Source organism: Zootoca vivipara, chromosome 3 (genome assembly GCF_963506605.1).
Source record: "Zootoca vivipara chromosome 3, rZooViv1.1, whole genome shotgun sequence".
NCBI classification, from domain to species: Eukaryota; Metazoa; Chordata; class Lepidosauria; order Squamata; family Lacertidae; genus Zootoca; species Zootoca vivipara.
This window is the reverse complement of record NC_083278.1, coordinates 104,069,404-104,140,927: the sequence shown is the minus strand read 5'-3', so window position 1 is coordinate 104,140,927 and position 71,524 is coordinate 104,069,404. Positions and strand designations below refer to the sequence as shown.

Genomic DNA, 71,524 nt, shown 5'->3' with positions numbered 1-71,524 from the left:
GAATCTTCTTTCTTGTAGCTTGAATCCATTGCTCCGTGTCCGCTTCTCTGGAGCAGCAGAAAACAACCTTTCACCCTCTTCTATATGATATCCTTTTATATATTTGAACATGTTTGCATTATAATATATTTTGGATCGTAATGGGATTAAAATGGTTATAAGCCTCCCTGACCGGTGTACAAGTCCTAGAAAGCAGGGGGATAGATTTTTTATGTAAATAAATCAAAACTTCCTGGGTAAGCAGGTTTCGATTATCCCCATTTTGCAGCTGGAGAACTGAGGCTGAAACAGTAACTATTAATTGAAGTTCACAGCGGAGGAGCACGTGGGGCATCTGTCTCCAGGGTCCATGCCCACCACTATCTGTGATACCCTCATTGGTACAGTAAAACTACATACAGTACATATAAAATTGCATGGTGCCATATCATGGTGCATGTCCCCATTCCCTGTCTGATGTGAAGCCCACCATGCAATTTCAGCTTGAAATGCAGCAAGAATAAACAACCTCTCTGCCTTCTAAGTGTGGGAGCCAGTGCGGTGTAGTGGTTAGGGTGCTGCTTGTGAAACGTGGACCACTTATAAACACCATCTCCAACTCCTCGAAAGATTCCATCAACGGTGTCTCCGGAAAAATTTACACATCACCTGGGAAGACAGGCAAACTAATGCCAGTGTACTGGAAGGAGCCAAGATCACCCAGTGTCGAAGGAATGATTCTTCAACATCAACTTCGTTGGACTGGTCATGTAGTGCGGATGCCTGATGATCGTCTTCCAAAGCAACTACTCTTTTCCGAACTTAAAAATGGAAAGTGTAAATCCAGTGGTCAACAAAAAAGGTTTAAAGACTCTCTCAAGGCAAATCTTTAAAAATGTAGTATAAACACCGACAACTGGGAAACACTGGCCTGCGAGCGCTCCGGTTGGAGAACAGCCTTGCCCAAAGGTGTCATGGGTTTTGAAGACACTCGAACTCAGGATGAAAGGGAGAAACAAGCTAAGAGGAAGGCACGCTTGGCAAACCCTCACTGTGATCAACTCCCGCCCGGGAACCTATGCCCCACTGTGGAAGGACGTGTGGATCCAGAACTGGCCTCCACAGTCACTTACAGACTCACTGTTAAGACCGTGTTTGTGGAAGACAATCTTACTCTGCTACGAGTGATCGCCAAAGGAGAAGAAGAGACTAGGACAGGAGTCAGCAATCATTTTCAGCCATAGGCCGGTCCACCGTTCCTCAGAACCTGTGGTGGGCCGGACTGTATTGGGGGGGGGGGGAATGAACGAATTCCTATGCCCCACAAATCACCCAGAGATGCATTTTAAATAAAAGCACACATTCTACTCATGTAAAAACACGCTGATTCCCGGACTGTCTGTGGGCCAGATTGAGAAGGCGATTGGGCCGCATCTGGCCCACGGGCCTTAGGTTGCCTACCCCTGGACTAGGACCTGGGCAGACCAGGGTTCAAATCCCCCCTTGGCCATGAATCTGGGTCAGTCACTGCCTTTCCACCTAACCTACCTCACAGGGCTGTTGTGGAAATTAAAGCGGAGGAACCATGTACATCACCTCAAGCTCCTTGGAGGAAAAGATGAGCTATTATTGCAATAATTTTGAAACCGCTAATGTGAACATACCCTGAAATCCTGGCTTGGCTGCTGCCGATGAGCTAGATCAGGCACCCCCAAACTTCGGCCCTCCAGATGTTTTGAACTACAATTCCCATCATCCCTGACCACTGGTCCTGTTAGCTAGGGATCATGGGAGTTGTAGGCCAAAACATCTGGAGGGCCGCAGTTTGGTGATGACTGAGCTATATGAACCATTGGTCTGGCTCAAGAGAAGGCAGCTCTGTGTTCCAGTGTTCCAGCTCGAGGAACTGGGTCTGGGAGACACCACACCCCTTCTCTTACCATGCCCATGTTCTCCTAATTTCCATGGAAACAAGCTAACTAGCAGGCTTCCCTCCATAAAGAAATTGCCGGCGCTGGGAAGCAGCAGCAGCAGCAGAAGATAACCTTGAATGCTGTTTGTACCTCTGACCATGAACGTAAATAAAACCCAGCCAGCTGCCGAAGAGAAGCAGCAGGTCTCAGAGGATAGCACCACAGAGAATAATAAGTCACATAAATGCATTGAATTTTTTATTTTATTTAAAAACAACCCACAAACAAATGCTAGTAAATGATGTTTGAGGTCACAGAAGACACTCAATGTTTTGTTTTTCGTTTTTTTAAAAAGCCTCTGGGATACTACTCATTCCTGCCTTAACAGGGCTCTCTGCTACAAAATTGGTTCCATAAACTGAAATTGATTAATAAAAAAAGAAATTGATGAATAATTCAGGCTCCCAGTACAAAGCACAATTACTTCGAAGTCAGCCCCATTAAATTCAGTGGGACTTTCGGCAAATATCCCTAAGATTTCGCTGTAAAAATGTAACAACCCCTCCCGGGCAAATAGATAATATTATCCATAACCCAAGCAACCTCTTTTCTGATTTAACCATAAAAGGGAGAGTACAAACTCATCAACATTCATGGTGTCAATCAAACTCTGGGATTATTGCCATCATTCCTACAAACAGGTCTTCCATGGAATTGATGTGGAATTGATGGACACTCCTCTTAGTGTGAATATAACCCTATGTTTTATTCTCATTTCCTTGTACAGTGGTACCTCGGAAGTCAAATGGAATCTGTTCCGGAAGTCAGTTTGACTTCCAAAACATTCGGAAACCATAGCGCAGCTTCTGATTGGCTGCAGGAAGTTCCTGCAGCCAATCGGAAGCCGCAGAATCCCCGCCAGATGTTTGTGTTCCAAAGAACATTCACAAACTGGAACACTCACTTCCGGGTTTGCGGCGTTTCGGAGCCAAAACATCCGAGCACCAAGGCGTTCTGAATCCAAGGTACATGCCTTTAAAGGGGGCTTAGGGGAAAAATCATGGTGGACAGAGCTATTGATGGCTGTTAATCACAATGACTATAACCCAGGGCTGGCGTCCCTATTTTACAAGATGTCAGAATTCAGAGTGGGAGGGGGCTCTCAGGGTCAAACTTGGATATCCCTACTAACCTTGGAGACCATTATGCCAACACTTTGTCCATACTGAGGCTACATCCACACCAAACATTTAAAGCACTAGGATAAAATTTTAAACAGACATGACTTCCCCCAAAGAATTCTGGGAGTTGGCGTTTGTTCAGGGCGTTGATAAGATACCCCCTTCACAGAACTACAATTCCCAGAGTGGTTTTACAATCCCTTTTCACAGGGAACTCTGGGGAATGTAGCTTTGCGAGAGAAATAGAAGTCTCCCAAAAGCTGGATTTTCCCAACTCTAAACTGAGATGCAGTACTGAGAAATGGTTTTTATACAAGCAGATAGTGCCAGAACCAAACACTGCAAGCTTATGCAAACTTAGGCTAGGATTCCCTAAAGCAAGGCTCAAAATTATGTTCTTAACCAAGAGGAAAAGCAGAAGAAAATATATAAATTTTACATCCAAGATGGAGTTAGGTTAGCCAATACCCTACAATCAAGCAGGTTTCTCTGTATTTGCCAACTCTTTGGCAATCAGTAGAATCAATGAACTCAATTCTCTCATATGAATTTGCACCCGCAGAGGAGCTGAATGAGCGGGATAATTGCCGTGAATTTCTATCACTCTCTAATGAAAGATTTCAAACATAGTGTTAAAGAGAGCATAATTTTCAATTATTTGCAAAGGCTGAAGCAATTGACTGTGTAACACTATTAAAATGATTCCACCGTGTTCCCAATTTGAATAACTTCACAGTTCACATAGCGACACCTGGGCAGAGGTGGTCCAACTCACAGCGCATAGGAGACAATTAGAGAGTTTACATGAGCCATCATGTTGCTTTTTAAATTAAAGATGATTAAGTTACGGACTAACCCAAAGCTTTTCTTTAAGCATGCGTGCACACATAAGGACCATACAAAAAGAAAGATGAGCTGAAAAGTTCTTTTAATAACTTCTTTCACTCCTGGGGGTCGTCAGTAGAGCATTTCCTATGATCACGTTGTTCTTCACCACTTATCTTTTTTGATGCTGCAGCGATTGTTCTTGGAACCGCTGCAATTTCTTCCCTGTGGCATTTCTCCTGTTTCTGCCCAGATAGGAAGCATAGTTTTCTTTGGCACTTCTGAATTTCCCAGTGCATTACTGGGAGGGGTGGAGTCAGGCTTACCACCCTAAACTCTTTAGGGCAGAGATGGAGAACCTTTGGCTCTCTTGATGCTGCTAGACTGACTACCAACACCCATCAGTCACCTCCACCCCCAGCATGTGTAGGATGTATCTTTACTGAAGCAGTCAAATACAACATTTCCTGTTTCCTAGAGTGGAAACACAGGGGAATGTTGCTCCAGACAGGGAGGACTTCCTGTCATACCTGCTCTGGAGCATCCTCCCCCTGTGTGTGAACAGGTAGATGGGTGTGACCCTAGCAGACCCTATAAAAGGGCTAGTCACGCAACCATCTTCCTCTTTTTCGCCTTTTCCATTTTCACCTTTTGGACACCTCTGCTGGCTCTTAGCCAGCAGCGCATGGCTCATCCTTACAGAGGGTGGAAGCTACAAGGTAGAAAGTCTGAGGCCTAGCTCAGACTTCTTTTCTCTATAAATGTAACTGTAACTACAAGATAAAGCCTGCTTTCAGGACAATACTGTAAACTGAATGTAAGTAAACTTTACCATTACTTTTAAAAGAAGACTGCCATGTCATTAAAAACAATAATGACAAGGCAGTCTTCGTTTAAAAGAGGAAACTAAAGGGAACTTTACCAGGAACAATCCAATCTGGACAAGCCAGACTGGAATGCTCAACTCAAATGATTCTCACGAATCCATCAACTAGCTTCCAGCAATGTGCAAGGGAATGTGCTGTGCTACTAGCTCACCAGCGTGAGTGAGGAAGGATAATATTTAATCAATATATCCTCTCCTACTATCCACAACATTCCCACAGCATGGGAATTGTAGACTGACAACATTTGGAGGGTCAATAAGTTCCCCGTCCCTGCCTTAAGCAAAAATGCAGTAAGAAGTTTGCAAACGGGGTGGTGATGTTGGGCAGGGGGTGGGCATTTTGGCTCAGCTCTAATGCAAATAATAATATTAATAATAATAATAATAATAATAATAATAATAATAATAATAATAATAATAATGGTGCAAAGGGAACCAACAATCATCTCGTTTTCATTGTAGCACAAATCACAGGACAGGTTTTGCACCCAGTCCATCAAATGTTTCACTTGCTCAAGTTTCTTCTGCAACTTGGCCCAGGCTGAGATGTTCAGATATCACAGGCTCTGTTGGCAATGTTCTGATATCCCTGTGAAGCTGTTGTCATACATGGAATTTGAAGAGCTTTTCATTTTAGGAAAGTGGGTCAGGTCCCCTGCACGTAATGAAAGTTAGAACGCATTGTGGAAATCTGTTTGGTCCTTTAAACCAAAGGCCTATATTTATAGATGCACTGATGGCTAAGCCCAGTGTCCTAATTTTGAAAGGGCAGCCCATCAAAATCACACACACACACCATACCCTAAAGTAAGGATGCCTTCCAAAGCCAAATAATATACTGAATTTATGAAGTGTTCTCCAAAGTGCAGGGGAGTGGGGGAGGGTACCTTTTGGAAGACTGGTTTCCACGCCAGATGTTGCCCTTTCCAGATGTTCGACCAGCTAGTAGAGCCAATAAGATATGGGGTGGATGGAGCCCATCCACGGGTTCCTCACTGGAAATGTTTGACAGATCCTTGAATGAAATAAATCTGGTCTCCCCAAAATTCTGGAATGGATTTTGGAATGTGGTGAAAGTTCTCCAACCTACCCAAAGCACTGAAAGGGCACCAGAAGCCCCTGAGAACGACAGGTTAGTTTTTCAGTGGCCTGCAAATGTGACCAGGCTGTCCCCTAGGCTCCGTATCTCGCCTTATTTCTGAACCACACTAAGTCTCCCTCCGGGGAGGTGGGGAACTTGTCTTCGCTCAAGGTTTTTAAGCAGAGTTTGGGTGGCTATCTTTCATGGATGCTTTAGTTGAGATTCCTTCATGACAGGGTGTTGGACATGGTGACCCTCAAGGTCCCTTCCAACATAGGGTTGCCATATTGAAAACGCAGACAGACGAGTTGTTGAGCTTTTTCTAGCAAAATCACAAAAAAGAAGTTTTTGAGCTATTTTTTATGAAAAACCGGCACTGCCAACATGGGCTGCCGTGCATCCGGATTTTCCCGGACATTTTTAACAATTTCTGCCCGGACACTGCTTGCAACTGCAGTGTTCTGGATATGTCCAGGAAATCCCAGACAAATGGCAACCCTCTTCCAACTCTACAATTCTATGATTTCATGATTCTAATCCACCAGAAAGTGGCAGGTTGCAAGCCAATCAAGAAATCAGTCAACTAGCATTTAGCTAGAGAAGGTAAGCCTCAGTAAGTATGGCTAATGGTAAGGAATAGTTAAATTATGGAGTCATTTTCCACAGGAGGCACTGACGGCCACCAAATCGATGGAGGATAAAGCTCTCAACAGCTGCTAGCCTGATGGCGATGTTCTACCTCTACTGTCAGATGCAGTATTGCTTCTGAATACCTGTTGCTGGCAATTGCAGGTGGGGCAGAGTGCTGTTGCACTTACCGTACGTATGTCCCACTTGTGGTCTTCCCACAGAGACATCTAGTCGGCTACTGTGGGAAGAGGATGCCGGACTAGATGAGCCATTGACCTGATCCATGATTTACGCTTGAGTAAAGGTTTTCCCAGTAGTGATGTATGGAAGTGAGAGCTGGACCATAAAGAAGGCTGATCGCCGAAAAATTGATGCTTTTGAATTATGGTGCTGGAGGAGACTCTTGAGAGTCCCATGGACTGCAAGAAGATCAAACCTATCCATTCTTAAAATCAGCCCCGAGTGCTCACTGGAAGGACAGATCCTGAAGCTGAGGCTCCAATACTTTGGCCACCTCATGAGAAGAGAAGACTCCCTGGAAAAGACCCTGATGTTGGGAAAGATGGAGGGCACAAGGAGAAGGGGACGACAGAGGATGAGATGGTTGGACAGTGTTCTCGAAGCTACAAACATGAGTTTGACCAAACTGCAGGAGGCAGTGGAAGACAGGAGTGCCTGGCGTGCTCTGGTCCATGGGGTCACGAAGAGTCGGGCACGACTAAATGACTAAGCAACAACAAAATTCAGCACCATCCTTCCTTGTCATTCAGCGTGTTGTCTGTGTCATGGAATTCTACTCAATATTGATCCAGAGCAGATTCCAACATATAGTTAGCAGAGTAAAAACTTAAACACTTTGCAGCATCCACCCCCCCAAAAAAATCAACCAAAGGCAATCATATTTCATCCAGCAGAGCTTTACTGCTACTGAAGGCAAATGAGCATAATGGTCACAAATCCAATACATTCAGGATTGGCACTGTCCATAAGAAATCCAGTTGCAGCAGACTTAACTTAAACTTACAACTGTAAGTCTAAACCTTAACACTAAGCATACTATGTACAGAACACAAGTGTCAGAGCTCTCTATTGGAAAGGGCTTGTGACACTGGCAATGACGAGCAGCTACAACCCAATTCCATATTGTTACAGAAAAGCAAGCCCGCAGGCCAACCTGTAACATATCACATAGGTATCACAGATCCCAAACACATGCTACAATGTTCTAGAGAAAGATGTGTTGCATTCATTTTTATTTTTATTTCTTTAGTAATTCAGGCTATCAACCCAAATCTGTCACATCAAGGCATATACATTTTCAGTTTCTTGACAGGGACTCTGAATTGCAGTGCAAGGAACTGCCAATTACACAGAACCCAAACCCCCACATTGTACAAAGTATGTCTTTGTGTCTTCTGGTCCTCGTCCCATTATTTATTAGCTCGATATCGAAGTGTTTACAAGAGAGCCTGGGTTTAAAGTACAAATCATCACATCTCACAGAAACAGGTACCAAAAATTATGTTTGTTTTTCTTTTCCAACATCTAATTTTACAGCGTCATCTGCGCAGGCTGGGGGTGGGGTGGGGAATATAGGTTTCCTTGTAGGTCCCGTTGCACAAAGTAGCATACTGGAGCAAGTTTCAGTGCCTCAGGACCTCAAAAGGCCCAGGAATGGTCTGCCCCAGATGTGATTCTCCATCCCTATCATCAGAAAAATCAGCTGTGAGTGTACACGTGCGCGCAAACAACACCACAATAAATGGTAGCCACACATCCCTCTTAAGGACTTACTGCTAACCTGATCATTACCGTGCAACAGAGCCATTCTGGATTCTTTTATGGGCCCTTCCTCATCTTTTTACTTGCTAGGGTTCATTTGTGGCACCTCTGGTGAGGTCAATGAGCTGATTGTATCACCACATCAGGGTGAAGGCAAACGTAACATTTAAAGAGGGGTTTGATGGTGCAGTTGCTGCCCTCCAAACATGTTGTTTAGTCGTTTAGTCGTGTCCGACTCTTCGTGACCCCATGGACCATAACACGCCAGGCACTCCTGTCTTGCACTGCCTCCCGCAGTTTGGTCAAACTCATGTTCGTAGCTTCGAGAACACCGTCCAACCATCTTGTCCTCTGTCGTCCCCTTCTCCTAGTGCCCTCAATCTTTCCCAACATCAGGGTCTTTTCCAGGGAGTCTTCTCTTCTCATGAGGTGGCCAAAGTATTGGAGCCTCAGCTTCACGATTTGTCCTTCCAGTGAGCACTCAGGGCTGATTTCCTTCAGAATGGATAGGTTTGATCTTCTTGCAGTCCATGGGACTCTCAAGAGTCTCCTCCAGCACCATAATTCAAAAGCATCAATTCTTCGGCGATCAGCCTTCTTTATGCTCCAGCTCTCACATCCATACATCACTACTGGGAAAACCATAGCTTTAACTATACGGACCTATGTCGGCAAGGTGATGTCTCAGCTTTTTAAGACGCTGTCTAGGTTTGTCATTGCTTTTCTCCCAAGAAGCAGGCGTCATTTAATTTCGTGACTGCTGTCACCATCTGCAGTGATCAAGGAGCCCAAGAAAGGAGATAGTGCGTATTAAAATGCTGGTGATTTTTTTAAAAAAGAACAAACTTGATGCACAAATCTGGAAAACTGGACTGAGAAACAGTTGAGTTGAAATCGGCAGGTCCCACCTTCCTTAGGTGGAGCTAATGGGAGATGGCAGTCCAACAAAATCTAGAGAGCGACAGATTTCTCCTCCCTGTACATTTTAGAAGCCCTCCTGACGCTGAAGTTGACTGAGGTGGAAAAGAGATGTGGAAGCGCTATTCTGCCACAGTCCTGCTAGCGGGCTTCCCGTAGGCATTTGGGTGGCCTCTGTAGGAATGGGATGTTGGACTCAAGGGGCCATCAACCTCACCTGGCAAGGCTCCTCTCATCTTCTGAGCCTGCGCATTGAAAACCAGTCAATGCGCCTCCTGTTGTGTATGGTGGGAAAGTGTATATTTAAATAGAACCTCTTTCCCCTCCCTAAAAAGTGTGGCCTGTGAGGGCAAAGCATCCACTAATGGGACGGGAGCACAAATGCTATAATCCAGATTGTAATTTTCCATTCCTGCAGCCAACGTCTTTTCAGGCTCTCGACAACAATGCACGTTGGTAACCGTTGCTACCATGCTTTCTACATCATCTTTACTTTTCATTCTGCACAATTTCTCAGCATGTTTCAAGAACGGAACGGTTCTTTGTGATCGTATTGTAGAGTCTTAATAAACAGGTGCTGCACTCCGGGCTTGGGGGGGGGGGGCGCGACGCTGTGGTTTTTCTTTAAATTATGAAGAACAGCGCAACTTTTTAGAAACCTCTGTGCCTTTTTCTGAAAATTAGAAAACTGTTGCCTCTGTTGAACTGCTCCCAAAGCTGGCTAATCCCTTTGAAAGTAGTGAATGGGCATTTGCTATTTTCTCTTCTTGTTAAATGATGCATTGTGTTGAAGGAACAGCAGTGCACCTGAGATACTTCTGTGATGATCTAAAAGCTATGAATGTGCAAACATGGCTCTCCGAAAAGATCCCTGTCGAGGTAACAGCCATGCAAAAGCATGTTTTGCATGCTGAAGGTCCTAGGTTCAATCCCCTACAGTATATGGCCTTTTAAGAAGACAAAAGCACAGGGCAAAAGGGAGCTACAGTAACTATCATGCATGTTCCCTCAAGTCAGGAAGACAAAAACTTTGATGAGAACTGTTCCTTCTATAAATAAGCCACAGAGACTGTCCGACCCTCCAAGTGTCCCTGTTTTCCAGGGCAGTCACAGATTTACAGATGCTGTCCCAGTTTCTGATTTGATCCTCGAATCTCCTGCTTTGGCTTAGGACATCAACTCCCATCATCCCTAGCTTCCAGTGGTCAGGAATGATGGGAATTGTAGTCCAAAAAACAGCTGGAGACCCAAGTCTGGGAGACCCTGTCTTAAAGTTATGGTCTGGGAAAGGCTCCTAGGGCTGGAGGTTGAAAAAGCCATTGCCTGATGGCCAGCACAAAATCTCTCTTCCCCATTGTTATAATTTAAATAGAAATACAATACATCTCACCATAGTGGGGACTATATGCTGCTCAGTCCCCCTTTGTGAGTTTCCCCTCCTTTAATGCAGACTTAGACTGGACAGCCGTCTCAATAGGCGATGCTGTCGAACAGAGAACTATCCTCTGTAAAACAGGACATATAGCTACTCTACTTCCCCTTTCTGCATCTGTCCCTAACTTTACTTTCTCCAAAGGCTTATTGGAGAAGGGGAGCTTGCTAGTATTAGAATTTTCTCCAGCTGCTGGGGGAAAAAAACACCACAAAGTACTTGAGATACAAACATTATGTACTCTCATGGTTTGCTGCTCTTTAATAGGATAGGTTGGTCCACGTCCTTTCATTACTGATCTAGCTCAGGTAATAAACCTCGGGGCTCCATTAAAATTGCTCCATCGCACATAACATCTACCTAGCCGGCATGAGTTTTCTAGCTTTCTGCAAAATCTCTCTTAAGCATGCAACACACCACTCCGAACTCAACCTCTCCTTTTCTCTCCTTTAATCTGAAGTTAATTTACGACACCACACACAAATCGTGGAAATTATTACTTTTGCTAGAGCCTCATTACCGCCTCTTGATACTTTTACTGGTTAAACTTTACGCCATTATGTAAAATACCGGGAGCAAAGCTATGGCTGATTTCCTTAATCCCTTTCAGGCAAAGTCTCAGCTGCATCAACGAGAAATGCGGTTCCACGGGAGAGAACACAGGAGGCAGCTAAATTAAGATTTGCCTCCTTCGCCATTCAAATGACAAAGTGAGGATTATCTTTCTTGCTTTGTGAGCCTCGCCTTTTAATTTTGTTTTTCAAACCACAGAAAGAAAAGAAAAGGTTCTGGATGGTTTCTTGAGGCCTCCTACAACCACCATGACTGCAATTACTGAATTAGGTGACCATTTGCTTTCTTTCCTGGTGGCAGTCCTGCAAGAAACGTAGGGGAGTAAGGGGAGTAATTCAGCACCATTCCTATTTAAACATAAAGTTACTGAAATATACTCGGAGTCGAGAGTGAATTTCATGCTCTTTATTCAGCTCATATTCATCAAGGAGAAGAAGAGAAGACGAATGGCTCTTTTCCCAAAACCATCTGCTTATATACATTATTTACACAATGGGCCTTGCGTGATTGGCTACTTCAGGGCTACACCTGTGGGCCAATTATATTGTGGATTGACTTCTGCCTGCAGCCTGATTGGCTGCTCCTACAGGCCAATCAGGTAGCAGATTCACTTCTGCCAGCCGCCTGATTGGCTGCTCCAGCAGGCCAATCAGGTTGCGGATTCACTTCCACCTGGAGTTGGATTGGGTAGCTCCCGCTGATTCTGAATCCTATTGTTCTAGGATTCAGCTCAGTACATAACACCCCTCCCCTCTAAGTTCCAGTCCTGCCCGGGAAGTTGCATTCGTAGTCCCCAAGGTCTGCTGGCCGCCTCCGTGTGCGTTGTGGCCTGGGGTGTTCCTTGGTCAGGGGTTCTGGTTCTGGCTCGTGTTCCGAGGCTGCTGGCTGTGCCGGGGCTGTCTGGTCTGGCGCCACTGAACCACTAGGTTGTGACTCTGGTTCCGGTGTCCTTCCAGCCTCGGGGCGCCCCTCTGTGCCTACTGCTTCTGCTTCCCCTGCCCACCCCTCTCGCTCTACAGGCCTCACTGCCCTGCTGTCCCCTTGGGACCCCTCTGTCCCGCTCTCCTCCCGGGTTCCTCCTGGGAATCGTCGCCGTAGCTGGTCGCAGTGGCGGCGCCAACATTGCCCCCCTTCCGTTAGTACCTCGTACGACACGGGACCGGTCACCTTGGTGACTGTGGCGGGTACCCATGCTGGGCCTGCCCCAAAATTCTTTGCATACACTGGGTCCTGGGCCACAAATGTCCGGGGGTTCCTGCCTTTCCCCACCACTACCTCATCCTGAGCTCTGTCGGGGTGAAGTCGGTCCAGTCTAGTTGCAAGGCGCCGGCCCATGAGTAGTTCAGCTGGGCTCCGGCCCGTCGTTGTGCTTGGGGTGCTGTGCTGTGCTAGAAGAAATGCGGCAAGGCGGTATTCCCAGTCCCCTTGTGTTATGCGGCGGAGGCTGTCCTTGGTGGTCCGCACCATGCGCTCCGCTTGGCCATTGGTGGCAGGGTGGAATGGTGCTGAGCGGATGTGGCGGATGGCGTTCTGCGCTGTGAAGGTCTGGAACTCCTTTGACGTGAATGCGGTTCCATTGTCCGAGACGAGGGTGTCAGGGAGCCCGTGGGTTGCAAACAGCTTACGTAGTACCCGGATGGCTGCCGCCGTAGAAGTGGACGGTACCAGTGCGACCTCCAGCCATTTGGTGTAGGAATCCACCACTATGAAGAATGTTTTTCCCTGGAAGGGGCCAGCGAAGTCCACGTGCAAGCGTGACCATGGATGTCGGGCGGACTCCCAGGGCTGGACTGGGGCCCTTGGGGGATCCGGGCGGGATTCTTGGCAGGTCTGGCAGTGTTGGACCCAGGCCTCTATCTCTCTGTCAATCCCCGGCCACCACACATAACTCCTGGCAAGGGCCTTCATCCTCACTACCCCTGGGTGTGTCTCGTGTAGGGCTGTGAGGACCCTTTTGCGGAGGGGCTGGGGAACAACAACCCTGCTTCCCCATAACAGGCACCCCTTGTGGGCCGACAGTTCATGTTTGCGGTTTGTGTAGCCAGCGAATTCTGGCCCGGGGCTGCTGCTGGGCCATCCTCGCCACACCCAGTCCAGGACCCGGGAGATGACCCTATCTTTTGTGGAATGGTGCGCAACTTCTTGTGCCTGAATGGGTCGGTCGGGAAGCAGCTCCAGGGTCATAACCTCTTGCGCAGGCGCTGGGTCGGGGCCTGTTTCTGGTAGTGGTAGCCTGCTGAGTGCGTCTGCGTGGCCCATCGCCTTCCCAGGGCGGTGGATTAGTGCATACTGGTAGCCGGCAAGGAAAATTGACCACCTGAGGACACGTGGAGACAACACTTGGGGGGTCTGCTTCTCGGGGGCAAACAGGCCAAGCAACGGCTTGTGGTCAGTCACTATGGTAAAGGGCCGCCCGTACAAGAAATCATGGAATTTTTTTACGCCCTTCACGATTGCCAGACCCTCCTTGTCAATCTGTGAGTAGTTTCGTTCGGCTGCAGCAAGCGTCTGGGAGAAGTATGCCACCGGCACCTCTCTTCCATCCGGGAGTTGGTGTCCCAGGACAGCGCCGATGCCATAGGGAGAGGCGTCGCATGCCAGCACCACTGGCAGCCTCTCGTCGAAGTGTGCCAAGACCGAGTTTGAGACGAGCAAGTCCTTGACTGCCTGGAATGCGGCCCTTTGTCGCTGGCCCCACACCCAAGGGGCCCTTTTATCTAGGAGTCTGTGTAGGGGCTCCGCTACCGCTGCCTTATGGGGAAGGAAGGCATGGTAAAAGTTCAATAGTCCCAAGAATGACTGAAGTTCGGGCTTGCTCTTGGGCGCTGGGGCCTCACAAATGGCCCGTACCTTGTCACCGGTTGGATGGACCCCTTCTGCGTCCACCTTAAATCCCAGAAAGTCCACCTGCGGCACTCCCAGTAAACACTTTTCCCGCTTCACCTTGAGGCCCGCCGTCTGGAAACGGTGCAGGACGGAGCGGAGGCGGTCCTCAAATTCCTCTGGTGTGGGCCCGGCGATCAGTACATCATCGAAGAAGGGGGTGACGCCAGGAATCCCTTTAAGGAGAGAGTCCATTAGATTCTGGAATATGCCTGGTGCCACGCTAACGCCAAATTGCAGCCGCTTTACTCTGAATGCCCCTCTGTGCGTCACAATCGTCTGAGCCTCTGCTGTGGCTTCGTCCACAGGCAACTGTTGATACGCTTGGGCCAAGTCCAGTTTGCCAAAGATTTTTGACCCAGCCAGGGTGGCGAGGACATGGCTGACCACTGGCACTGGGTATGCATGGGCCGTGAGAGCCTTGTTTATGGTGCATTTGTAGTCTGCACAGATGCGGACCGAACCGTTAGGCTTGACGGGTGTGACAATTGGAGTTTCCCAGGGGGCGTTGGGCACCGGCTCCAGCACTCCTTGCTCCACGAGCCGGTCCAATTCCTCGTCTATGCGGGGTTTCAGGGCGAACGGGACCCGGCGGGCCTTGTGCCTGATGGGTCGTACAGCGGGGTCTAGCTGTAGGGCAATGGGGGGTCCTGTATATCGTCCCAATGCCCCATCGAAAACCCCTGGAAACTCTTTGCATATGGCGTCCACGTCCACTTGTAAGCTAGTGCGGTTCACCCCGGTAACGGCTAGCCCCAGAGGTCCAAACCATGCCAGTCCCAGTAAGCTAACGTAGGGGCCCTTAACTACCAGCAAGTCCAATTGTTGCTTTCGCCCTCGATATTGCACCCTGAAGGTCCCCACCCCCATTGTAGGGACCTTACGTTTCTGGAAGTCCCGGAGGGTGAATGGGGCCGGCCTTAGTTTGGGACCCCCATTAGGGCACAGTTCCCTTAATGTTCGGGCCGAGATTATGGATAGAGTTGAACCCGTGTCCAGCTCCATGCGGCATGGGGCTCCCTCTATCTGTACCTCTATATAAATTTTCTCTGTGCTGGGATGGGGCAACTGGAATACCTGGTAGTCCATGATCTCCGTCGAGTTGCCTTGGTGCATGGTGCCGTGTGACCTGGGGCTCCTGGGTCGGTCATCTGATGCTTGTCGACGGGTGAGTCGAGCCCGACACACCCGGGCGATGTGTCCCAATTTTCTGCACTGCCTGCACTCTGCGTTGCGGAAACGACAGGTCCTCCTCTCGTGGTTCTCCCCGCAGCTTGCACAGTTCCCTCCTTCTCGTCGAGGCTGCTGTGGTGTGTGTGCTGCTTGAGTGCGCCGCTGTACTCGGTGTACTTCCTCCCTGTCAGATTCGGATTCGTCGGTGAGGTCTTCGTGGTAGACCCTCGGTTGGGATGGCGGGGCCGGTCGTGCCTCTTGCGTTGACCTCTCGGCGGCTTCGGTTGCCAGGGCTTCCTCCAGAGCAATCTGGAACGTGAGGTCTTTTTTGGCGTAGAGGCGTCGTTGCAACATCTCGTCCCTCAGGCCACCGACGAGGCGGTCACGAAGCATGTTCTCCAACTCTGAGAAGTTGCATAACCGGGCGGCTTGGCGGAGGGAGGTCACAAACCCAGTTATGGTTTCCCCCGGGGCTTGCCGCTTTGCGTAGAAGGCATTTCGGCAAGCTACCACCGAGGGCTGTGGTGAAAAGTGCTCCTTCAGCCGTTCCATTATTGTTTTGTAAGAGACGGTAGCGACATCTCTAGGTGCAAGGAGAGCCCGGGCGATTTCAAACGTCTCCTCTCCACAGACGCTGAAGAATGTCGCCCTCTTCATGGCATCGTTGGTGACTTCTTTCGCTTGCAGGAGGAAGTTGAAACGGGCGGCGTACCCTTCCCAGTCTCCTGATGCTGGTTTGAATGGCAAGAAGCTGCTGTCGGTTGCCATTCTGGGTTCCTTGGGTCCTGGAGCTGAAGCCTGGATGCACGGTGCGATGCAGCGGTGCAGCAGGTGGCGGTGCTGCGGTGCAGTGCGTGGTGGCGGTCAGCTCAGCAGGATCCCACCTTCGTCGCCAGTGAAATATACTCGGAGTCGAGAGTGAATTTCATGCTCTTTATTCAGCTCATATTCATCAAGGAGAAGAAGAGAAGACGAATGGCTCTTTTCCCAAAACCATCTGCTTATATACATTATTTACACAATGGGCCTTGCGTGATTGGCTACTTCAGGGCTACACCTGTGGGCCAATTATATTGTGGATTGACTTCTGCCTGCAGCCTGATTGGCTGCTCCTACAGGCCAATCAGGTAGCAGATTCACTTCTGCCAGCCGCCTGATTGGCTGCTCCAGCAGGCCAATCAGGTTGCGGATTCACTTCCACCTGGAGTTGGATTGGGTAGCTCCCGCTGATTCTGAATCCTATTGTTCTAGGATTCAGCTCAGTACATAACAGTTACCAAATTCACATTTCCCAAAACAGTATGTGAAGCATAACGCAGGCATCCTTCAAAATTTGCACTTTTCCCAATTTTGCAATGCGGTTCTCCTGCAAATCAATATGATGGAAATGCATACACTGTGGCAAATTGTGTGTACAAAGGAATATTTTAGTGAAAATAAGGATCAGCCATTTTAGATCTGGTCCTAACCAATAGTGATGACCTGGTTAGTGGGGTAGAAGTGGCAGGATCATTAGGTGGGAGTGATCATGCTCTTCTGGAGTTTATTGTTCAGCGGAAAGGAGCAACCAAGCATACTAAGACTCAAATCCTAGACTTTAAGAAAGCCGACTTCAGAAAACTTAGGGAAACGCTGGGTGAGATCCCTTGGACAGAAATACTAAAAGGGAAGGGAGTTCATGATGGTTGGGAGTTTGTTAAAAGAGAGATATTAAAAGCACAACTTCAGGCAATACCAATGAGACGGAAACATGGAAGGTGCCTAAAGAAGCCAGGGTGGCTATCTAAAGAACTTTTAACTGAGTTAAGATTTAAAAGGGATATGTTCAAAAAATGGAAAAGGGGGGAAATCACCAGAGAGGAATTCAAACATATAGCCAGCACGTGTAGAGACAAAGTCAGAAAAGCTAAAGCACAGAATGAACTCAGGCTCGCCAGAGAGGTTAAAAGCAATAAAAAGGGCTTTTATGGGTATGCCCGTGGCAAAAGGAAGAACAAGGAAACAGTGGGGTCACTTAGAGGAGAAGATGGTGAAATGCAAACAGGGGACAGAGAAAGGGCAGAACTCCTCAATGCCTTCTTTGCCTCAGTCTTCTCCAAAAAAGAAAACAATTCCCGACCTGAAGAATATGGAGCAGATGATTCAGCAGGGGAAACACAGCCCAGAATAAGTAAGGAGGTAGTACAAGAATACTTGGCTAGTTTAGATGTATTCAAGTCTCCAGGGCCAGATGAACTACATCCAAGAGTATTAAAAGAACTGGCAGAGGTGATTTCAGAACCACTGGCAATAATCTTTGAAAATTCCTGGAGAACAGGCGAAGTTCCAGCAGACTGGAGGAGGGCAAATGTTGTCCCTATTTTCAAAAAGGGGAAAAGAGAGGACCCAAACAATTACCGCCCAGTCAGCCTGACATCAATACCAGGAAAGATTCTAGAGCAGATCATTAAACAAACAGTCTGTGAGCACCTAGAAAGAAACTCTGTGATCACTAAAAGTCAGCATGGGTTTCTGAAAAATAAGTCATGTCAGACTAATCTGATCTCATTTTTTGACAGAATTACAAGCCTGGTAGATGAAGGGAATGCTGTGGATATAGCCTATCTTGATTTCAGCAAGGCCTTTGACAAGGTGCCCCATGATATTCTTGTAAAGAAGCTGGTAAAATGTGGGCTAGACAATGCTACCATTCGGTGGATTTGTAACTGGCTTACTGACCGAACCCAAAGGGTGCTCATCAATGGCTCCTCCTCATCCTGGAGAGTAGTGACTAGTGGGGTGCCACAGGGTTCTGTCTTGGGCCCAGTCTTATTCAACATCTTTATCAATGACTTGGATGATGGGCTTGAGGGCATCCTGAGCAAGTTTGCAGATGACACCAAATTGGGAGCGGTGGCTAATACCCCAGAGGACAGGATCACACTTCAAAATGACCTTAACAGATTAGACAGCTGGGCCAAAGCAAACAAGATGAATTTTAACAAGGAGAAATGTAAGGTACTACACTTGGGCAAAAAAAATGAAAGGCACAAATACAGGATGGGTGACACCTGGCTTGAGAGCAGTACATGTGAAAAGGACCTAGGAGTCTTGGTAGACCACAGACTTGACATGAGTCAGCAGTGTGATGCAGCAGCTAAAAAAGCCAATGCAATTCTGGGCTCCATCAATAGGAGTATAGCATCTAGATCTAGGGAAGTAATAGTACCACTGTATTCTGCTATGGTCAGACCTCACCTGGAGTACTGTGTCCAGTTCTGGGCACCACAGTTCAAGAAGGATACTGACTAGCTGGAACGTGTCCAGAAGAGGGCAACCAAAATGGTCAAAGGCCTGGAAACGATGCCTTATGAGGAACGGCTTAGGGAGCGGGTATGTTTAGCCTGGAGAAGAGAAGGTTAAGGGGTGATATGATAGCCATGTTCAAATATATGAAAGGATGTCATATGGAGGAGGGAGAAAGATTGTTTTCTGCTGCTCCAGAGAAGCGGACACGGAGCAATGGATTCAAACTTCAAGAAAGAAGATTCCACCTAAACATTAGGAAGAACTTCCTGACAGTAAGAGCTGTTCGGCAGTGGAATTTGCTACCAAGGAGTGTGGTGGAGTCTCCTTCTTTGGAAGTCTTTAAGCAGAGGCTTGACAGTCATATGTCAAGAATGCTTTGATGGTGTTTCCTGCTTGGCAGGGGGTTGGACTGGATGGCCCTTGTGGTCTCTTCCAACTCTATGATTCTATGATTCTATACACAAAAATGCATCATATCAGGGGAAATTGCATTGCAAAAGGTGCATTTTGGGCAAATTATGCTGTTACAGGCCACCCCAATCTCTGCGTATTGGCAGCAAGATTCCAAAGGTCTTGGCACTTAACCAGGAAGGCTTGTGTTCCTTGGGAATGAGGCATGGCAGAGACTGCCGTGTCTTTATCCAATACTAGTATCATTTAGCCCGTTAAATTAACAGGTGCTAGAACATATGTGCTGAAACATTTGTAAAAACAGACTTGTTAAATGCTTTTACCACTGCAAGTCCGCTATTTCATGTACAGTACTGCAAACCTTCTTAATTCCATCCACGTGTCACAACATTATTGCTCCTGTTGTTGTTCGTAGTGTTTGGCTGCGGAGATGAAGGGGGGGGAGCGCGAAGTGGAAGGGAGGGCTGAGGGGAGGCGAGAGAGAGAGAAAGAGAGAGAGGACTGACAACTGTCGGTTTGTGTGTGTGGGAAAGGTGGGAGAGATAAAGGGGCGCAAGCACCTCCCTCCACGTCCCCCCCTCTCCCTCTCACCCGTGCGCAACCGCCACCGCCGTGCGCCAATTTCCATCCCTCCTCCCGTCGCTCTTCAGTTACTGTTGTGAGCAGCGGTCTCATCTGCTCCCCCGACCACTCCTCCTCCATGGTGCAGGGCTCAGGAGGAGAGAGGGTGGCTGCGCTGGAAGGAGTTCCGCCTGGCCATCCGAACTCTCAACAGCCAAGTCCCAACGGCTGTCCGTGGGGTACATGCGCAGTAGCGCAATCCCACAGACACATGGACTGGACGCAGAGACACTTGGACTTTATTATAGACGATGGCTTATTTTACACATATTTAAAACTTGAGTTTCAGTGGAAGGAGTGCAGCAGAACATTGCACTGCAGGAGTATCTATCACTTCTCTTCTAGGTTCAGGAAGCTTGGGTCCCAAGCATCAGCCAGCCAGCCAGGCTCCCAGGTCTCCGCGTGCAGCCTCCTCCACCCAGTGCCACATGGTGTTCTGTCCCTACCTTCTTATTCCCAGAAACCCTTGCTCCAAAACCTCTGTTTTAAATGGACACCTCTTTTAATGTGCTGACATCACACCCCCTATTATACTGGCAACCTCCCCCTTTCAGTTCTTCTGTTTCTATCCACTTCTCAGCTGGGGGAAGGACAACATCTGCCTGGTCAATTGTTCTTGTTGTTGTTTAGTCGTTTAGTCGTGTCCGACTCTTCGTGACCCCATGGACCAGAGCACGCCAGGCACTCCTGTCTTGCACTGCCTCCCGCAGTTTGGTCAAACTCATGTTCGTAGCTTCGAGAACACTGTCCAACCATCTCGTCCTCTGTCGTCCCCTTCTCCTAGTGCCCTCAATCTTTCCCAACATCAGGGTCTTTTCCAAAGATTCCTCTCTTCTCATGAGGTGGCCAAAGTATTGGAGCCTCAGCTTCACGATCTGTCCTTCCAGGGAGCACTCAGGGCTGATTTCCTGAAGAATGGATAGGTTTGATCTTCTTGCAGTCCATGGGACTCTCAAGTGTCTCCTCCAGCACCATAATTCAAAAGCATCAATTCTTCGGCGATCAGCCTTCTTTATGGTCCAGCTCTCACTTCCATACATCACTACTGGGAAAACCATAGCTTTAACTATACGGACCTTTGTCGGCAAGGTGATGTCTCTGCTTTTTAAGATGCTGTCTAGGTTTGTTGTCTTAATGTTCTTAATGGCTGTCTTTGTGTTCTTAATGGCACTGCTATCAGCAAACAGGGTAAATTACAGCGCTTTAAGTTATTCTGGCTTCTTCTGGTTTTGGGATTGCTCTGCACAGCTACACTGACTCTCCCAAATGCAACCGTAAGCAAGTTTGCCATATGTTCTGGACATGTACAGTCAAATGGCGAAACTATTGGGGGAGGGGGATTCAAAAAATCAGCAAAATGTCTGAGTTTTTGCCAATAGAACCAGGAAGTGTGTGTTCCCCCAAAAAAGGTTCAACAGTTTTGAGGTTGACTTCCCTACCTTAAGGCAGCAAAACATTACACAGCTATTCATCTTGATACAGAAAAGATTGCTCTGCCAGCCAGTCACCACAAGCATCTGTCATAACAAGATACAGTACTGTACAGAAGTTAAGCAGTCATCCATTCAGGCTGGGGAAAGGGATTGTGTGAAACAACCAGTTATTGTGAAACAACCAGTTGTGTGAAACAACCAGTTATTGGACTTCATTCCCTCCACAGCTTTTGCCAGTTGTGTCCATTAAGGGCATAAACTCAATAAGATACACATAATCTTAAGACTAGTTATAAAAACTAAATAACCAGGGGGTTTGGGAGGAGTCGAAGGAAATTATCTGTTATAATTTGTGATGGACCAACTTTTTAATATATATAATCACCTTGCAATGCAAGCATTAAACATATTTTTAGCACAAACACTGAGGTCATTACCAGAACGGATTGATGCAAAAGATCCAGAGTGAGGAAGATAACCTCACATTGCCCATCTGTTTTCCAACAAAATGTATTATTATGGGTTTGTGGGAGTGCCGGATCCTCCCCATAATGCCTGGAATTAGTAAAAGTTAGAATTAATCAAGGTTTGATTAAACTTTGCCAAACACGGAAACCCACTGGATCGGCCATTAGCAGGGGACAAAGGTATGGGTGAGTGGGGCCCCTTCCTTGCTGGGTGCTAGTGGGCAGAAGCAAAGGCCAGAGTTAGGGTTTCAACTTTGAATGACAGGCTGGGGGAGTCAGTTATCAGGGAGAAGGAGGGGCAGAACTCCAGGTGAGCTGTGGAAGACAGGTTGAAAGTGACACACAGGATAGCTTTGTGCTGTCTTTGATTTGTTTTTACAGTATATGATTTTATGAGCTGTGTTACTGGTTTTGAAATTGTTGAAATACTTTATTGTCACTTGTACAACTTGTACACAGTGAGAGTACACGCTGTGTATGTTGTATTTTTGTTTTAATTATGTTGTTTACTGTTTTTTTCAGTTCAAAACACAGAGTTTTAAGAATAATTATGAGGTTTATGAATGTTTCAAATAAATAAAAAGCCAGAGAAACAGTCCAGGCTCCCTTGCACCCCCTTTGGTCCTGCTTTCGAAACACTCCAATTGAAAACGAGCCTCTTAACGACACTGCTCCATCTACCTCTTTGGCATTTTCCACGTTAGCTTGCGCGGGCAACTGCCCCTCGCAAGCCCCGCACATGGGAGATTCCGGGAGCGCCTTTCCGAATCACTCCCGGAAGTGTATTGAAAACCCCCTTTGGGCTGCCTCTACCTAACGAGCGGGGAAGAGTCGTCGGGTCCTAACGGGAAGGCCCCCTCTACCGGGAAGGAGAGGCTGTCTTCGATACTGCTTGCAGCGCATACTGAAAATATGGCTAGGCGAGTCGAGGTTCGTCCCCTCCCTCATACCTCACTGACCGCCGCGAAACGGAGCCGGTGATGGGTGCCGCGTCCTGGAGATTTTAAGATCTCGGGCAAACGCGCGGGCACCAAGTACGGTGGCCGAGGAGGATCTTCGACAACATGGCGGCCGCCATAGCTGCGGTGGCTCAAAGAGCCTGCAACGCCGGAGCCATCAGAGCCGCGTGGAGAGGTGAAGCCCCCTTTTTACTTATTCTTGCTTCTTCGGCGGGGTGGGGAAGCTGTTGGCCTCCGGCTGCTCTCGCCCTTCGAGGCGGCGGTTTGTGTACCTCGTACGTTCCCCTCGCCTGACTCTGGCCAGATCCTGCCACCTCCCATCGCCGCCGCCTTGGGCCTTGTGGTCCTCGGTTCCGCCAGGCAGCGGAACCCCAGACAGGTCCCCGTCGCGAGGGTTCCTCACTCGCGAGCGACCGTGCAGATAGGATAGGATCGCACGTGTACCTGGGAGTAAAACCCCATTGAGTACAACAGGGCTGACGTATGCAATATATTTATCTGTAAACCGCCTCCAGCCCCTGCTGGAGTGGGGGAATGTGTTGTTTAGCCGTTTAGTCGTGCCCGACTCTTCGTGACCCCATGGACCAGAGCACGCTAGGAATAATGTAGGGCATAAACAAAGGAGCCATTTGGCGCCTAGATTATATATCTGAGTTTCTAACACTGCTCTGTTTAACATAGCCCCCCACCCCCACCCCAGTAAACGTACATAGTTTTTCTCTGCAGGAGGCTGACACATTATGCCAATGATCCATCTAGTTCAGTAGATTTGGTGTTAAGACTTATAACTTACACCATTCCTGAGCAACAACCACGCTCACTTGCAGTCAAACAACCCCTGGAGGTCATCACATTGGTAACCAGTTGGCTGTGCTGGCTGGCAGTGGATTTTCATAGTTTTAAACCTAGATCTTTTCCAGCCGTCCTTAGAGATGCCAAGGACGTTTAAACTACAATGTTTTGCATGCAAAGCATGTGTTCCCTTCCTGTCTCCTGTTCAGATCTCCCCCAGCTGTGAACTTAAAGCTGTGACCCACTGCTGCTGTTGAGCTGAAACTCCCAATAGCCCCAGGAATCTTATATATCTTATACAGTATATGCTGACTTGAGAGTTAATGCACACTACGAACATTCACAAGCTATGTTATTTCTGCTTTAAATGTCACCACACCCATTCTAGCTATTTTTGGAGAATGATACACCCCAACTTGCCTGCTTCCAGATCTATAAAATTGCCCCTTTTCAAGAAATGAACTTTGAGACTGGCAAGGTTTTCCTATACGTTACATGGAAAAGTTTTGTTCTATAGCCGTGTCTCTCTTTTTTAAGGTTGCAACCCTAACCCTACTCAGAGTAACCTCTGCTGAACTCAGTAGGATTTACTTCTGAGTTTACATTATGAAGATTGAACTGTTGCGAACAAGTGACAGAAAAAAGAATCTTGCTGCATTTGAATCAGACTTAGGGACCCAGGTGGCGCTGTGGGTTAAACCACTGAGCCTAGGGCTTGCTGATCAGAAGGTCGGCGGTTCGAATCCCTGTGACGGGGTGAGCTCCCGTTGCTCGGTCCCAGCTCCTGCCCACCTAGCAGTTCGAAAGCACGTCAAAATGCAAGTAGATAAATAGGAACCGCTACAGCGGGAAGGTAAACGGCGTTTCCATGTGCTGCTCTGGTTCGCCAGAAGCGGCTTTGTCATGCTGGCCACATGATCTGGAAGCTGTACGCCGGCTCCCTCGGCCAATAATGCGAGATGAGCGCGCAACCCCAGAGTCGGTCACGACTGGACCTAATGGTCAGGGGTCCCTTTACCTTTTTAATGTGTTACCTGATATTGCCTCGCTGCCACTGTAACATGAACTGGAATAAAAACCATTTGAATGCATCTGTTCACAGGAGACATAAATAATGCAGGATTTGGAACCCTTTCCACATGGTCATTGATTTATTTAAAAAACTTAGTGCAAGTACATTTAATACTGCGTTTTGGCCATTCAGCAGCTGCTGCAAAAGTGGGAGAGGGGCTCAGAAGCACTTAAAGTAGCCGATGAAATCTGTGCTAGAAAGGCACTTGAGTAAATGGTAGAAGTGAAGGACTGTTCTTAAGTCTGAAGGTGATGCTGGCACATGGGTTTGCCCTAGGGCCACCTGCTTGCCTATTCCTTCAGTAGGAGAACCTCCTTTGCTTTTATGAGCAACATTTGCTTAACATTGTAGGCTTTTATTTATATATAAAAAATATTACTACAATACACTACCCACTCCCTTAAAATATTGATGCGGTTTGCAACAGTGACCCTGCTCCTTCACATAACTTTCTTAAGAGTTAGAACAAATTACAGTTGGAGAGGCTAGGACCTTTTCTTTACTTAGGGGCAAGAGTGGGCAACCTCATCGCCCTAAAGCGCTGCATGCAGCATGTGGATTAAGGGCCTCAGATGGAGAGCAGGCCTGGCAATGGGAAGGACCAGGGACTAATCCCCACTCCAGCATTCCATTACCCTGAATCACTCTCGTGCACAGCCTTCCTCCCCTACCCCTTCTTCCTGCTCCACCTCAGTGTGTGGAAGCTTCCACCGCATTGAGATGCCACCACAGCTCCCCTTCCCTGTCACCTGACTTAGTGGTTCTGAGACTTATTTTCCACAGACACTGCTGAGGATCTTGGCAGACCCCTTAATTATTTTTCTGCCTGTTGCAGCAGCTGTATTTTTATTGCTTCTTTTGTGTATATTCTGTGGAATTCAAGCTGTAATATGAGGGTCTGAAACTAAGCCTTATGAGGAACGGTTGAGGGAGTTTGGTATGTTTAGTCTGGAAAAGAGGAGACTGAGAGAATATATGAGTTGTTGTTGTTTAGTCGTTTAGTCGTGTCCGACTCTTCGTGACCCCATGGACCACAGCACGCCAGACACTCCTGTCTTGCACTGCCTCCCGCAGTTTGGTCAAACTCATGTTCTTAGCTTCGAGAACACTGTCCAACCATCTCGTCCTCTGTCGCCCCCTTCTCCTAGTTCCCTCCATCTTTCCCAACATCAGGGTCTTTTCCAAGGATTCTTCTCTTCTCATGAGGTGGCCAAAGTATTGGAGCCTCAGCTTCACGATCTGTCCTTCCAGTGAGCACTCAGGGCTGATTTCCTTCAGAATGGATAGGTTTGATCTTCTTGCAGTCCATGGGACTCTCAAGAGTCTCCTCCAGCACCACAATTCAAAAGCATCAATTCTTCAGCGATCAGCCTTCTTTATGGTCCAGCTCTCACTTCCATACATCACTACTGGGAAAACCATAGCTTTAACTATACGGACCTTTGTCGGCAAGGTGATGTCTCTGCTTTTTAAGATGCTGTCTAGGTTTGTCATTGCTTTTCTCCCAAGAAGCAGGCGTCTTTTAATTTCGTCTTCAAATATCTCAAGGGCTGTCACATGGAAGATGGAGCAAGCTTGTTGCCTCCTGCTCTGGAGGGTAGGAGTCACATCAATGACTTAGTTACAAGAAAGGAGGTTCTGACTAAACACTAGGAAGTACTTTCTGGCAGTAAAAGCTGTTTGACAGTGGAACATTCTCCTTCAGGAAGTGGTGGACTCTCCTTCCCTAGAGGCTTTTAAGCAGATGGGTGGCCATCTGTCATGGATGCTTTAGCAGAGATTCCTGCATTGCAGGAGATTGGACTAGATGACCCTTAAAGTCCCTTCCAACTACAGTTCTATAATTCTATGACCTAAGAAATGACGCAATAAAAATACAATTAAAAACCAATTTGAATGTTTAATGTGATGGGTATGCCATCTCCTGATTTCAATCACAAATCCACAGATCACCAGAATGAAGCTTACAGTTTGGGAACTTCTGGACTGGTCAATAAGCACACGGGGCAGCTGAAGAATGTACAGATCAGCTATTTCCAGTGCCAATTGGCTGGGACGGAGTCCTTTGGACCCCCATGAGTTCCATGGGTTGTCCATATGCCACTTAGGGAGATCTGTTATTGAGAGCCTGAAGCACCCCTGAGCTAGGATTCTCTGAAATAAAGGACACCCATTAATTTGAGGTGTTGCCATATTTTGAAGTACAGTAGTACCTCTACTTACGAATGTTTCTACTTACGAATGGAGCTCCGTCCGCCATCTTGGATGCTGTTTAGATAGGATTTTTTCTACTTACGAATTTTTAGATAGGGTTGCTTCGACTTACGAATTTTTTCTCCCAATGCATTCCTATGGGATTCGACTTACAATTTTTTTTGACTTACAAATGTGCGCTTGGAACGCATTAAATTCGTAAGTAGAGGTACCACTGTAAAAGGCATTTGAGCAATTGTGTGCCTGAAAGGAGGTGAAACATGCACTATGCAGGGTTGTGATTAACCGGGCTGTACATTCCTTTGGGGCTTCTTGTTCAGTGTAATTCTGCTTGTAACACAATTGAACATTTTGCCTTTTGAGATTCTGTTCAGATAAAAGATACAGAAAACTTGAGGTAAAGGAGTTTGTAGCCTGAAGATTAAAATTAATAGGACTGGATGTTTCTGGAGCTACAATCTTGCAGTTTAATCAGGTTTCTTTATACATTAACTTTCCCAGAACATTGCAGCTATTTCAGCCCAGGTGTTTTCTCTTCACAGTCCTGGTGAAAGGGAGCAATTTATAAACAGGCAGAAGCTGCGGGAGTTCCTCCACCTTCCTGTGTGGTTATTCATCAGCCATAACTATTTCTGTTGCTCCCGTTTTAGTTCTGCATATTGAGCGACTCGCTATAAACCAGTAGTTCTCGGTTGTGTTTCAGAGAATCCCAAAGCTCATTGGGATTCTAGGATTCCTCCAGTGAGAAGATCACTTTCTTCAATGCCAGCTTTGCCAATCCATTCAGTCTTCCTGCTTTAATGTGAAGCCGCAAAGAGCAGTCCTCTTCTTTGAAATTTAATCCAAAAATGGGTCTTTGAAACTTGCTGTGAATCTTGCCCTCATTTTCCCCCACCCGAAACCCAGTCGTGCCTTGTCCTGGTGTTGTAGCTAACTAACTTTAATGCAAGTCTATTTTTAAAGTAAGAGCGGAGCATATCAGCATTTCTGTATTGCAGGAAGTTGGACTACAAGACCCTGAGGGTCCCTTCCAACTCTACGATTCTGTGATTCTTGTACTGTAACTTATTGAAATTTGAACTTGTTATGTGAAGTGTTTTAATTAGTGTTGCTGTTTTCATTTATTAGTTGCTCTTTTCAGAAAGGTGAAACTCAAAGTGACTTACAGAAACACAGTAAATAAAAACATGAAAGCCAAGAGTAAAAACAATCTAAAATGCTCACCAATGAGATATATATATAAAAGAGTAGATCCAGTTCAACCCTATTCCACTAAGTCAAAAAATTGTGGAGCAACGACCTGAGTGAATAAGAATGGTTTTTTTGCCTGGCACCTAAACATGGATGTGATGGCACCAGATGTAACACCCTAGGGAAAGCCCTCAACAAGTGGGGAGCCACCACCGAGAAGGCCCTTTCTGGTGTTGCCACCCTCAAAGTGTTCTAAGAATAGAGTTCATAGGGTTGTTGTATTATGCTTACACACAAGTCTCATAGGTTAATTTATTTGTTTTTTGTTTTTTAATTAATGTTTCAACAAAGAAAGTATAATGGTGGGAAAGGGAGGGGGGACCAAGAGGGAGGAGGAGAAGGAAAAAAACCGAAATAGTAAGCTGATATTAAGATACAGTAACCATTCATACATCCATCTTAATTTAAACATATACATTAATAAAAATCATCCAAATATCTAGATAGGTATCCACATAAAAACGATGTTGTTATTTTAAAAAAAGGCTTCCAAGTGTAGCAAGGGCTGTGAGGCCCTCAGAACATTGTGTAACAGGCAGTAGGTGTTTATCCCATTATTATTATTAATTGTATACTGCCCTTCATCTGTAGATCTCAGGGTGGGTCACAACATAAAAATACAATATAAGAAAAGAAAATACATGATAAAAACAAGGAGAAACAAACAAAAGCTAATAACGCCCCCTTCCCCCACCCCATGGTAGCCATAAGGGCTTGCAAAATCTGCTTTTGCTGTCCTGCTAATCACCCGTGAGTGCAATCCTGATAAGGATCTGGCCCATGAAGCCAAAGAGGTTCCCCACTCCTGGTCTTGCCAAAATATTCATAACATGGACTTCTTAGCAGAAACCTATACAAAACAACACCTAGGGGTCAGCAAACTTTTTCAGTAGGGGGCCGGTCCACTGTCCCTCAGACCTTGTGGGGGGCCAGACTATATATTTTTTTTTGGGGGGGGGAATGAACGAACTCCTATGCCCCACAAATAACCAAGAGATGCATTTTAAATAAAAGGACACATTCTATTCATGTAAAACCACCAGGCAGGCCCCACAAATAACCCAGAGATGTGTTTTACCGGACCATCCGAGGGCCGGATTTAGAAGGCGATTGGGCCGCATCTGGCCCCCGTGCCTTAGTTTGGGCACCCCTGACCTAGACTGAGGCTATGAGGATCCAAAAACGCTGTTGGTTAAGAGGTGTTGAGGCAAGTGCTTGATTAACAAAAAGTCTTTTAATTGGTTGGCAACCCTAGTTAAGACTAATGATGATGTTTACTGTGGTGCCTGGTGATGTAAAGAGCACTGAAATCAGTTACCTGCCAGTGTTTATAACTCTTGTGTTCATTATCCAGTAGCTCCTTTCCCTTCTAATCGCCCTTCTGTGCATTTCCCCATCCTCATCCAGCTAAAATCAATTTCTTTATTGGGCAGCTGTTGTAAACTGTTGTCTTTGCCTCATTTCTCCGATTCTGCTATCGGACTTCTCATTGGAATCGGCTCCCTCTCCCTCCATCATGATAATTCTGTTGAAATTGTTTTCACCAAAGGCTTTTTGCCTCCCGTCATGTCTTAATAAGGGTTAAGCACCAGGCAATTGGGTTTCAGTGCCCATTGAGAGCTGGCTGTTAGGCCAGGTGAGCCAGAAGCTCAGGCGTGAACCACACACAAGGATCATGGGAAGGTGCACCATCAAGGGCAAGCAACAGGCATTCATTCATTTATTACATTTGTATACCACATTTTCCTCCAAGGAGCTCAAGATACACGGTTCTCCCCTCCCCCTCCCCATTTTATCCTTACAACATAGCATAGGCTGAGAGACAGTGACTGGTGCAAGCTCACCCATTGAGCACTGTGGTTGAGTGCGGATTCAAACTCTCGTCTTGAAGGTCCTAGGCCAACACTCTAGCCCAGGCACCCCCAAACTTCGGCCCTCCAGATGTTTTGGACTACAATTCCCATCTTTCCCGACCACTGATCCTGTTATCTAGGGATCATGGGAGTTGTAGGCCAAAACATCTGGAGGGGGCCGCAGTTTGGGGATGCCTGCTCTAGCCCAGTGTTTCTCAAACTACATCCTTTCTGCGGCATCCCTGTGGGGCTCAGGAGCCCAGCTATGTCACCCCTTGCCTGCAGAACTGGGAGGCAGAGATGCAAGAGGGCATCGGAGGAGGGATGGAAGGAAAGAGGGACAGAGGCCAGCGTTGCTCGAGGCACCCCTGACCATCATTCAAGGCACCCTGGTTGAAAACCACTGTCTTATGGGGATGATTTGACATTGGGGATGCAGCATAAATAAATCAGTTAGATTAATAGATCTAAAGCCTATTAATATTTCTGTTAATAAATCTAAAAATAGTGTCCCCAATTAATTTGGCAGCCGGGGTTTCAAAAATCATTCATCATTCTTAATGCAAAAACGGCAAGTGGCAGGATTGTCTTAGAGAAGAGACATTCCCCCTTTTCTAAGAAGGCAGGTGCATGCATTTGTCAAAAAAAAAAAACCAAGTAAAATGTGCTTCCTTTTCTTCTTCAGAAGCATTATCTTATTTACATTAATTTAATTTATCAGCTAACACAGGCATCCCCAAACATCGACCCTCCAGATGTTTTGGGCTACAATTCCCATCTTTCCCGACCACTGATCCTGTTAGCTAGGGATCATGGGAGTTGTAGGCCAAAACATCTGGAGGGCCGCAGTTTGGGGGTGCCTGAGCTAACATTTCTTTAACTGGGTGACATCCCTGTTGGTTAGGTTAACCTCTCTTTGCTTCTCTCCCCAGGCTACGCCTTGATTCCAGGGTCTGGAGTCCATTATCAGTATGCTACCTTGGCATGTGCTTTACAGACCCATTGCTACATTTCCAGCCCCCGCGACGTGACAGTGCAGCCGTGCAGGCACAGCAGCTTCTTCAACAAATGTAAGTCTTGTAAACGACAGGTGCTGCGGCTTATAACCAGAAACAACATTTGCGTAGCTTTTCTCCCCTCTCAGGCCACCGTCCTGTATCCATTTAACCTGCCCATTGAAACCCTTGAAGCTGAGCCTATGTAACTGGGTACCAACTTGATTTCAGTAGGAGGGAGTTGAACACATACTTAAGCTGCACACATCCTGATGTGCTCGCTCGGGACTTCGTGTCCTCCATGGAAACCATGAGACTGTCTTAGTGCATCAGAGGCCTAACATGTGTAGCCAGAGATGAAATTGCTCAGATTCACGCAGAATTGGATGCCAGAGTGAGTCTTGAGGAAACATCCAAAGCCCCATCTCGTCAGGTTATTGCGGATCAGTTTGATTTGTAGCAATCTGAGAATGTGTAGGTGGTATAAGAAGAAGACTTGTGTGGGCCCACAAGTGCTGAGCAACTATCACCCAGTCACCAATATCCCCCTTTTAGGCAAGGCGTTGAAGTGGGCAGTGGTGATCCAACTGCAGGCACATTTATATAATTTACCTGGGCCCTTTTCAGTCTGGCTTCATGCCTGGATAGGGTGCTGTAAGGCTGTTGTTGTTGTGGCTACTCTTGAGTAAAGACGCCCAAGTCCGCTCTGTCTTTAAGAGTTTTATTGTGCATAGTATTTACAGTGCAGAGATAGCGGAAAACATGACCTCTCAGTCACTCGCAGAATCCGGGAGAGGACGTTTCCGGCTGCAGGACCAGCATAAGAGTTTGGGCACCCCGAAACACCTCTTCCCGACCTTACGTTTAGTGGCGCGCCTTGATTTGGGCGCCGGAAGGGGCTGCCTGTTCCACTCCACCTCTTGGTCCAGGCGGCGCAAGGGCTCTCCAACATCGCTGAGTCCTGACCCCTCCGTCCTGCTAACTTCCTGATTCCCCTCACCTGACCTGCTGCTGCTGCTCTCACTGGGGGAAGTGCTGGTCAGCGGGGGGAGGGGGGGAGGTTCCCTGTAGGAAGGTCCCCTGACAGGTACCAAAGCTGCCTCAGTTGTGCTTGTTAAAGCCCTTAGGAGACGGACGGAGGAGTGGTTTTCTTTGACCTTTCCTCAGCTTTTGATACCATCAAGAAAAGTACTGTTGGATCAAGCCAAAAGCCCAGTCAGGCACGCCCAACAGGTAGATCATGATCTACTGGTAGATCACTGGACGTCTGGTAGATCACTTGTTGTTGTTTAGTCATTTAGTCGTGTCCGACTCTTCGTGACCCCATGGACCATAGCACGCCAGGCACTCCTGTCTTGCACTGCCTCCCGCAGTTTGGTAGATCACTGGTTCTCCCCAAAGAAGTTCAACAACTTTGACCTGAACCTCAAAAAAGGGGGAAAGGGAGTAGATCACTGCCAGTTTATAACTCTGTGAGTAGATCACAGTCTCTTGGGAGTTGGCCACCCCTGATATATATAAAAACAGTAAGTTGATCCCAACTCTTTATTTATTTGCTTATTATTTGTATTCAGCGTGGTTCGTATTTTAAGACAAGGGTTGGGAACTACTGGCCCTCCAGATGTTGCTGAACTGCATAGTGGCGTAGCATTGGGGGGGGGGGCAGAGCGGCAATGTCCCCAGGAGCAAAATTCTGGAGGGGCGCAATGGCCATGCTCTCTGTCCTCTGGGCTGCCCAAGCCAGAAGGAAGAAAAAAGCACACAGCCACTGTCAACAGCAGCGCCAGCAGCCATGTGCCTTGCCAGCTCCGCACACCCCATCCTCTGGCCCGCAGCTCCACCCCAGCTGCCCAGTCCACTACGGGGGGGCATAACACTTTCCCCATTCCGGGCACCAGAAGCCCACGCTACACCACTGGAACTACAGCTCCCATCATCCCCAGCAAGCATAGCCAATAGCCAGGGGTGATAGGGGTTGTACTGCAGCAACCTATAGTGGGGCAAAGTTTCCCCACACCTGGTTTAAGATAACATTTATTACACCCAGTACACAAGTGTGAAGGGAAAATAAGTGCAAGGAGGCACCTTTGCATGTGATTGAACTTTGAGAGGAGGGGCAAAATAACAGATGGTCCCAGCTGAGCTGGCAGAGAAGGCCATGCTTTGGATCGATTGGATAAGCCCTCCTGGATCTGACCAAAGCCTTATCTAGAAGCAGCATCCTGTTTTCAGAGTGGCCAACCGGATGCCTATGGGAAGCCCTCAGGCAGGGCACTCTCTCCCTATAATTCCCCAGCAGCTGTCATTCAGAGGCATGCTGCCTCCGATCTTGGGAGGTAGCATCCAGCCTGGAGGTAGTATCCAGCCATCACAACGTGTTATCAGTCTCTTGTCACAATCTGCCCTTTTTGCTTTGTGATAGTTAACCGTAAGGAGCCGAATGCCTCGTGCACGCTTTGGTTTCCATGGCGAACATTTGAAGGCCCTCTTCTGTGTCCCTGTGGCTAGTTAAGAGCTCAGAGCTGGGGATTTAGGGGAAATCACACGAAGTGATCAATGTCCTTTGACGCTGGCTGGGCACTGGCACGGTGTGAGGTGTTGCAGGAGACTGGAAGGAGCACTTAGCGGCATTGTCGCCACAAGCTGTGAATTGATTCCCTTCTGTTTCCCTTCCTTTCTGCCTTGACTGTGGAAGATGGAGAGGAAGCTGGGTTGGGGAGGGAGCATGGCTGCTCCCTTTTCAGAAGTGATGATTCACATGGCTGATGGGAAGGGAGGAAAATAAGTTAAATACAGGATACAGGATGCCAGGGGAGGTGAGAGGAAAATAAGAGTCCCTGTCTGGGTTGGGGTCTGAGAAGGAAGTGTTACTCGAAAAGGAAGCTGAGCAAAGAGTAGATGGAAGAAATCTGTGGACCAATTTGCAAGCAATTTTTGACACAGGCTACCGTCAGTGCAGTCATTCTCAGTCTGCATATGTCTCTGCAATCATATGGAGAAAGACCTGTCTGGACCTGGCCTGGGCTTTCTGGACCTGCCCCCTCATTATAGTAATCTTAACCTTGAGGGTAAAGCCAGTTAGGAGGGAAATTCAGCAGAGCATCTGCTCTGCATTCAGAAGCTCCTCAGCATCCCCAGGTAGGGCTGTGATCGCCCTACTTCTGAAATCCTGGAGAGACACTTCCAGTCAGGGTAGACAGCATTGAGCTATATGGACCAATGGTCTCCATATGAGGCAGATTCCTACATTCCCATGAGTGGGTATTGAAGTTGGTAGCCACTTGTCTGCTCAACTGCAGCCCATCTTCGTAGCCATGTTTCCGGACACACACTCATGATTTGGTAGGCATTCATATTTAGCAAGCCATGATGATGATGATGATGATGATGATGAAAGATTGTTGTGAAGATGATGTGAGCTTTATCATTATGCATCCAGAGCCTTAATAGGTCAGGCTACAGACCCAAGATGCCCGTGACCTCGTTTTTTATCCCTTAGATTAAATGACACCTGAGTTTTCCCCACCCCACCCTTGAATTGCTGCTGTTAAGAATTAGGATGAGTTGTGTCCGATATCTGTTTCAGTGACAGCTGATCAGCTCTGGAAAGGCGTTTTGGCAGAGAGCGGTGCCAGTGGAAGGAAAGGAAGAGGGAAGAGGACCAAGAAGAGGGTGAAGAAGGATCTCAATAGAGGCCAGATCATTGGTGAAGGTAAATCCACAACATAAGCAAGAGGACAGAAACCTCTTTATTCTTATCGGGTCCCTCCAAGAGTGAACTCTGGTTCCACTCCCATCAGCACTCAACACCAAACCAGGGCTGCTGAGATGCGAAAGAGAGGTATCTGCATGCTTGGGGGGACCCCAAGTTTTGCAGAAGTAATACATATAAATAATTTGAAACCCTGTTGAGGGCACACACAAACACACACACACAAACAACCAGCTCCGGGAGAACATAGTTAGCCACAGAATGCTAAGTCTAGGAGGTGTGTAAACAAGAAATTAAAAAATGCTCTCTGTGTGAATATTTGATTCTGCAGTGTGCACAGCGAGGTTTGGGTACTAATTCCGCATGTTCGTATAAGTGATTTTTTCACATAGCGGATGTTAGTAAAGCGAGACCTGGGCATACTGCATTTTATTTGTTTTGTAATACATCCTGTCCCCCAGTCCTAAAATGGGACACACCCACACCCAAGTTGGCTAAATAAATATTGCTTATTGCATTTCGTTCCCTGAATTCATCCTCTTCTGTATTTTATCTCAGTGCACACTGCTTTGTCAGCTAAAGCAGGTTATATATCTGCAAACAGAGAAATAAAATGTATTTATTATCAATATACTTCGTGCATGCTGTTTTCCTTAATTGTAGTTTATCTCCCCACCCCACCCCACCATAGCTGCCAAGTTTTCCCTTTTCTCGCGAGGAAGCCTATTCAGCATAAGGGAAAATCCCTTTAAAAAGGGGATAACTTGGCAGCTATGCACCCCACTCATCCTAAAAAGCAGTTGAATCTTAACACTGGATAGTGCTTGTTGTACAGCTTCAGCTCATTTCACAGTTACGGCTGTGATCTAGGAAGTACCCTAAGTCGTTCTTGTGCTCTCCGACTGCCTTAGGACGCTCAGGTTTCCTCTGGCCTGGCCTCAACACTCCGATACTGAAACAAGGAGCGGTCCAGGCCATTGATCAGCGGGATGAAGAGGAGCAGAAGAAGCTGCAAGCAGAAAGGCTCCGTCTGCGGGAAGAGTTGGAGAGGAAAAGAAAGATAAAGGTGAAGAGGGAGAGAGGATGGACTGGAAGATCTTGGGGAGGTATCAGCCTAGGACCCCCGGATCCAAGTCCTACTGGAGGTGAGATAACTAGGTGCATTCTAGTTGTTTAATTTATTTCATAAAACTCATTCCGTGCATGTCTGTGTAGCTCAGTGGTAGAACATCTGCTTTTCTTAAGGCAGTATTGGGGTTGCTAATAACTCCCTTAAGAAAAGGTTTCTATAAGCTACAGTTTGATCAGGGGTGGGGAACCTCGGGTTTAGGGGGTTATGTATGGCCCTCTAGGCATCTCTGTCCAGCCCTCAAGACTCTCTTCTGTTAAATAAAACACTATACAGTGTCATGTGTCATGTGTTGTTGTTCGTCCGAGGTTGCATTTACCTAATTTTAAGGCCTGCTAAGGAACAGGTCGCTGTTATTATGTCCCGATATGTAAAAATCACAGAATTCAAAGAAGGGGTACTTCCTTTTTCCCATGATTGTCATCTGAACTTATGAGTACTGTATCTTTAAAAAAAAATGTGGGCAACCTGCCTGACTGCTCAACGCGGTTTGCAATGGACAATTGAAAAATATACAGATAAAACAACACCAAGAACCTAGGAAGCTGCCATATATTTGGTCCATCTAGCTTAATACTGCACACACTAACTGGCAGCAGCTTTCCAGGGTTTCAGGCAGGAGCTATCCCCAGTCCTGCCTGGAGATGCCAAGGATTGAACCCGAGACCTTGTGCATGCAAAACAGATGCTCTTCCACTGAGCTGTGGTCCTTCCTTGATCAACCTAAAGAGCCATAGAAGGCTGTACACAGTGACTCGGGCAGTCGATCTGTTTAACTCAGAAGTACTTCTCTGGCTGGCAGTGACTTCCCAGGGTCTCCGACAGACAATTTATCTTCTTGAGCCGGAGGTGCTGAGGATGGCACTCAGGGGCTTCTGCATGCAAACCATGCGCTCTGCCGCTGAGCTATGGCGCTTTGGGTTCAGAGAGGTTTCTGGCGTTTCAGAGCGATGTGTCTGATGTGACATGCTGCTTGCCCACGCTCTGCCCGCCCGCCTGCCAGTGGGAGTTGGCAGCTATGCCGGACGTGCCTTGCAGAATGCCGTCCTCATTTCCAGCACATCCACTGCAGTCCCATCAGTTTCCTGGAGCAAGTCCTCAACACCTGCAGCGGGCAGAACTGGGGGGGAATGGGTGCCGTGTGGCCAGCATTTAGAAGCCTGGCCTGTTTAAAGTACTTTGGCTCAGCGCTGTTCCCTTAACGCTTCAGAGATGTTGCTGTGATTGCATCTGACTGATTACAGGCTCTCCCACCCTGGCAGCCTTTTCAATTGAAATGCAGAGCAAGGTGGCTGTTAACTCTGAGACATGACTTGATTTGAAGCGCCTGGGGTGGTTGTGCGTCTCCCCATCCCACCCACCGCAAAAAACAACTTCCCTCTGTCGCTGTGCAAGCAGCATGTGTTGGATAAGACCTGAGCCTGTTTATTTGTTTGATTTGAATCATTGCAAACTGTTTGATAGCTGGTCATTCAGCGTGCTCATTTCTAGAGCAATACCCTACTGTGGTGTCGGCACGGTACATGTGAGCCGTTTATTAGCCTGGCTGCTCCTGTTAGACCTTAAAACACTCTGCGATCTACGCCTGACTGCTCAGCCAGCTTATACGGTATCCCTTTGGCCAATAGCACGTGCAAGGAGGCAGCTCTAAATTTAGCCGAAAAATGTCATTGTCTGTACGCAATCTGTTCACTTCCTAACGTGGCATGCTAGTTTTAACACTTTGCAGAGCTTATAGCAGTGGGAAAGCAGCAGGAGGAGCACAATAACATTGGGACTTACCACGTTCATAAAACAGCCCTCCTTGTCTCGCCCATTCTTCTTCCCTTTGCCACAAATGCACAAGCGGAGTTGAAATTTGGGCCACATCTGCTCTATTCCCTTTTAAGCACCATTGCGCCACTTCAACAGTCACGGCTTCCCCCAAAGATTCCTGGGAACTGTAGTTTGTTATGGGTGCTGAGAGTTGATAGGAGAGCTATACAGAGCTATACTACTCAGAGTGGTTTAATCATCAGTCCCTCTTCCCTGGGAACTCTGCATGAGTTGATTGTGCTTGAATCAGACCTAGGCGAGGTAACATTTTTATGCAGTTATATATATGGAGATGATACATTTATGTGTATGTGAGTTGACTTGCATTTTCTTTACCGACAGAAACATACGAAGATTTCGACTCCAGGGTGATTGAGGTAAGCGCTGCAAAACATCTGCAGGGATTCGCACCTTAAACACAAAATGCTTCTAGTCTTATCATCCTTTGACTATAACTCACTAGTAATGGGAGCTGGGGAATTCTGAAGTAGCGTTATTGCAGCTGCGGAGTAAAGTGTGCTATTCCTTTGGCTCTTGCTACAACGCCCAGTTCAAAGGACTCTTGGATAGAGTTCAAAGGCTGCGTAGCTGCAAAGTCAACCATTAGGTTAGCCACTAGAATTAGAGAATTATGGGGTTGGAAGGGACCCAAGAGTCATCTGTTCCAAGCTTGAGAGAGGGGGGGGGGGTTCTCCAAATGTCTTTTCTAATTTGCGTTCTTTCACCCCGGTAACGAAGCCATGAACAGAACAGCTTTTGACTCTCTGCTCTTGGAAAAGCAATAAGTAGGTTGGAATCCATCCCACCTTACCGTTGCCTTGTTTGCATAGGTGTATTAGCTAGGGATTCCTTCTACCTGGTGCATTCATGTCATCCAGGGACTAGGAATTCAGGCCCAATAACCAAATACAGCCCTGCAAGCCTCTCTGCCTGGCTCTGCGGACTCTCTTCAAAGCACATCTCTTTGTCAGCCATGCCCCCTCTCTTAGGCCCATCACCGACCCGCCTTCACACCCTCCTTTGAAAAAATATGAGATTGTTTATATATAGACTTTTTACAAACTATGCATTCAGAGGTTTTTATTTTCACTTCCCTTGCCTGGTGTGTCATATCTCCCTGACGGACCCACCTTTCACTTTCAGAAATGCCGGTGTAATGCTTTAAAAAAAACTTTCAATGAGTGACCACTTGCCCCTGTTCGAATGCCGAAACATTGCTTTTTGTGTGCCATCTCATCGTTCTTTTGCCCAGAGCCAGGATTCAATTTGCATGTGTAATCTATGGGGATTTGCAGTTGGTCACAGCTCCTGTATGATGTACTTGTTTGCAAACGTGTACATCATAGGTCTACTCCTAAAAAAGAAAAGAAAATACACTGTGTGAACTGTTCCTATTGCCACTAGCTCATAGCTTAGTATTAGTGAAGATACTCAGAGGCTGCATTTCAGATTTCATAAAACATTTTGCAGCCTTTCTGAACCTGCTTTCTTTTCCATCGCCTCTTCGGAATGTGCGTTGCGATCTCTCTTTCAAGAGCAGCTTGAAATTGCATCCCATACGCAATTAACTTTTGTACTGAGGTCAGCAGATTGTTGAACCCAGGGTTAGAGCGTTTTCAATAGTGTGCCCGTTTTCGCTTATTGTTACTGGGAAGAAACCAAAGGCACCTAGCAACAACTCGGATCGCAATTCCACGTGGGCTGAAATTTGAATTTCAAAGCAGCATCAGTATCCTCTGGCAGAATTTCAATTATTTCTAGGGTGGGCAGATGGAGGAATTGCAATAAGTGAAATGCTGGGTGCTAAAGGAGGCCTGGCACCTTAATTGCACTTTCAGTTCTGTAACTACAACACAATGTGCTGCACTTGGTTCTTGTTAGAGCTGGTTGAGTGAGTAGAACTGATTGCCAGCAGTAGGTAGGCTGGCATGGGGTGAAGACTCACATAAGAAGAGCTACTGGATCAGGCCAGGGGTCTGTCTAGCCCAGCATTCTGTTCTCTTTGTGGCCAACCTGTAAGAAGCATGAAGACAGGACCAGAGTGCAGCAGCACTCTCCCCCTCCTGCAGTTTTCAGCAGCTGGTAAAGGTAAAGGGACCCCTGACCATTAGGTCCAGCCATGACCGACTCTGGGGTTGCGGTGCTCATCTCGCGTTATTGGCTGAGGGAGCTGGCGTACAGCTTCTGGGTCATGTGGGCAGCATGACAAAGCCGCTTCTGGCGAACCAGAGCAGCACACGGAAATGCCGTTTACCTTCTCGCTGTAGCGGTACCTATTTATCTACTTGCACTTTGACGTGCTTTCGAACTGCTAGGTTGGCAGGAGCTGGGACCGAGCAACAGGAGCTCACCCCGGCGCGGGGATTCGAACCGCCAACCACCTGATCGGCAAGCCCTCGGCTCTGTGGTACTCAGTACTGAGCTGGTACTCAGTAGCATGTTGACTTAAACCGGGGGTCGGCAAACTAAGGACGGGGGGGGGGGCGGATGCGGCCCTCCGGGCTCATTAATCTGGCCTGCGAACCTTGGGGACCCTGCTGCCCAGTCAGTCAGTCCCCTCGCTAAACTGGCGTGGTGCAGGGGCGTGCTGACTTCCGTGACACTGGCGCAGCTTCGGATTGGCTGCAGGAAGCTCCTGCAGCCAATCCGAAGCCGCGGACGCCTCTGGGCAATGCCCTTTCCTTCCCGCTGAGGTGGCTGCATATAGCCAAGAGCCGAGCGGGAGGAAGCGGCAACGGCGGGGAGGCTGTCTCCGCCGCCCAGGCCAGCGGCGTGGGCTCTGCGCCCCGCAGACCCCTGGCCAAGGCAGAGGATGACAACAACACTGCCAAAGACAAGGTGGCGTTGGCGGCTGAAGCGTGAGTGGTGGCAGGGGGGGTGCTTTCAGGAGGGGGGTGCTTTCAGGAAAGGGTGGTCCAGCCCCCCACAAGGTCTGAGGGACAGTGGACCAACCCCCTCCTGAAAAAGTTTGCTGACCCCTACCTTAAACAGTGGGGGGTACAGGGGTACAGCTCCGCTGGGGCAGGGAGATGCTCCACAGTTTGGTTTCACAGATGCAGCTTGCACAGCTCCAGCCTTGCTGCCACCGGGCCCCAGCACCACCCACTCAACTGTAGCGATGTTGGCATCATGGCAACACCTCTGTGGCTCTGCCCCACCGCACCAGCCACTACTGATTGCCTCTCCCTCTCGCCACCACATCTCCTCACCCCGACCATGGATCTCACAGCCAGCAGTGATTTTCAAGCACAGTAATATGGAAACCCTATGCATATGAACTTCCTGACAGTAAGAGCTGTTCGACAGTGGAATTTGCTGCCAAGAAGTGTGGTGGAGTCTCCTTCTTTGGAGGTCTTTAAGCAGGGGCTCGACAGCCATATGTCAAGAATGCTTTGATGGTGTTTCCTGCTTGGCAGGGGGTTGGACTGGATGGGCCTTGTGGTCTCTTCCAACTCTATGATTCTATGAAATTTAATTTGGTTTAACCTTCATGGCCATGGCTCCTGCAGTGCTCTGGTTGAGAGAGGAGCTGCTGTAACAGGGGAGCTGGAATATGGACTCCTGTGCCTGGACCCCCCCCCCCCAATGGCCAAAGAAGGCATTAAGTACAATTGCATGCAACTTCCTCTCCTCTTCTGTAACAAAAAGCAGCCTAGGGAGGCTGTAATTTTAAGTGGAAGTATGGCAGAGGGACAGGAAGCTGCTTAACCCTTTCCTCTCCCGCTGTTTTTCTGTTCAAAATTGCCTCCTTCTCCACTCGCAGGCCCAAAGACACAGATACTCCCATTGGCGAGTATATAAAAAGAGCTCGCTTTTCCTGTTGCAATGTGCCTGTCTTCCTGAGGGATGCCTGTATTATACCTATAGAACTGTGGCATGGGGGGCAGCATTAAAGGGAGGGGGGGTTGCCATTATTATTATTATTGTTGCTGCTGTTATTTTTCATTTCAATACTGCTTTATGTTTTATAACAACAAAAGAATATTGCACACCTGTTTCCCTCAAACCAGTGAGATGGAGAGACGCTTGGAAATATCCAGAGGTGGCGCATTTTTATTGGGCCATTTATATACCTCTCATAGTTAAACAAAACTCTTAAGCAGTTTACAACAGAGGTTGTAAATAAACAGCAAATAACAAAACAGGAAGGAGAGAATTTCTATGTTCTATGAAACTTAACTAAATAGAACATCCTCATCAGTATCAAAATAAACATTGCCACATAAAAATCAGCTGCAAAAAAAATGCAAGGAAAATCCATAGTAAAGGACTAAATCCAAGCATCCTTGAAAGACCAGGAAGCAAAATAATTAAAAATGAAAATGAGATTAAAAAGTACAAATTTCACCTTTTTTTTAAAAAAAAAAACCTTTTCTTTTTTTAAAAAAGAAAATCAACTCATTCTTCCCCACCACCATACATCAATCAGTCATCCCATTATCTTGTGGCTATCAAGAATGTAGAAAGAGACATCAGTTAATGTTGCCTTGTCCTGTGTGTGAACTTCCTGTCCAGGGTACAATTCAACACATCCTTAATCTTCTTTCTTGCAATGCATTGACTTTAATGTTACGCAGGTGTAACATTTCTGAGGCCCAATGTGTGGGATGCTATTGCAACTAAGTTTTACTCGCCGTAGAACTGTGGGCGAGTACAGTCTCAAAAAGTAACTTATTTCTAAAAACCCTCAGTACCGTCTTTCTCACAGAAGTGCGTTGTCAGTCACACTAAGCAATTTTTCTCTCTTTTTTCTGTGTAAAAACATTTAAACTTGCATGTTTCCTTAGGGACAGCTTGAAACATCAGTTCTGAAAACACTGTGGGTGAAACGACCCACAGAAAAATGCAGGAATATATATACAGTATCGCAAAAAATGAATTCAGGCGTCAATCAAAAAGGAATCGAGGGAAATAATTAAATTCCCATCTTTTGGGGGTTGGTTGAGGGTGTATCGCAGAAGAACAAATCCGTTCACAAAAATTAATCCTGTTATTAATTTCTGGTGAAATCTGAATTCATTTATCTGCCTATTTATCCCTTCCTGACCAGGCAAATAGGTGAAACAGACTGGAAGTTGTGGACTCCCCTTCCTCAGAGGTTTTTTAAGCAGTGGTTGGATGGGCATCTCTCATGGATGTTTAGCTGAGATTCCTGCATTGCAGGGGGTTGAGCTAGATGACCTTGGGGGGTCCCTTCCAACTCTGCGATTCTATGAAACCGCTGAAATTGGCATGCCTCCTTCAGCCTAAGAGTGGGAGCAGCTTACAAAGAAGCTGCTTTTGACGTGGAGGGAGCTTCAGCAGAAAGATGAGAGGAAGCCGGCCCGGGGGGGGGGGGGTTATGTTCAGTCCTTAATCCCTCAGGCAACTGAGCAAGCTGCTACATTTTCCTCCCCATAGGTTTTAGAATAGCAAGACGCTTCCAAAAGAGAAGGGCTGGGTTGTGCAAGCTGCTCAGGGCCACAGATCTTTTATTGCGGATCTGCGCTGACTTAGTCGTTATGAAGTACTTTGAGACCTAATTGACTCTGATGGGCAGTGAAACCTCCCTTTTTTTGTTTTATATACCTGTAGAGAATCATATTTTTATTGCAACTGTAAAGCTGGGTTTTTTCCCCCATCCTTTAAAAAAATAAATACAAGACATCACGGGTTGAGATGCTTCGGTTTTTAAGATTACTGCGTGCTTCTCTCCAAGTAATAAAGGAGGGTGAGTAATGGAAAGTGACAGGTTCCCAAGTACAAAACAGCAGGCGTACAGTAATACAGGGATCTAGTCAACTGTATGTGCCATTCTTTTTATGTTTTAATCGCAGAAAGAAATCCAGTCCTATATCTAGAGTGGCGTCAGATCCATTGCTGCCAGCATACAATAAATAAGTATCTGAGCATCCTTTTCTGATTAGAGAGGAGCAACACAGGAGGTTTGTAGTGAGTTTAGGCAATTGGTCCGTCTAAGTCAGTATTGTCTATACTGCCTGGCAGGGATAGAGCATCTGCTTTGCATGCAGAAGATCCCAGGAATGTCCAGGGTGAGGAATTAACTCTATTGTCAAAAGTACACTTACAAGTTAGGAAAAAGCATGTCCATCAGTCCTACGACGTCTCTCAGCTACTCCTAGGTGTGCATCTGATGAGGCAGTTGCCGCAACAGAGAGGCCCGGTCGCTGAGTGTCAAAGCAAAGTTCAGCAGTGTCAAAGCAATTATTCTTCGACATCAGCTTCGTTGGACTGGTCATGTTGTGCAGATGCCTGATTATCGTCTTCCAAAGCAACTGCTCTATTCCGAACTTTAAAATGGAAAGCGAAATACTGGTGGTCAACCCCGACAACTGGGAAACACTGGCCTGTGAGCGTTCCAGTTGGAGAACAGCCTTTACCAAAGGTGCCATGGACTTCGAAGAGGCAGGGACTTGGGGCGAAAAGGAGAAATGAGCTAAGAGGAAGACACATTTGGCAAACGCTCACCGTGATCTACTTCTGCCGGAAAATCTATGTCTCCACTGTGGAAGGACGGTGTAGATCCAGAATTGGCCTCCAGAGTCGCTTACAACCGTGTTTATGAAAGACAATCTTACTCGGCTAGGAGTGATCGCCAAAGGTGAAGAAGAAGGAGGGCCTGGGAGGCAGTGTAACAGGAGGGGTGGTGGCAGCAGGAGGAGGTGTGGAAGCCCTTCATTTCACACCAGCCTAACCTCTCCCTCCTCCTGCACTTGCTCTCCAGTTCTGCAGTTTCTCCTGCCTCTGACTCTCGTCTCCTGGCTGTTACAGGCTCCCCCAGATTACAGATCCCTTCTCCCATGTCGGTCTCCAACCCTGCTTCTCCCAGTGCCCACTCCTTTCCAGGTATCATTCCTCAGCGTCCAGCCAGTCCCTGACAGCAGAGCTAGGAGAGACCCTGATCTGAAATTCTGCAGAGTTGCTGCCAGTAAGCTTAGACAGTCCTGACCTAGGTTGACCACTGTCTGACTCTGTATAAGGCAGTTCCCTGTGAATCGTAGAGTGAGGAGAAGGAGGACTTTGTGTTGGAGATGCATGGCCCCTTCGTGGAGCTACATTCCCCAGGGCACATTGGTGGGGAGCCATGGCAGTTAAGCAGCTCTGAAACTAGTCTGTGCATATATTATATTTGTCGTGGTTGTTTATTTCGTTTATGAATTGCTTCCTGTGAAGTACTTCGAAGCGATTTCACGGTGCAATAAAATCCTAAAGAAAGCCACTTCTTACATTAAAAAAACCTGTTGCCTGTGTAAAAAAACAACAACCAGTTAAAGCCATTGCATATATGAAAGCAGTTTCAAATTCAATGCAGGCAGAGAATGAGATTTTTTTTAAAAAAAATATCCACTTAAGAGGCTTGTTGGAAAAGGAAGGACTTCAGGAGGCCTCTCTGATGTGTAAACGGGAAGGAGGACTTAAGAATCGGTGCTGTCACACTAAAGACCCAATTCCTACATCATAAAGGAATGATGTGGTAGTATCTCCAGGAGGTCCTCTCCTGCAGAGCACAGCTGTTGGATGGGAATATAATAAGTGAGGCAGGTTTTTAAGTATTTTGGTCCCGAGCTGTAGCAGCACCATTAGCCTAGCTTGGTAGCTAAATGACACATGTAGGCATGTTCTAAGCAGAAGCTTGTATGGAGCAACACGCACACATTCCTTTCTAGCAAGCATCCTGTCCACGGAGGATGGATCTGATCAGGAAACCTTGTGGCAAATTATGCAAGCCTCTTGTTCTGTTTAGACTCCTTCCCAGTTGCAAAGTGGCAGTTCCAGTGCACCTATGAGGCTCCTTCCTCCACCCTCACGGGCAGCTCGGCTTCAAGATTTAAGTTTAAAATTTCACACCAAGCAGGCGACTGCTAGTTTATATTAAGTAATAAAGAGAGCTGCCCCAATGGCAATTTTGTTAGAATTAAATCGGTGCAGCAGGGCTTTTAAGAATGGCAGGGGGCATGTGATTGTCCTTGGGTTCCTATGCTATTGGCAGGCAAAGCATTATGTTTCAAGTGCCTTGGGAGCGAGACATTCGCCATAGGCTGCAGCAGGTAATTAAGAATCCTTCACAGTAACCCAAACTTCTGCAGTAAATGTGTGCTCTGTGCTCTAGGTCTTGGATAATGCATATGATAAGGTGGTAGGAGTTTGTACACAATTATCTGGGTTGGGGAGGAGGCTCCCCTCTCAACTTGCTTGCTTCCCTTTCTGTTAGCAAGGGAAGGGGAGCACACCAGAGTGCTTGAATTTTGGCCTACGCTAATCAGTGTTTCCCTGAAAATTAATTATACCGTAGAAGAAGCCCCTTTGTGAACAAAGATGCCAAAGCAGCATTACTAGTGTTTTATGAACAATGAATCCTAATGCTATCCTTCTGTAAACACTGATTAGCACGTCTAGCTCGTGCAAGAAGATATTAATATTTGCATTCAGGGTTGCTTGCCATTGCTGGCATCTTGTTCCGTTTTAAACAGCGGCACGAACTCATCTCTTAATTTGTACCGTCAGACTTTTCTCATTTGCGGCCCAGTGCGTGTGGCTTCGCCCTCGAGCCCCTAAAATACAATTCGGCCAGAAACGTCCTTGCCCACCCTTGTGCCCGTGACATAAAAGTAGCGCTTGATAGTGGCTTGCGAAATTGCGGAGCTAGCAATTTAAACAGCAGCTGAGCAAGACAAGCAAACCTTAATGAATAGTAAGTGAGCCAGTGTGTGGAATTAAAGCACAAAGAAGTCCCTTGGGATTTTGCTCAAAGGCAAATGAAAGGAGAGTATCCTAAGGACCCGGTGGTGTGTTGAGCAGTTAAGCAACTGTCCTCTTAGCAATGGCAAATTTTGAAGCTGGCATTTCCTTGGTAGCTGGGCTTATCTGCTGTTCTACAAAAGCATTTGGTGACCGCTAGCCACAATGGTTATGTTTTACCTCTGGTGCCCACCCTACCACCCCCACCCCCACAGGAGGAGGAAGAGAAGGAGTATTTTAGGGATCCTTGTCAGCATTCACGTCGCCATCATCTGATTCTGCCCCAATCTGAATGGTATTTGTAGGTAAAGATAAAGGGACCCTGACCATTAGGTCCAGTCGTGACCGATTCTGGGGTTGCGCGCTCATCTCGCATTATTGGCCGAGGGAGCCGGCGTATAGCTTCCAGGTCATGTGGCCAGCATGACAAAGCCGCTTCTGGCAAACCAGAGCAGCACATGGAAACGCCGTTTACCTTCCCGCTGAAGCGGTTCCTATTTATCTACTTGCACTTTTTTGGGTGCTTTCGAACTGCTAGGTTGGCAGGAGCTGGGACCAAGCAACGGGAGCTCACCCCGTCACAGGGATTCGAACCGCCGACCTTCTGATCAGCAAGCCCTAGGCTCAGTGGTTTAATCACAGCGCCACCTGGGTTAGGACTAAACAAAAAACTTCCAAACATCATAGCCAACCAGGCCACATTTGCCTATGATTTCGCCACACCAGCACTTCAGCAGCCACCAAGCCATTCCTTAGAGCTTCCTTGACAGCGAGCTGTTTGATGCGGTCGGACTGTGTGCTCTTCAACAATCGTTTCATGCCATCAGTAGCCTTAGGAATTTCAGCAGGAGTTGAGGGAGCCAGTACCAAAAAGTGGCCAGGTGAGGCTTTGAAAAAGTGATAGCAGCAGAGACAAGCTTGGGCCCTCGGGTGATGATGGCCATCGCCAGCTCCCGCGCTGCCTGCGCCATCCCAAGAGCAAGCCCTGCGCACGTGTGCAGTTGCGTGTGAGTTGAACACGTGTAATTGGGTGGATGCCTGTATGTCCCTGAATGCCACTTGCTGGGAATCCTAAATGGAGAGGATGCTGTTACACTCGGGTCCCGTTTTGGGGCTCTGCAAAGGTCACTGTGAGAACAGGATGCTGGACTAGATGGGCCTTTGGCCTAATCCAGCAGGGCTCTTTTTATATCCGTATGCTGTAGTTGCCCACTTTCGCCTCCAGGTCCCAGGGCAGGCCACAACACTTCAAACGAATTATAGTCATGGTAATAGGATGGGTCCTGAAAACCCCTATCTGAGGAGCTAAGCGTTCACTCCCTTGGCCATGTTTTGAGATTTTGGGTCTTCTCTCTAATGAAACTTCCATTTGTGCAGAGGGTCTGGTATGTTGGGTGTGTTTTCTTTGATTTTTGCCAAATCTTGAAGGCTTACTGCTGGTGGGAACATCTGAAGAGCATGTTACGGGAGAAATGGGAATAATGCTAAAAATGAATTCAAGCTGAACCTCCAAATGGAGATTTTTTCCTCTGCAGGCTGTCTGCATGGGGGTGGGAGGTGGGAATCAATTTTGGGGTATGCTTTGATGCCAAACTGTGCCTGCAGATGGACAACTTCAAAGGGGTGCACTGTCGGCTCCAAACAGCTGAGAGAGAGAAAAGAGAAGAGAGAAGAGAGGAGAGTGGTCTAGTGTTTTTTACATGAGCCACAGCTAAATCAAGAATTTGGGCTGAGCCTGAAGTGCAGAAGGTGCTGATTTGTCGGCTGAATGCTCAGTAGTTGTACCAGGCATGCCCAATCCAAAGAAAGCATTCTGCCGACCAATCACAGGTGCTGATGTTGCAACCCTGTTGGTTCCTCTGGCTCCTAAAAGACCTAAACATTGCTGGTTGAAACTCCAGAGACTCTGATTAGTTGATAATAGAACCTTATATTCAGATCCCTACATTTCTCTTTTCCATTGTTTGAAATGGGAGACTGAACATGCCAAAGTTTATTGATGGCAATAACACGAAGCAGCACTTAACCTGCTTATTAGTGTCAACGAAAGCTGTAACCTGCATTTTCATAATCATGCCTGCCTGCTTCCCCTAATTAAATATAGATTTCTCCCCATGTTCTCCAGAAGATGGAATAAAATAGTTTAAGCAGTAACCTTAAAGTAACCTTTTGCTGTCCTTTTACAAACCTTGTTTCTCCCTTCATATTTCTGCAGTGCTGGTAAATTAAACCTTTCGCCAGTGTTTCTCAACTTGGATCTCCAGCTGTTTTTGTCCAAAGCAGGACAGCCATGCTGGAGCCCATATCATAGAATCGTAGAGTTGGAAGGGGTCACGAGGGTCATTTAGTCCAACCCCCCTGCAATGCAGGAATCTTTCACCCAACATGGGGCTCGGACCCACGACCCTGGGGTCAAGAGTCTCATGCTTTACTGACTGAGCTATCCGTCCTTCTGCCTCTGATCTAGACACCGTGAGACGTTAAAGAACCCTCAGGCTGTATTTGCTGAGTTTAAACCATGGTGCCTGTTAAGAGGAAGAAGAAAAGAGTCACCATTTGCTGTTGGCTCTAGGAGTCATTCTGTCCAGGATCTGTGAACCACAGTGCCAAATAGCATATGGTCTGCATTGCCTTCCTGGTGTGTGGCTCTCCTGTCAAAGAAGAAATGAAATAATTACTGTTTCTTTCCTTTTTTGGTTGGCAGGCTGAGCAGTTGTGGCATGATTAAGTTTGCATTGATGTGTGTGTCTGTCTGTCTTCTCCTCACCCACCTCCCTTTTCATAGCTCGACTAAGGTGGTTACACCACATAGCACCATACTTAGAATTCATTGAATTGTAGAGTTGGAAGGGATCGCGAGGGTCCTCTAGTCCAACCCCCTGCAATGCAGGAATCTGTGGCCCAACATGGGTCTCGAACCCACAACCCTGAGATCAAGAGTCTCGTGATAACAGCTGAGCTAGGTACCAAATGAAAGCCACATAGAAAGGAGACAGTTTGATTTTCCTTCAGCAGACCGTAGCAATGCACATCTTATCCTCACCCCCCCTTTTTTTTAAAAAAAACCAACAACCATAGCTTATACTTACATAGGGAGCTGTCATAAGAACATAAGAATCCAGCTTCCTGTTCTCACAGTGCCCATGGGAAGCTCACAAGCAGGACCCGAGTGCGAGAGCACACTCCCTCCTTTTTACAACCAGCAACTCCCAAAGCGGATATTTTACTGTACACCGACTTTGTATTCTTCATATAATATATGTGAATGAGAATATATATCGGTACAAGTTGCAAAATCGATATTGCTTTGCAGTGGGGCATTTTAGCTGCTTTTGCCTACTCCAGAATGAGAGAGAGAGAGAGGAAATTCTGCCAGAGCTCAGTAGGTTAAAAAAAAAAATGCATTGTTTGATGTCAAGACAGTTGATGAAGTAACAGTCCATGGATGCCTGTGCACATTATCAAGCTTGAAAGGCCTTTACAGAGTTTTAAGAGAGATGTGATGGGTCTGATTGTGATGGGTGACTGGGCACATTTCCCTTCAGAGCTGCACAGAAACAGCTGACAGGAGTAATTTTGTGTGTATGTGGTTTTTCCCCTCCAGTAGCCTGACTCGCTTCCATGTGCTGCTGTTGCCACCTTCTGGGGAAAAAAGGAGGAAGCCTCGTTTTCCTGGATTTGGAAGTAAGGAAACCCGAGTTAAGAGGAAACCTGGCCAGTGGTTAAGAGCTCAAGAGCAAACCTTGGAATCTGATCCTGACAGCTAGCATAAATTCTTCCTCATCTTCCAAAACTGGTTAACAATAGGCAGCTGGACCTCTTAACTAGGGTTTCCTAACCTTCAAGCTCTGATTGACATGAAAAACTTGCTTAGCATTAACCGTGATTGACACTGTCGCTTCCAAAATCTGTGTTAGGGCAAATCCTTTTATTAGCGTAACCAAAACATTGCAGGATAACGTGCAAGGCTTTGAGTTCTCCAGAGTTCTTCTTTTGGTTAAACCACTGAGCCTAGGGCTTGCTGATCAGAAGGTCGGCGGTTCGAATCCCTGAGACGGGGTGAGCTCCCGTTGCTCGGTCCCAGCTCCTGCCAACCTAGCAGTTCGAAAGCACGTCAAAAATGCAAGTAGATAAATAGGAACCGCTACAGCGGGAAGGTAAACGGCGTTTCCATGTGCTGCTCTGGTTTGCCAGAAGCGGCTTTGTCATGGTGGCCACATGACCTGGAAGCTATACGCCGGCTCCCTCAGCCAATAATGCGAGATGAGCGCACAACCCCAGAGTCGGTCACGACTGGACCTAATGGTCAGGGGTCCCTTTACCTTTACCTTTAAGCAAAGCAAGGGGTAGTGGCTGGTGTTGAAATTGTGGAGTTTGCATCCCAAGGGCTGTGAGTGACTAAATGCAATGTCGGAAAGAGATCGCCGGTGTTTGCATGAGGTTCTATTAGGTGCTATGCAGGCTTCTGGTTGGATCTGCAGATGCTGAGAAGAAGGAGAAAACAGCTGTTGTTTCCAAGTATCAGTCAAATGTTGATTTCCCCCACCGCTGTATTTGAAAATAATCTAGCTGTTGGCTGGGTCTGCTTCCATCCTTAGGTCGTACACATAGGTTTTTTGGTAGGTGGAGAAGAGGAGTAAAGAGAAACCAGGCTGCTTGTGTTATTGTAGAAACTAGGTAGTTTTTATCTTGTTGCAGTTGCTATTGTGGAGTTATTGATGTAACCCTTGACTGTGCCTTGAGTTGGGGGGGCGGGTCATGCTGGAGAGCATGTGATCCTGTGTCTCCTTATGCTGCTCCCAATCTCTTAGCCCAGTTCGGAAATCGAGAGCAGTACTCTTCCGCAGTGACCCAAGTGTGCAGAGAGGGGATTTTCAAAAAGCTCCTTTTTCTTGCCTTGAGGGTTGTCTTCCTCCCATAAATCAGCCTATGAACGTCAGATATCTACCAGTAAACGCTTAAAAAATAAAGGAGAAAAGCTTTCGTAGTAATAAAACCCAGACTTCCCATGGATCTGGGTTGTCCAGATAGCTTATCGGGAGAGCCAAATGCAGACTCTCCAGTAGCAGAGTACTTGTTGATTCAGCTGTGCTCCTGTTGAAACAGCACCGGTGATGCATGGATCTCATTGGCAAAGGTCAGCAGATAATATCTGCTGAAATCCTCCCTCGGGTTGATCTTTTCCTTTACTTTTTCCTCCCTCCTGCAGCTACAAAGAATGCACGTGCAGCCTGCTTCATATCATTGCGTACATTTAGGCGTGGTGCCCTGTTACGGCATCTCTAAGCAGTGCAGAATCCTAGAAACACATCATCATCAAGAACGCTTCTGATGTGCCGTGTTTTGAGGGGGAGGTGTTAACTTTATGGATACGGTTGCTGGGTGCTGGATGAAGCTGGGGGGGTGGTTAGTTTAATTCAGCTAGGAAATGTGTCTATTTAATCTGAATGATTCAGCAAATGCTCCTTCCAGTTCCATTGCACAAAGGCTGGTATCGGAAATTGTGCGTTGCTGGTGAGTACTCATTTCTGAAGCAGAGAAGATCCTAGCATCCAGATCTGCAGGAAGCAGAGCATGTCTTACACTTGAAAATAAATGGGTAGCAACAATGAGGTTCTTCATTTCCTTCAGAGGGGGTAGTGACCATTTTGGTTTATGAAAGAGACTAGCAGCCTCATATCTACCATTGTTTGGGGATTCAAAGAAACACAAAAATTGGTGCAGTTTTGAAAGGATCAGCCTGCTGTCTTGGTTTACAACGGGGCCCATTTGTGTCTAAATATAGAGGGGAAACCGGCTGCTTTATCTCAGGAACCAAAATTCTTAAGAGGTGTCCAAATACTTAGCCAACAAGCAACCAACTTTCCAAAATATACAGTCGTACCTTGGTTCTTGAACGCCTTGTGACTCGAACGTTTTGGCTCCCGAATGCCGCAAACCCGGAAGTGAGTATTCCAGATTGTGAACGTTCTTTGGAACCCGAATGTCCGACGCTGCTTCCACAGCTTCCGAGTGAGTGCAGGAAGCTCCAGCAGCTAATTGGAAGCCACGCCTTGGTTTTCGAACGTTTTGGAAGTCGAACGGACTTCTGGAATAGATTACATTCGAGAACCAAGGTACGTCTGTACAGTAGATTTGCTGTGCTGTGCTTCCGATTTCTCTTCGTTATTTTGATGCTCATACATGAATGAATCTTGGGGAAGGGGAAAAAATAAGTGGGTGGTATTCAACTAGGCTCGACAAAGGTTGGCCCATTGACATTAATGTTTATTAACCTGTTTATTAACAGGTCCATTGATTTCAGTGGATCTACTCTGAGTAAGACAATTGTGAGTGTAAAGCTCACCTGGGAACAAGCAAAAGCTAGAAGCCAAAATCTGTTCCAAGTTGTTTACAGGCCAAAGCCCCAAAGGACTGGTTTGTAGGAGAATGGCTACAAACACCTTCAGAACGTGAAGGGACTGGTTCAAAGTAAGACCTCCTTTCATCTAGCAAAAAGGCCTCAGAACAAGCCAACATTGATCAGAAAAGCTTGGAGCTAAGCAAAACAACAGACAGACAGAGATGCACTCTGGGATCAGTCATGAAGGCTGGCATATAAAATCTAAATAAATACATTGTCTTCTTTGTTCTGGAAATCTGGTGGCAGTTCTCTAGCTCCCATCAGTTGCATTTTAGCACACAAGTCTTTGCCGCTGCTGATTCAAGCAGAATCTGTTCTGCCAACTGAAAAATAAATAAATTGAGATCTCCTCCCTCAAATGACACAGCACGTTAACCTGTCGCTGGGAGAGCACTCTAGGAACATGTCAACTTAGAAAGCAAAATAGAGCAGGGTTTGATGTCTCACCGCATTATTGTTTTTTATCCTGCGCAGTGATATTTCTTTAGCACACTGGTTAGAAATGAAGTGTGAAGCTTGAGTGAAGTATTGCAGGGAAGGAAACTTCAAATGTCTCGCGTCTGGTTTCTTAACCAAGCAGACGCCTTAGCAAAGAGAGGTTATGGCTAACCACTGAACCGGCCTCACAGAAATCAAACGAAAGGCATCCACCAGCCTGCTCTCCTGCCCGTACATCCATGCAGGGTCCTGGATGACTTTAAACAAGAATAAGAAGAATTCTGTGTTGCATTTAGTCTCGGTTCTGCAAGTGGAATCCTGCAGCCCTTATAGTAGTGCATCTGAACAGATCTGATTGTTTTCCCTTGCTTTGTTTCTGCCAGGGGGCATCCACAGGGTCCACGGGAGGAGGGAAGCAGGAGATTGGGTTACAGGGGTCCCCCAGGAGAGCAGTCAAACCTCCAGCAGGGAGGAGAAGGAGGCGTTCAGCACCATGGAGAGAGGGCTCCAGGATGTTGCCTCTGACTGAGCCCTTGCACCACCTTAGCCAAGAGGGCTCAGAGAGGGAGACGCTACTTCTGTTGCCCCAATTGCGCAGGGGACTGAAACGCAAGGAGGGGAGGCGGAGGCTAGGGGTGTCCAAGTTCTTATGTTGGCGTAGAAACCGGAAGCGGGCACTCCCGGATTCTGCTGGTGACTAGGGCAGCCATGAAACTCATTGCTCTTCACTGTATATAGTATGCACAATAAACCTGTAAATAACCAGGTTGGAGTCCTGCGTGGTTACTCGTGAGCAACCACCCCACGATCCTTACAGCTTCATTCTGAACTGATACGTTGGCGACCATGAAAAGAAGTGTGTTGATGCAGAGATACGTTAAAGGGGGGTGCGCGGATGTGCACAGAAATTCTCCATGGTGGTAAAAAGATCCAGACATGTCGGTTCATATAATTTATTCTTATGCCTCCATTCCACAAGATGGTATTCGAAGGGGTTTACAGCATCAAATGGACAACCGTTCCCAGGTAGCACTATAAACAGGTAGCACTGTGCAAATAAGAGTTTTAAACCTGGGATGGGGACCTTGTGGCCTTCCTGGTGTCGTTGGACTTCAAGTCCCATCATCCCTTGCCTGGGGCTGATGGGGACTGGAGGGCCCCAGATTCCTGCGCCCCTGGTTTAAACTAACCTAATCATTTAACACCAATAAGGAGAGAGAAACAAGGCCTAACACGGAAATAAAATGCAATGCACACAAGGCCAAATAGATCTCCATACCATTTTAGGAAGGCAGCATAGGAGTCTCCCATCTGCCTGTCCTCCTCCTCCACACACACACTCAGAAAATGACAGTGCTCCCAAGAACCCACTCGTGTCAAGAGAACTGTCAAAATGATGAATGCTGATTTGCAAAGAGGCTGCATCCATCAGAACAGTCTTACCTTACCACAAGCATCCTTTTTATTTTAACTTATAAACAATCTTAAACCTTGCCTGCATTTTTCTCTCCCTCCCTCCCTCCCTCTCTCTTTCAGTTGAAAAGTGTATTTAATATGACAGCCAAGGAAGGAAGGAAAAGATCTATCAGTGCCCTGGTGGCGGTTGGAAATGGAAATGGAATTGCTGGTAAGTGAGCACTTCATTCTCAGGGGGCAGCTTTTGTTCGTTTCATAACCGTAACTACCCACTATTTTTCTATAACTTCTTTTCAGTTGCGTCTGTTTCTTTTGTGTGCGCGTCTCCATCCAGTGTTTGTGCTCTGTGTTGGCCGCAGCCCTTGAATGTGCGCTTTTGTCTATCATCTTCCGTGTTGCATGCCCAAGTTATTTTCGATCTTCATCACCCAAGGGGTGGAAGGGGGAGACTTTCTACAAGGAGATAGAACAGAGTGTTGCCTGAAGCGTGGAAAGGCCAAGGAACTGGTCAGGAGAGGAGTGTTTTGCCCCAGAGTGGAAGGCTGTTTCCTGCCCTCTGACTCGAAAGGACAGTTCGGCTTTTGCAGCACACGAAGTTTGGCTGCCCCTGTTTAAAAAGACTGCTGATAAGCGGGCTTTTTCTTGACTGTCAGCAATTTTCTCTGGAACGTTGTTAAATACGAACTTCTCTTGCAGCAGCTTCTAAAATACACCACCAGACACCAGTTTATTTTTCCTCGGAGAGTAAGAATCTAATGCTGTTGCCAAGATTACAGCCCAGCAGCAAAGCCACCCTCATTGGCTGTGTTCTCGGGGTGTAGATTAATACAGGGTCCTTTGCTTTTAATTTGCAGAGGTTGGGTGGCCATGTGTCATGGATGCTTTAGTTGGGATTCCTGCGTTGCAGGGGGTCCCTTCCAATACCACAATTCTATAATTACGCTCTGTGGTTCCCGGTGGCACACTGTTTCATGAAAGCCAAGACTTGTGCCGTTTAATTGCATGGAAAGTAGATTGATCAAGTGCCAAGGGCACATTTAGTAAGGTTTTTTCTCCCTTTTGTGAAAGCTGGCAAGCCGTTCCACAGACGGAAGGGAGAGGTGAAGAATTTCGCAACTGCCACCTGATTCCTTGAGCACATTTCTGGACAGTTTTAGCATCCTTGCCGGGGGGGGGGGGGGGGAGCAAAGCTGAAAATGCAAAAGCACTTCACCACTTGCATCGGTGGGGTGAAGTGCGGAGATATGAGGAGGCCTCCTTGTTTGCAAGTGCTTTGCAGATTTCCACGTGTGGCATTTGTCTACTAACCAATCTGTTTGCATCCCCCAGGTTTTGCACTGGGAAAAGCAACGGACAGGATGATTGCATTGAGGAAAGTATGTCCTTTGAAAAGTAAACATCAAATCTTCAAATCTGGTCTTCCTTCGCTTGGCATTTCTGCATAAAATGCACACGGTGCCGTGGTTCTGTCCCGGCATGAGAACATACTGGGGGGACGGGGTGGGTGGGATGTAGCTCAGTGATGGGAGCACCTGCAACGCTTGCAACTTTCAATCCCTATCATCTTTAGGTAGGACTGGGAAAGGTTCCCTGCCGGAGGCCCACTGCCAGTCAGCGTAGATGGTGCTGTAGCTAGATAGACTCATGGTCTGATCAGTAGAAGGCAGGTTCCTATGTTCCATGTGAAGGACACTGGAAACCTAGGCCAGCCTCAAACCAGTTGGGGATCTGTTGCTCTCTTTTGCCAAAGGAGGGCATAGCTGTGTTGTAGATTGCCTCCCCCTCCAGTTCCTGTCCTCCCTTGTTCCTTTTAGACCCCCAAATAGGTGACATTTCCAGTGTGGGCAGGTAGGCTGGCAAGTTTGGTTGGGCATAGTCTGTGGTACTTTATAATAGCATTTTGATCCCTTTTAATTTATCCAGCTAATTACATTTCAGGTCAGTACGTAATTGGCAGAAATAGCTCTATTTTTGAGCCGCTTCCTTTTTATCTTAAATTTGATCTCGCCATAAAATGGAAACAGTCATCTGACATAATCATTTCTTAATGAAAAGTGTCCTCTTGGATTTCTCCCCCCCCCCCAGGCGAAGAACAGAGCTATCCACTATTTGCACTATATCGAAAGATACGAAGATCACACAAGTAAGTTGCAAGGTTTTCGACTGTACCTAAGGTTTTAAAAGCCATCTAGTTGCATTACTTCTTCTTATAGAATTGTAGAGTTCAAAGGGACCCCAGGGGTCATCTAGACCAACCCCCTGCCTTGCAGGAATACTGGACCAGTTCAGATGCCACTATCTCATGTACCATACTCTGAACATTTGGCACTTGAAAGTGAATTGCAGTACTACTTCCAGTATCAGAGGTAGTTTGCCTCTGAATGCCAGTTGCTGGGGAGTGGGCTGTTGCACTTCGATCCTCTGTTCATGCTGAGCTAGATGAGCCTTCGGTCCAACCCAGCAGCACTCTTCTGACTGTAACATTTACTTTTTCTTCTAGTTTATCATGATATTGCGAGCACTGTTAAGAAAACAACCATCCGGATGAAGAAGCAGAACAAGGGTAAGTGAAAGCTGCAACGGATGCGGAATTTAGAAGCGCTCTTGTCCAAATTGGTGCGGTCAGTGTTCTTTTCTTAACATAACCTTTCCTGTACCGTGAAACAGTCACTCTGTCCGGATTGAAGCCCAGCACTCTCAGTTTTTCAGCATTTCTAATTCCCCCGTAAGTTCAGTGGGCAGGCGGCAATGCTGAATGCGCAGAGCTTAGGTCAGGAGTGCTGTCGCAAGCTGACAAATGGAAGCATTAAGAATTCCCATATGTGGAAGGTCGGGGTGGCAGTGGAAGTTTTATTGCTCATCCTTCCTGATGCCTCGGGCATCGTTCTGTTGACTGTGAACTCCTTCACCTGTGCAATGAAACGCGTTTTCTCTTGCTGTCTCTTGAACGTTAATTCTGCTGGAGCATCTCGTGGAAGGGAAGAGGGGAAGGCGGCGAATGCAAGAATATGGAGAACAAACCAGTACAGCAGGGTTTATTGATCCAATGCGTTTTTCACCTTTTGGGGTCTTTCTTCTGGCACAACTGATTGAAGTATTTCAGAAATGACCGAAAAATATATCTCATGCCTTCCCAAAATGCGAAGGGTCATACAAATGGAAAGTCACACAAACCACACCAGTGTAGCTCTGATTGTAAAGTGAGTGCCCCCACTCCTCTTAACCTCATGAAAAATTATTCCAGAGCAAAACACAGCCCTTTTTCCTTTTCAGGGTTGTGTGTCTGTTGTAATTTTTGTACAGGAAAATACGGCATGTGACATTGGGTGTGGGATTCAACTTCCCGAGAATCTCTGTCCCTCCTTGGTTTTTTGCAGGGGAGTAAAAAGCAAAATTCTAATCCTTACGATTGCAAAAACAGACTTGTAAGCATGTGAGCACTGCCTGCTGAAACCTCGGATACAAGAGAGGTTGCTAAGTAAGATTTCTAGTAGTTGGCCATGGGTGGAGGGGCAGTTCTCACGGCCTCCCCCAAGACTAGCGAAAGAACTAATTGCGTAAAACGTTCAGTTTGTGTCATTGCCACCAGTTGCAGAATTCAGGTTTTCATGGCACAGGTGTTGGATTGCCAGGGTAAGAAATTTGCACTTCATAAGTGTCAGGATCTCCTACTCTCGAGTAGGACCCTGGTAGGGACATATGCCTGGCTGGCATGTTCTCTCCCTCCTAGTAGTTCGTTCGGGAGCTTCACAAGCTTTCTCCAGCCCGAACATCACAGCGACTGATGCCTTGGAGACATCAGCACACTTAGGGATCCGCAAAGTTTGTGCAATTGCGTAACAGAACTCAGTAGCACAGCATTTGGCTAATCTACTTTTATTTACACACGGAGCACTGCAACATGGCTCCCTCTCTCTCTAGCATCAGACAGCAAAGAGAATGAACAAAGTATAATAGTCCCATTTCAGGAAACACAGTAACGCAAACATCCTGTCTGTCTTCGTCACTTCCCACTGTGGAATGAAAACATACACCATCATGTGACAGACAACAATCCCATGGCAGCAAACACGGGGAATGAATCTCCAACAATAAGAACACAAGGCGAGCCTGCTGGATCAGGCCAATGGCCCATCTGGTCCAGCCCCTTTTTCGCACAGGACCCTTTTTGCAAGCAGGACCTGAGCATAACAGCACTCTGCTCGCTCGTGTTTATCAGCACCTGGTTTTCAGAGGCATATGACCTCTAACAGTGGAACTATTACAACACACCCACCATGACTAGAAGCCATTGATAGCATGAATGTGTCTAATCCTCTCTTAAAAGCCATACAGGTGGGTGGCTGTCACTCCCTCTTGCAGGGGCGAGTTCCGTAGTTCAGCTGTTCGCTGCGTGAAGAAGTGCTTTCTTTTATCAGTGTTTTTAGATGGGTTTGGATGCAAGAGGGAACCTCAAGTCTCCTTCCTTTCTGGAACATTACATTGATTGTTCCTGCAGATTTACAATCTGTTACCATTTTAAATGAGAATTCGGGGGGGCTGGACTAGATGATCGCTCGAGTCCCTTCCAACTCAACAATTCCATGGTTCTGTGCTGGGGGTTTTGCTTAGAATGACCCAGCCCTCTCTAACTCGTGCTAGTTCATGTGACTCTCAGGCCAATAAATCTTTTAAAAACCCAAGTGTGATCTAATGCATTTTATTAAAAAGCCATTAAGACAGCTCTTCGAGATTATTCCAGTCTGCAGGGCAAGCTCGGTGCTCAGTAAATGGAGGAAAGGAAGTCTATTAGCAGGCCACAGGCTTTTCTGTGCTAATATTTCCCTCTTTTTTCCCCTCCTTTCCACACCCCCACCCCACCCCTATAATTGAAAAACAAGCGATAGCCATCTAAAGCCATTTGCTCTGCTGTTTTGAGAAAGTATCAATTTCATGCTTGGAGATGGAATCAGGTTTTCGACATAATTACGTCTGAGCGATATCTGAAAGGCCATTTATCAAGAGTTCCATTTGGTAGCGGTCCCACATTTGCCATTTCGGAAGCTCCGCGTTTTCCATCTTTGGACTCAAAAACGGCATTTCTGCGAGTTATTTCTTAGCGGGTGCGAATTGGCCAGCTTGCGCGGCAAATGATCAGCTGCTTCCCCAGTCCAGGCTGCTTGGTCCACTTCCCCAGTATTGTCCACCCTGACTGGCAGCAGCTCTCAAGAGTCTCCAGCCAAGGTTTTTCTGCTCCCTGCGACCCTTTCAACAGGAGATTCTTCTTCTTTTTTTTAAGTTTAAAAAGATCTTTATTTTCAAATTTTAAAACAATACATAAAATAACATTACAAAATACAAAAGAAAAAATGAAATAAACCAGGGGGGGGGGAATCGCAAAAAAGAATTGCAAACATAAATATAGATATAAATATGGACATAAACGTAAGCATAAGCACCCACTTCATATTCAAACATACTCAAATTAAATTTACATCCATCCGTCCATTCCTTTTTCCTGTTCAATCTATTACATAATGTAACACAATCATAGTATAACACAAATCATATTCCAAATAGGTTCCAAAAGAAAATACAAGCACAGAAAACAGAAAAAGAAAGGGGGGGGGGGAGAAAAGAAAAAAAGAAAGGAAAAACAAAAGAAAAGGAAGATAAAGAGGGGGGGGGGACAAATTTCAAAAAGATACTTCCGATTATCTGTATACCGATTTCTTTAATTTCTTTAATTTCCTCTTTTTACTTGCTTTTCATCCATATCTTTGTTAATCCCAACGGTGCATGATTGGCAAATCAAAATAATAGAATATATGAATCTGGCCGAAATGACAGCCTCCATATGAAATATCCCTAAACAGAAAATTCAAAATGAATGGAAATTATTAGAGGATTATTTAACAAAAGAAGGTATGAAATCTGATTTGGTGATATGTTTAAATTAAGTAACGTATAAAGAGAATAATATATTGGGTAAAGAGAGAAGACACACCTGTCAACAGGAGATTCTAAGTCCTGGACTGGGGACTTCCTGTATGTGCTCTGCCACTGACCTCTATTCCTCTCTGTGTGTGTTGAAATGGGGTCTGCTTCTCTGCAATTGCCAAACTGGTTCTAGTCCTGCTTTCTGGAGCAATAGAGACCAAGTCCACCCCATCTTCTGCATGACAGCCCTTCGGATATTTAAAAAGCATTATCATCTCTCCCCTCCCTTTTAAGTTCTTCTTTTCTTTAGGCTAAACATATCCAGCTCCATCTGCCTGCTTGCCTCCAGCAGCATTCTTCTGTCTCATAACCGAATCATGCCTCGAAAAGCAATCTTCATATCACTGACATTATGGTATCTAACGCACATCCTGCAGCGCTTAAACATGAAATAGTGGCAGCAGTGTACAAAACAGGGCCTATGTTACCTAGCTCTCTTGGCTTCAAAGTCATGGGGAGAGAGGCTTAGAGCTCCCTTCCCTCCCAAAGGTGAAAATGAACTGCCAGAGGATCCGGGACTAATTGCAGTTCCCTTAGCCTCCTGTAGGACCAGATTTGCAGAATAAAAAAGTTCCTTCCAGTAGCACCTTAGAGACCAACTAAGTTTGTCATTGGCATGAGCTTTCGTGTGCATGCACACTTCTTCAGATACACTGAAACAGAAGTCACCAGATGCCCACATATAGTGAGAGGGTAGGGAGGGGCCGGACATTCTATACAAAATCTCACAATAGCTGTCTTATTACAAAAGAATTTCAGAAAGAGAAACCTGGTCTAAATAAAGACATTGGATTCTTATCTCATTCTACATGATAAAGCTATCTTTAACCATCTCACCCCTTGCTTTTCCTGTGGGACCAATCGTAAACAGTCGTAAATTCTTCCTGTAAGACCAAATGCAATGTCTTTATTTAGACCAGGTTTCTCCATTATTTTAAGTTTGGTGATAAATTGCAGTTCAGCAACTTCTCTTTCCAGTCTATTTCTGAAATTCTTTTGTATTAAGACAGCTACTGTGAGATTTTGTATAGAATGTCCGGCCCCTCCCTACCCTCTCACTATATGTGGGGATCTGGTGACTTCTGTTTCAGTGTATCTGAAGAAGTGTGCATGCACACGAAAGCTCATACCTATGACAAACTTAGTTGGTCTCTAAGGTGCTACTGGAAAGAATTTTTTTATTTTGTTTCGACTATACCAGACCAACACGGCTACTTACCTGTAACTAGAATAAAAAAGCTTTGAGCAAGTGGCATATTCAGATGACAAATGAAAGCAGCGCAGGGAGTTTGCTTAGCAACAAAGCAGTGAACAATGCTTTCAATAATAAGTCGCCTTGTTCCCGTTAACAAGCACGTTGCCTCCCACCCAAATTAATGAATGCCATTCAAAATCCTGTCGCTTTGGTAGCAAGCTTCCCATTTTATTTTATTTTATTTTAAATAAATTTCATTCGTTTTATAAGAACACAGACAAACAAACAAAACACAAAAAACAAACAACACGTAATAAATCTTACAATTTCATACTTTTTCTTTACCTCTTTTTGGTGACTTCCCCGAGTCCCCCCCCCCCAAAAAAAATCTGAATTTCAATTTTAATCATCTTTAGCAGTTTCCCATATTAAAAATTAAAGTCAAAATATTATCCATATTAAAAACTTATCACCCTTATTCATATACAAAAACTAAAACACAAAACATAATTCCTAATTCTACCCCGAAAACCTATTTCAACTTCCTTAAGGTTTATAAAATATTAAATGTTACATATTTTTTTCAAATATAATTTAAATTTCTTCCATTCTTCTTCCACCATCTCTTCTTCCTGGTCGTGGAGTCTCCCTGTCAGTTCGGCAAGTTCCATAAAGTCCATCATGCAAGCTTCCCATTTTAAGCTTCTTGAAAGCTCTGGCCGCTCCTCAGACATATTCTCACAGCCTGCACTGTTCTGCTTCTCATTCCTAGCTACCCAGACTGTTACCAAGATCAGCTCAATGGGAGTGTTTGCTCCGCCAAAGCACAGTTATTTCAGAAGGGCCATCCTCCTTTTGCATCACTTGTGGCTGATGCCTTTTAAGTAGTGTCCTTAATTGGGAGGCCTATAAAAACCTCGCTATAAATCTCATGTTGTGCAGTTGGTATAAATGTGTCGGGAGGGGGGGAAGACATGCACTTAATCTCCATGCTGTGCAATATTTGGATAGGACTTTGCTCTCTCTTTCTCTCTTCCTTCTCTCCTACGCCTCCAGAAGGTGATACAGTGCACCGTGCCATGGCCTTCTGGCTTGAATTAAAACCTCTTACAGGCCTTAAGGAAGAATACATAGTTTCTCCGTTCCTGTGGTTCTTGTTCTTTCCCTGTCTCAGGTCTACTCAACATCGCAGCCCAAATCTGTGTGCATGGGTGTAGACAGGGGGGGGCAGGAGGGGGCAGCTGCCCCCCCTAGAAGCAAAAAATTATTGTATTTTACAGACCATAACCAATACTTTGCCCCTCCAAAAACTGAAGTGGAAAGGGCTTTGCTTTAGCAAGAGCAGCTCTCCACTTGCTGGGGGCGGGAACACAGCTGTAACAAAAACACATCAAATAAATAAAGCAAAGGTGCTACCAGTACTTAAGCAGTTAAGACAATGGAGCAGAATATCCCTTCAGGCAAGGTCCACCCTATTCACCCTATTGTTATTCAGTGGGAGTTGTTAATGGGCATTCAGGGATCGCATTAACAGTTCTATTGGCGATTTAATGAGGGTGCAGAGGATTCAATTTGACTAAGGTGGCCCTGCAAGGCTAAAAGGAAGTGAATAAGAAGGGGGGGGGGCTGTAGCTTTGATAGACACAGTGATGTTTATAAAAAGCATTGGTGTTCCAGTCTGCCCCTCCTCCTGCATCTGTATACTGTAAATCAGGGGTGGCCACCTCCCAAGAGACTCTGATCTACTCACAGAGTTAAAAACTGGGAGTGATCTACCCCCTTTTGGGGGGTTCAGGTCAAAGCTGTTGAGTTTTTTTAAGGAAGGGAAGCCCTGTTTTGGGGGGTTTAGGTCAAACTTGTTGAGCTTCTTTTAGGAGGGAGGGAGGCCCATTTTTGTTTAGGGCTTCAGGTCATAGTTCAGCTTTTTTTAGGGAGGAGGAAAAATTTGGGTGAGCTTTTTTTAGGGGTGCCAGTGATCTAGCAGTGATCTACCACAGACATCCAGTGATCTACTGGTAGATCACAATCTACCTGTTGGACGTGCCTGCTGTAAATCAAGCAGAGAGAAAGCTGCTTACAAGGCTCCTGTACAGGTGTACCGGTATCTTCCTCTTGCTGCAGAGTTCTAGCATCACAGCGTCACCCAGAGGCACCCACAAATGTGAGTTATCCCTCTCTCTATTTCTTCCTTCCTTTCCTCCCTCTTCCATCCTCAATAAAATACTGGGGGGGGGGCAGATAAGCCCCACATAGAAAGCCCATCAACATGGGGGGGGGGAGGACTCTTTAAAATACAGTATTTACCAGTAATTTCTTTTGGGGGGGGGGAGGCACCTAGGCCTCTAGGAATTGGCTGCTATGCCTAGGACAATTCAAGAAAGCAGAATCATGCATATGCTATGGTAATATATCAATAGAATCATGGAATTGTAGTCGGAAGGTACCACAAGGGTCATCTAGTCCAACCCCCTGCAATGCAGGAATTTTTCCCCAATGTGGGGCTTGAACCCACAACATGGTTGAAATATTATGCTGATATGCAGCAACGCCTCGGAGCCATCGAGACTGCGGCCCTGTCTTGCCTCGCCCTCGCCTGCCCTGCCACCCCCTCTCCCCTGCCCGACCCTCCCATCCTCTTGCTGCAGAGTTCCAGCTTCACAGCATCACCCAGAGGCACCCACAAATATGAGGTATCCCTCTCTCTATTATTCCTTCCTTCCCTCCCTCTTCCATCCTTAATAAAATACTGGGTGGGGGGGCAGATAAGCCCCACATAGAAAGCCCATCAAAATGGGGGGGTGACTCTTTCAAATACGGTATTTACCAGTAATTGGGGGGGGGGGGAGAGGCACCTAGGCCTCTAGGATTTGGCTGCTATGCCTAGGAGTAGGACAATTCAAGAAAGCAGAATGATGCATATGCTATGGTAATATATCAATGGAATCATAGAATTGTAGTCGGAAGGGACCACAAGGGTCATCTAGTCCAACCCCCTGCAATGCAGGAATTTTTTCCTAAGGTGGGGCTTGAACCCACAACATGGTTGAAATATTATGCTGATATGCAGCAACGCCTCGGAGCCGTCGTGACTGCGGCCGTGCCTTGCCTTGCCCTCGCCCACCCTGTCACCCCCTCTTGCCTGCCCGACCCTCCTGTCCTCTCCAGCCAAGCAGGGTAGCCGCCGCCGTTGCCAGCCCCAGAAGCACAAGGTGGCCGCTGCCGCCGCTGCCGCCACCACAATGTCGTCAGGCCAGCTGGCCCTGTAGCCCCGCCCACGTTCCCACTTTGTGGCCCCGCCCCTGAATGATCATGGCTTACCCCCCCTAGTTTTGATCCTGGCTACGCCCTTGTCTGTGTGCATCTCTGATTAGGGTCCGATTCTCTGATGTGTAAGAAGGTCTGGGCCAGGCATCCCCAAAGTGCAGCCCTCCAGATGTTTTGGCCTACAACTCCCATGATCCCTAGCTAACAGGACCAGTGGTCAGGGATGAGGGGAATTGTAGTCCAAAACATCTGGAGGGCCGAAGTTTGGGGGTGCCTGGTCTAGGCTCTGGAGCTCTGCAAGCTATATTTGGGCAGGCGGTGGTTCAGTATGGACTCTGGTATAAATAAAGTATGATTCACTTAACTAATGTTCTGGCCCGCAGTTTTAAACACTTGTGCAAAAGAGTTTAGTGACAGCAGGGGCGGAGAGAAGGTAAATTGGAATTGACTGGGCGGTTTCATCACGTTTTGGAGCCCCTGGCCAATCTGTACCCATCTCAGGCTCAGGTGCAAATTGTGATGGTTCAAAATGGTGTGATTTTGGAATCATTTAATTATGAAAATTGCTAATATGGGATATAACTAGACTCGGGAAGGGAGGAACGGGGAAGTCGAAGTTATGACAGAGGTATTAATACAAGATTGGTTTTTTGTTTTTTCTTTTTGAAAATTCCCCACCCCTTTTTTCTGTTTTTTTTTTCTTATGTTCTCTTTTATATGGTATTATGATGTAATATGATGATGTGAATGAAATCTTAAGTTGAAAATGCTAATAAATATAATTTAATTTTAAAAATGGTGTGATTTGTAGTGCAATTCCATGCCAAAAGCAATTGTTTAGTAATTATTTTACTGGGCTCCTTTAATGCTCACTAACTGCTCCCCCCAGGATATGGTCTTCACTGCCACCGAGCTATCATTACCATGTGCAAACTTATTGGGATTCAAGACATGTACGCCAAGGTTTATGGATCCAGGAATTTACTGAATGTCACCCGAGCGCTCTTCAAGGGATTAGCGAAACAGGTAAGACGTGCCCGGTCTTATCCAGGGTGGCTCATGGTTTGTTTTTTTACAGTACAATCCTATGCATGTCAGTTGGGGAGCCAAGATTGCCACTTTGCATTCTAAATTGCCCTCTGCCAAAAAGTTTGCTCTCCATGGTTAAGAGATGATGCACTGGGGGTTGGAATCATGCATTGCGTCATTCTATAATTAACTGTTAGTGCAACAGCCTGGCAAGAGAGGAGCAAAGCAGCTTCAGTTACCTCTCTGGGTTTCCACGAAGCCATGGTTTAGCTTAGTGTTGTGTGTAAACCAGTCCAGGTTCTGAGGGATCGTGCACTCAATCCTTCCTGAGAACACCGGCTCTCACAGTTAAGGCTTATTAGGGCACCGGCCTTAATCTTTATTCATGCTAATTGAGCTGATCACGAGACTTGAAAAAACAAAAAGAATGGTTTTGAGTTTCATAGAATCATAGAGTTGGAAGAGACCGCAAGGGCCATCCAGTCCAACCCCCTGCCAAGCAGGAAACACCATCAAAGCATTCTTGACATATGCCTGTCAAGCCTCTGCTTAAAGACCTCCAAAGAAGGAGACTCCACCACACTCCTTGGTAGAAAATTCCACTGCCGAACAGCTCTTACTGTCAGGAAGTTCTTCCTGATGTTTAGGTGGAATCTTCTTTCTTGAAGTTTGAATCCATTGCTCCGTGTCCGCTTCTCTGGAGCAGCAGAAAACAATCTTTTTCTTTGCTTTCTTTCTGGTTTTATATTACCTGGATGTTTTTAGTTACATCTCTATATATTTAAAAATGTAAACTGGGCATGTCCGTTCCTCTCTAACGTTCAACGAAACCGCTTGACCGATAGCGTTGAAATTTGGACACAACGCCACATACAAATAAGAGAGTAGCCTAAGACACAGGTGTCATACCTGGGCCATGTAAAAACCCCAAAACCCCGTGTTTCAGAACACACAATTCACCCCAAAGTGCATGCTGGGAAATAGAACCCAGAAGCTGACAGTTCCTTTTCCAAGGGTGGGGGCCAAGGAATGGAGGTACAGGGCGGAGGCCTCGGCTCGCATTTACATACTAGGCCGAGCCAAGGCCTACACACTAGGCCTCGGCTCTACTTTACAGACTAGGCCGAGTGGAGCCCTGGGTGGGGGGAGGAGGGGCCCGAATAGGTCATGGGTTGAGCCAGGGTGGGGGGGAGTCACAGGGATGAGACAAAACGGTTTTTGAGTCACATGCAGATCCTTGCTGGATCCTAAAGCGTCCCTTCTCTTGTTTAGGGAAAAAAAAGGGGGACTTGCCAATCTCGCCACTAAAGCCTTAGAGCCAACTATGCAGATGGTTAAGGTTTGAAATTGGATGGATCAGGCCACTTGTGGCTTAAATGTTTGTCTTTCCCCTCCTCTCCCCTCCCCAACTAGGAAACTCACGAAAGCCTAGCCAATAAGAAAGGCCTCTACGTCGTGGAATTCCGTGAAGAACGCGGCCCGCTTCCCGTGGTCGTCGCAAAGCCCCAGGGGGCGATCAGAGAAGATCCGGAGCCCGAGGATGAAGCTCTCAATGTCAAATTGGAGTTCAGTGAAGTGAAGGCAGCGCTAGGAATGAAGAAGAACGCCTGGGCAAATGTGAGGAGAACAGCTTCGTAGACCGGGTCCGTATTTAGATGCCCAAAAGGCGAGGAAGATGCACCATCAACACAGGGTCCTAGAATTAAACTCCAAGATCAATGCTGTGTGAAGATTTCGTTCTAACTTTGGGGCTCAAAACAGCTTGGCTGCCTCTCTCCAGTGGGCAGTTCTCTGTTGAGTGCAAGCAACAAATATATACTAAGGTTGACATTTCATAAATGCATCTGCTTTATTGCGGCTGACCTGGGCTGTGGTGGGATGGGAGAGCCTACAACCAACAGGTTGTTTTCATGCATGACTTGGGGCAGGGGTGAACTGTCAAACAACGTGGCAGAAATAAAGTTGTGACAAAATCCTGTCCTGCCTCCTTATTTGTTTCACAGCATTTATATACTGTCTGTTAATAAAACCTTTAAGCGGGGCCACGCACAAAATTTAAAACTGTCGCTAAAAAGATGCTTAAAAACAGGCATTGAAGACATTCGCAAGATAATTAAAGTCAGAAGTTAGCCTTAAAAGATTAAAACACAGGTCGGCATTCTACGTTCATTGACTGAACAAAAATGTTTTAAGCCAGCACCAAAGAAAACACAGCAATTGTCAATTTTCAGGGAGTTCCAAAGTTTAGGCATTGCCACACACACACAAAAAACAATCTCTTTGCACAGTGTTAGAGGCAACCTAGATTTAGCTTCAAGGCATCACTATTTTAAAGAAATACATTCTGCAAACTTGTCAGAAACATGCCTTGTACTCAAGAAAAGCACTACCCAGTCCTGTCAGCAGTGTAAGAAAGGGAGAGATAGAAAACACCTGAAAGTCTGCTCTTGGAGGAATTAGTTTAAAAAAACAAGACCTATTGCTAAGAGAGAAGTTGGGCTACAGTCATAATAGTCATTCCAAAATGCATAGAATCATAGAGTTGGAAGAGACCACAAGGGCCATCCAGTCCAACCCCCTGCCAAGCAGGAAACACCATCAAAGCATTCTTGACATATGGCTGTCAAGCCTCTGCTTAAAGACCTCCAAAGAAGGAGACTCCACCACACTCCTTGGCAGCAAATTCCACTGCCGAACAGCTCTTACTGTCAGGAAGTTCTTCCTAATGTTTAGGTGGAATCTTCTTTCTTGAAGTTTGAATCCATTGCTCCGTGTCCGCTTCTCTGGAGCAGCAGAAAACAATCTTTCTCCCTCCTCCATATGACATCCTTTCATATATTTGAACATGGCTATCATATCACCCCTTAACCTCTTCTCCAGGCTAAACATACCCAGCTCCCTAAGCCGTTCCTCATAAGGCATCGTTTCCAGGCCTTTGACCATTTTGGTTGCCCTCTTCTGGACCACGATCCAGCAAACTCTTATAAATGCAGGTGATTTGAACTATGTGTATTGGGAGTGCTCCCATCCGCTGTGGAAGCTTCATTAATTTCAATAGAGGCAGAAGGTCTTCGCAGATGTTCCTGTAGGCATGCAGCCTGCGCTGCACTGTGCTTCTGGATTGAGATGAATGAGAATAATAGCTGTTTTTATGGCTTCCCCCATTAAAGCAGCAGTGGCAGGGAATTGAGGGTTGCCAACCTTTTCAGAGCCGGTGGAATTTCGATGATAAGGCGCCCGTAACAAAATGTGTGCTGTGCTGTATCCAACAGATACCGGGGCAGGGGAGAGAAACGGGACCACAAAATAGGGTGCCCCATTAACCGGGGGGGGGGGGGGAGTCACCATCAGCTGCGGATGCCCTTGCTCACAAACAAGCTCCTTGCACCTCTTCTCTGTTCAGAATGACCGGGAAGGTGGGAGTCAAAACTTGGCATCCAATAGAGAGCAGGGCATTTTTGATATCTGAGATGCTGAGAAGCAAACGAGAACTGAGCAGGGGGAGCCAACAGTGGGTTTTTAAGGCTATAGGTGCACAAACTTAGTTGGTCTCAAGAAGCCCGGGTGACAGCATTGATGGAGAAACCCACATGCTCAGTATGAGAACAGGAACACAGTCTGGCAAAAGGTTGGTGCATGCACCCCTTTGGGGAGGGAGTTTTGCAGTTTAGGGTCTGTGTGTGTGTGGCCATTGCAGAGTGTGTGCCTAGGTGTGTGCTTTGAACTTCAGCTGTGCTTCAGCACAAAGCAGCCTTTCAGGAGCCTCCCTGAATGACCGGCTAAAGAAGGTAAGAACCTGGTAGAAGAAATGGCTAGAATGACCGGAAGAATCCAGGAAGACCATAAATTTAATAAGGAATTGGGTAAATTTATAATTTATCTCGAAAACCATCACAAACAGTTAAAATCGTTAGTAGGATTAAGAACTGTTGGGAAAGATCGGGACTATAATGGAGTATAAGGACAAGAATTTGGAAATTGGACTAGAATGGCAGCAAGTATTCAGAATCCCCAGATTTTGAAGCATGGAAAGTCAAAAATTTTATGATTTGGCATAATATTTGGTTTAATTGATATGTATTTGTATAATTTGGAATAATTGATATGATTGGTTTGTAATTGGAAAATTTAATAAAAATTATTTTTTAAAAAATAAAATCGTTAGTAGGTTTGGAATAACACTTGTGGTTTAATGGTGAATTTTGGACACAATGGAGAGGTAAAAGATTTGGATTGTTATAAAAGATGCAGGAGGAAATGATTAAAAATAGGACCCACAACAGGGAGGAGGGAAGTCCATGAGATTCATTGGAATCTTGTTTCTATGTTGGATGTGTGACTAAAATTTTACTCTGAAAAACCAAATAAATAAATTTATATAAAAGAAGTTTGAGCCAACAACTAACTGCAGGTACTTTATTTTTCCTGTACAGAACTTTTTTAAAAAATAAATGATACACATGTTCTTTGTGTTCTATCTAGTCCTTCGTTCTTCTGTCGCATCATGAACCAGCATCGATTTACTGCCCAGCCTTGAAGAGATTTTTTTTTGGGGGGGGGTGAGGAGTTATTGCAAGAGTCCCCAGACTTCCGCCCACAAACCGTATGTCATATTGACCCATCTTGGTAATATTTCCATGGAGAAGCAGCTCAACCGGCAGCCTAATGAACAACAGGGAGAAAGAGGCACTCCTCTGTGTTCTCCCAACAGATGTCTGTTTCTGGATCTTGCTTTCAAAAGCTTACGGTGGAATGGACGGTTTGAAGCGATAAGCCAATTTTACTATTTCAGTTGTGAATCTTGATTTTCGTTTTTGTGTTGTATTTTATGTGACATTTTGGAAATATATTTTGGAAGGCAGCTTAGAAGCCTTTTTCATCAGGCACGGGGAGCCTGTGCCCCTCCACATATTGCTGGATTACCACCCCGCCCAAACCATTGATTAGGCTGGTTTAAGCAACAAATGGATGACCAGAAGAGCTGCAGTTTCCTTTAGGACGCACAGCAGCCACCAGGTGGCACACTTCTCTGTACTCCATTGTCCTCTTGACAAAAGGCAGGGGAACTACGGTATCTTGTTCCAGAGGTCATAGATTAAAAAGCTATTGAACTGAAGAACATGGCTTATTCAGGGATGGGAAACCAACGCACTTCGACTTTGGGCCCCCGGTGTTGTTGGACTCCATCTCAGGGATGGTGGAGCTAAAGTTGAGCAACATCTGCAGAGCCCAAAATTCATCATCCCTGGCTTCTCTGAAACCTTTAATCCAGGCACCCCCAAACTTTGGCCCTCCAGATGTTTTGGCCTAGAACTCATGATCCCCAGCTAACAGGACCAGTGGTCCGGGAAGATGGGAATTGTAGTCCAAAACATCTGGAGGGCCAAAGTTTGGGGGTGCCTGCTTTAATCTCTGTAAGGCAGTGGGTTGAGACAGTGGCATAGCGTGGGTTGCTAGCACCTGGGGGCGGCATGGAGAACGGTGGCAAACAGACTGAGTACACATGCGCATTCAACTGCCTATTGGCGTCTGCGTCACCCAAGATATTGCAACTGCAGAGATAATTTAAAAAAGAGATGTTCTGTTGTCCAGAGAGGTCACTTCCTGGTTCACGGGGAGAAGCCGTTTTCAATGGAGTCCAGCGATGGAAGCTTGTCGCTGTATTGAGGTGTTGGAATTTTGTATCCCCTAACAATTTTGCACCCAGGGCAACCGTCCCTGTGCCCCCTCCACTATGCCATGGGGTTGAGATGATGGAGTTTGCTACCTGCAGCGGTGTGAAGAACATTCAAA

At 46.5% G+C, this 71,524-nt stretch overlaps 1 protein-coding gene across 1 annotated transcript; it reads left to right on the top strand.

Annotated features, from left to right (window-relative positions):
• The first annotated feature begins 22,284 nt into the window (after positions 1-22,284).
• On the top strand, positions 22,285-67,922 carry MRPS5 (mitochondrial ribosomal protein S5). Its single transcript, XM_035111084.2, has 11 exons — positions 22,285-22,610; positions 30,550-30,687; positions 34,199-34,324; positions 35,236-35,469; positions 37,611-37,645; positions 54,385-54,475; positions 55,594-55,640; positions 56,350-56,407; positions 56,765-56,827; positions 65,592-65,728; positions 67,145-67,922. Exons 1-11 carry the CDS (start codon positions 22,541-22,543, stop codon positions 67,367-67,369), a joined length of 1,224 nt encoding a protein of 407 aa, XP_034966975.2. The 5' UTR covers positions 22,285-22,540; the 3' UTR covers positions 67,370-67,922.
• Positions 67,923-71,524: the final 3,602 nt, after the last annotated feature.

What these genes read in the sequence shown, in the direction of transcription:
- MRPS5 (XM_035111084.2), top strand. Translation starts at nt 22,541, where the DNA reads ATGGCGGCCGCCATAGCTGCGGTGGCTCAAAGAGCCTGCAACGCCGGA. An exon ending in CATCAGAGCCGCGTGGAGAG is followed by an intron (nt 22,611 to 30,549) that starts GTGAAGCCCCCT and finishes TTCTCTCCCCAG; the next exon opens with GCTACGCCTTGATTCCAGGG. An exon ending in CAGCAGCTTCTTCAACAAAT is followed by an intron (nt 30,688 to 34,198) that starts GTAAGTCTTGTA and finishes TATCTGTTTCAG; the next exon opens with TGACAGCTGATCAGCTCTGG.